Source organism: Lactuca saligna, chromosome 2 (genome assembly GCF_052625555.1).
Source record: "Lactuca saligna cultivar CGN05327 chromosome 2, ASM5262555v1, whole genome shotgun sequence".
NCBI lineage: Eukaryota > Viridiplantae > Streptophyta > Magnoliopsida > Asterales > Asteraceae > Lactuca > Lactuca saligna.
Genome location: NC_136418.1, coordinates 87450298 through 87522386, shown reverse-complemented (window position 1 = coordinate 87522386; position 72089 = coordinate 87450298). Strand labels below are relative to the sequence as shown.

General features: G+C 38.1%; 1 protein-coding gene across 1 annotated transcript; it reads right to left on the bottom strand.

Moving 5' to 3' along the window:
- Positions 1 to 53117: 53117 nt before the first annotated feature.
- Positions 53118 to 57656, bottom strand: LOC145031135 (mitogen-activated protein kinase kinase kinase 3-like). Its single transcript, XM_078979641.1, has 11 exons — positions 57109 to 57656; positions 56007 to 56384; positions 55504 to 55591; positions 55337 to 55399; positions 55091 to 55251; positions 54911 to 54986; positions 54740 to 54799; positions 54541 to 54648; positions 54218 to 54454; positions 54028 to 54119; positions 53118 to 53721 (listed from the first exon to the last, which is right to left on the bottom strand). The coding sequence occupies exons 1-11, from the start codon at positions 57594 to 57596 to the stop codon at positions 53451 to 53453; spliced, it is 2022 nt and encodes a 673-aa protein (XP_078835767.1). The 5' UTR covers positions 57597 to 57656; the 3' UTR covers positions 53118 to 53450.
- Positions 57657 to 72089: the final 14433 nt, after the last annotated feature.

Genomic DNA, 72089 nt, shown 5'->3' with positions numbered 1-72089 from the left:
CATGCTCCTAGCGTGTACACTTTGTTTTTCTAAACAATAGTTATGCCATACTCCAAGTATGCACACTATGTTTGTCTATGATCTTTACTTTTGTGAAATAGATCAATTGAACATGATTCCAATGATGGTCATTTCACAATCCCAAATCCTTATTGTAAATATAACAATTCCTAATTTTCACCATTTACCGAAATCAGTTAGATTTTTAACTTATATGCAATGTTCCTTTTGTAATGATTATGCATAAAGTCACCAAAACCTTGTCACTAGTCATTACAGAGTATTCCAAAGAAGATCAACTCTATGGAAACGAAGACTCATATTCAAAGTACATTGCTTTCAACTTCCTTCTTGCATTAAGGTTTTCTAATCTTACACAAATTGAATAACTTCCACCTATGGAGACATTTTCATAGTCCTATTTTGACTATTACTTCTGAACAAGAGTTGCCTCTTTTTAGAAAATGTCAATATGGTCCTGCCAAAATTAACACTATACTTCCAAATGTCCCTGAGCAACCAATCTTTGGCAAACCTCAGATTGTCCTCGACAATTTCTTAATCACTCTAATCATATTCAGTTCTAGACTTTTCCCTTCTAAATGCCCTGCGCATTTGGAAAATTTAGAAAGGATGAATATTATAGCCCATGAAATCGATCCTATATCCGAAGAATATGGGACACGATTCATGATGTCTCACATAAAGACTAGACAAGTCTTTTGCTACAATATTTTTATTTGCCATGTTTTCAAAATTTAACTATGAAGAGGGATGCCGTAATCATAATCGAATTTTGATAAAACAATATATATAATTTCTTTAAGTTGAACCATTCCAACATAAAATACATATATATATATATATATATATATATATATATATCCTTGACTAAAGATGATTAAAATCTCAATCTAAGCTTTTAGAATTGAATTGAAGTATAATGTCCTCTCCCTTAATTATAGCACAACAATTTTTCAACCCCTGCAACTTCACGAATTGAAACTTTTGTTTTTCTATAATTAACATTGCTAGATTGCAATAATAATAATCATAATTATCATGCTCCCACTAACATGATGATTATTAGCATAACACTTATGCTCCCACTAGCTTTGAAATGTATTTAGAAATCGGTTGGACTTCTTAGATTCATACACCCTTCCGTAGATAGCTCACATGTGTGTCTAAGCAATTTCAAGAACTATGAAAAGGGATGTCGTAATCATAGTCTCAATTGTTTAGGCCTTTTCCATTTCTCACAAGTCCATGTTAGTGTGTCGGTTAACTACACATGCTCCACTAACGACTTTTGAAAATGCAAATAACACAATTGCTATCTACTTAAAATCCACTTAGTGAAAGCATTTCCTCACCATCATTCTCATGAATCGGAGAGAAACCTTATGACACTTAGATTTTATGGTGTATGAGTTCCTATCCATGTGAATTTGTCAAAACCATAATCACAAGACAAGGTTAGTGACAAATTCGGCCTTACATGGATTGAACTTGTTAAATCTTAATTTCTTGTCACCTGGTAGCACAAGGCCCACCAATGCTTCCAAGTTGTTATGCACACAGTTTAGAACTAACAAAACTCACATGCATACTCAACTTAATAGGAACAGACACAGAAACAAGAATTATGTCAACTTAATAGGTTGCAAACCTTAAGTCGTGTGCTAGTGATAAAACTCAGGTTTTACTCTTGATTATATCTTGAAACTCTTTCAGGATCTTTAAGGCTCTCACTGTCCTCTTGACATATAAGTTTCCCTAGTCAAGGACCATTCCTTGACAGAACAAATATTCGAGAGTTGGTACGGATTCTTATCAAGATAAACACTTCACGTAATTGGTCTTAGTTGGTCTTTGTCTTATCCAAGACATCACAATTTACCAATTTCAAATGCACAAGAGTAGAAAACATTTTACACTACATTTGACAAGTGTTTTAAACCTTACTTTATGTCACTCAAGGTTATAATCTTGGAGTATGACTCTAAGAGTTGTTTTGGAACGAAGTATGATTCATCATTTTGATTTTAACCATTCCAATAATTCATGACCCCTCTTCTTAGTCATAACAATGCAATAAGATGTCCTTAGAGTATGAATTTGTGATATGGTATCTTAATCATTAGGATGATCATAAAACACGATACTAAAGTACTCTCCCATCTTTTTAGATTTGTGAAATTTTTATCTTTCTGCCTAATTTGATTCTCTCCCATTCGTTCTGTCACATATTGAAAACTTTTCAATGCTTCAGAATTATACTTAAACTTGTAAGTATAACCATATTTACTAAGCTTTAGCAAATCATGACAAATAGTCTTATCAATCTTTGTGGTGGACTTGACCAGTGCACAAGCATGTGTACTCGATCCCTTTAGTCCTATCCTTGTTCACATAAGGAATTAGTCTTAATTTTCCCAAGATGAAAATTCTCATCCATCGTACAATACAGCTTGTATGATTCCAAGTTTCGGTCCAATTGAAACTTGGGTGATGAGAACCTTTCCTCATTTGGTAAATTTAGACATTACCACAAACGAAAGAATCAAATCCACTTTCTAATATTGCTATTACTGGAAACATATAAGCAACAATTTTTCACAAATTCCATTGTAAGGATATTTTTAAAATAAATAAAATTAAAACCTTTTTTTATTTTAAAAACTTTGCGGAAAAACTTACCCTTACAATCCATATGAAAACCTTGTTGTTATCTATTCCTAAGTAATATATCATAACTCTCAAGCAACAACTCAAAATTCTGATCACCGAACCATGCGATCGAAACCCATCTTCGCAATCAGAATCAGCATATACTTCCTTTAAGCTTCCTATCTTTTCTTTGATTCTTAAAAATATAAACATGTGAACCATTCACATTATGTAACAAGAATCTCCAAATAGGAACTTAATAGAGTTAAACAGTGGACTTTAACTGAAGTAGAGTCAAACTTCTTGACTTGATCAATCTTATGATCTTTCAGGTAAATATGGCAGCTTTGCAATCAGTGTCCCTCTCTTTGGAAATAAAACATATGGACCCTTTGGTAATGGCACATGAGACTATCTCATACTTAGCCTTTCTCTTTACCATTTGGTCAACCGAGTTGACTATGGCCGATCCCTTTCCATTGGGAAGAGAAATCCTTTTTTAGATATCCAATGCTACCATTGTCAATGTCCATTTAAGGTTTGGGAAGTTGATCTTCTAACAAAATTTGTTTCACTAGTGTTCCAAATCATTGTTGATTCCGCAGCACCAAGCAAATAGATAAGATCACTAAGGGCCATGTCATAGTCTGTCTCATAGTAGTCCCAAAGGGACTCACTATGTTACCAAGAAAGTGATTGAACATCCAACTTTGACAATACTTTGACACCCAACTCTCCCAGCTTGTCAATATGTGACTTTATCTCCAAGATGTGAGCACACATAGACTATGTTTGCCAATAGGGCTTTGAGTGACCTTAAACTTGTGGGTTAGGGAGAATAAATAGAGGAGGCGGAGGAAGTGAAGCATGATGTTGAGGGACATCATCTTTAAGAGGAAAACTTGTTCCAAGAGATTTGGGAAGATCATAGTTGTCTGAACCAGACATCTATAATGGGAGATAATCAAGTTAGTTGATTCAAAATCCTTAATATAACACCCAATATGAAATATTAAGGCTAGGACCCAACACAATATTTTATAACTTGGAAGAGGGATGACGATTCACCAATTTCCACCATGAAAAACGAAATAGTTTATTAGGTTTTAATTGGATTTGAAACTCCTAGATCTTTTGAGATTCATTGAACTTTTCAATGGCATGTTTCAATCTCGAGTGTGCCCTCTCAAATTTTGTGACTGGGATGCCGAGGATCACAAAACACGGTGTGAATAACCATACTAATTCACTTGGTACCCTTAATGTTATCACCTAATCAATGTGCCGGTTAACCACACACGCTCCATTGATCTATGAAAAATATTAAGTCACCCTTCGTGATCCTTACTAGTCCAAGTTAGTGTGCTGGTTAACCACACACGCTCCACCAACGACTTGGTAAGGTACAAAGTGTGAATTCCATGGGCTAGCACCATGTTCACATTTTTCCTAAAGTAACTAAGATTTGGAATTAAAATATTTAGTTACTTTATAATAATCATTATACTTTTAATGAGAATTTAAAGTCATTGTCCTACCCGTTCGGCTAACGACCCTCCACCGATCAAGGAAGCGGTGGGTGAGACTGGACACCCATTAAGCTGCCATTTTATAGGCAACAACCTTATACCCCCTTATAGACCGGCTTCGTGAATGAGGTCTACTAACGGTAAAATGACTTAACATTATACATATATATGAATATTACCCATTAATCTTATAACAGTATAAGGGTTGAATTTTAACTTTTAAACTCTAAGGGTTTGGAATTAAAGTTTGTGTGAGACTTTACAAATTCCAAAACTTGAGGGAAAGTTTTGAACAATTCAAAAACTTATGGATATTCATAACTTATGAGTTTTAATTAAGTGTTTAAAACCTTTAATGAAGAGTCTCTTGGAAATCCATAAGTTGAGGACAAGTTATGGAGTCCATAAAAACATTTATTAGAAAAAACTCTTCAAAAGTGTAACTTATGACTTCTTAATAAAACATTTAAAAGAAAAAACTTTTGGAATTTCATAACTTGAGGACAAGTTATGGAGTTCATTCAATGTCATAAAGATCAAGAATTATACTATCAAACAATTTTCACATAATTCCTATGATCTACCAAAACTCATAAGTTCATGAACATTCATAATCAACAACTTTTAAGAATCATATAAGCATATATAAACTTGAAACTTTGATTATAACTTTGAAATTGGTCTGCCACCATCATTACCACATCAAAAACAGGTTCTATAAGTTCAAAACAGTTTAAGGTAAAGATTCTAGACCAATTCCAGCACCAAAACTCGAACATCTGCACTCAGGCCTGCCAACTCGTCGAGTGCATGAACTGACTCGGGGAGTTGGTTGAATATACACATGGAGTCGGCGAGTACCATGAAGGACTCGGCGAGTTAGCTGTGCAGAATGCAGTTTTTTGACATTTTTCAGCAATTCGCATCAAGTATTCAAGAAAACAAGCCTAGGCTCTGATACCACTGTTGGGTTTTGAGCATTCTAACACTTCCTAAGTGTACATGCAACCCTAATAAACCTTGGATCTATGTTTGTCTAAATACATGCAAAATTTGTTTTCCAAGGTTTATAACTTCTCTAGCATGGCATGGGGAACTTTTAAACATATAAGGAACTAGATGAATTACATACCTTTTGATGAGTGTTGATTCCTTGGAGTTTGAGAGCCAAGCACCAATAATGTGAATGCCTCAAATGGAAATCACAAATCACCACAAACTTGGAAAACTTTATGAGAGAGTATACACACTCTTAGAAATCAACCACACCTTACACACACACACACTAGGGGTGCTATTTCATGCAACATAAGCTTGTTTATATAGTGTGCATGGTTAGGGTGAAACCCTAATAACCCATGTCTTTTCCTTTCCAAGGATCCATGGTTAAAAGCTCCATGGATCATCCATGGACTTCCATATAAGCTTAGCCCATTAACAAATGAGTATTAGCCCACACCATATAAATATAATAGCCCATGATTTAATTAGTCTTCCTTTTAATCACTAAATTAATTCATAATTAATTCAAGATTAAAACTAATTAAATAACATGACTTTATATTAATATATTATAACTTATAATATATTAATAAATCGTAAGTATACAATTCTCATAAAATTATCCATAAATAGTTTGGGTGAAGTGCAACCCAAATGGACCATGCCGGGTCGGGTCAAGTATATACCAAATAAGTTATGGACTTAGACACCTTATCCAACAGACTTACACTTGGATAAGTCTAATAACTATATTTGCCTATATTACTTCAGGAACCAACCGGAAATCGTAGCTCTCGAAAGCTCTAATGAACTATGAAGCGCCATTTTAGATAAGTGATCATATAATCCTCTGCTCTTATGATATTGTTAGAGTTTAAATGTTGTAATATGTCGAAGTGTTAGTTGTTACGAAGGGTCTTTAGTCTTCGTATGAAGATTCTTCAGAATTAATATTATTTTTACTAAGGCATTATAATGAATAGTCTTAATGTCTAGTCCTTAGTATTTTTGTTATGCTTTTGTACTCCTATAAATAGGGGTCTGTACTAAGTGAGTAGTAACTTTTCACTAAGACTTTACAGAATATTCTTTGTACTCTGTAAAATCATGAGCATAATATGAGCTGAACCAAGATTATATTTACTCTAGTGTTCATCGTTTTTCTTCTTTCTGAATTCTTACATGAATTGATCTTAAACTCGATTACAATTCTCATCAATTGGTATCAGAGCAGGAATCCTTACTGTGATCTGATTTTCATATGATCAAAAAGGTTTTTTAATCTACTGTTTGATTCAAAAAGTTTCCGTCCTTTTTGAATTGAAAAATTCTTTCTGATGTCAATCTAGGATTTGATTCTGCAAAAATATTTGTAAATCGAGTGTTCGTTGTGTGATTCTGAATTGAATTATACAATTTGATTTCAATTTTCTCAAAAGTTTTTGTATCATCTTGAAGTTTTTGTCCTTACAACAATGGCGTCATTCAATTTGAATTCGATGACATCATTTTCTCATTTGCTTGGATCATCCACAAAAATTCCAATGCTTATTCCAGAATACTGTGAGTAGTGGGCAGATAGGATGGAAGATTACTTGAATGGATTGGATGAAGAATTATGGAAATGCATCACAGGAGAAGTCAATCGACCTGCACAAGTTCAGCCAATCGGAATTTCTTCAAGTAGTTCAGAAGTTGATAATCAAACCGAACGTCTAAAACGACTGGAGAAGAAATGCATGAGGGAATTAAGAGGTGCGTTGCCTCCTGTTGTGTACAATTATGTCAGAACATGCAAAACAACTAAAGAAATCTGGAACAATCTCAAAGACAAATTTCAAGGAAGTGAAAAGATGAAGATCACATCTGTGAAACAATGTCTGGTGGAACTCAAAGATTTCAGACAAAAAGGAAATGAGTCTATTGAAACATACTATGATAGGTTCAACGAGCTAATCTATCGTTGTAACCGTTATAGTATAATTAGGTCACCAATGGAGTACAATTTGATATTTTTAATGGGACTTCGAAAGGAGTGGAGGAGTGTGAGTATGATGGTGAAAAATCAACAGAGCTTTGATACTTCGACTTTGAATGACTTGTACAATCAATTAAAATCTCATGAAAATGAAGTTAATGAAATAGCTAAGGAAGCAAAAACAAGTCTTGGTGGACCATTGGCACTAGTTTCGAAGGTCTCAGAAAGAGAGAATGAAAAATCGAAGTCTGATGAAGAAGAAGGTTTTCTAATGAATTCTGATGATGAGGCTGTTGCATTTTACTCAAACAATAGAGTAAAGAAATTTTTTAAGAAACCTTTTAATCCAAAGAAGTCATCAGATTCGAAGGGTAGTTTTGAGAACAAAAACAAACTGGATGAAAAGAAGAAAGAAATGAAGACAGATTCGAAGAATGACATGGAGCAAATGAAGATGATGTTGAAAGGTGATACAGGGATTAATTGTCATTATTGCTATGGAGCAAATCATTTGGCAGCAGATTGCTTGTTGAGGAAGAAGGAAGAAAAGAAAAATAAAACAAAAGATGAAGCATACTACACTGAGAAACTGGAGGAAGTAAAGAAGAAAACAAAGAATTTGTCATTGGTGGCTTATGGAGAATCTGAATTAGATGGCACATATCAAATATGGTCTTCGGGTTCAGATGATGAAGAGATGAAAAATCCAACTCATGGAGCTATGTATGCAAAGATGGAAGAGGATTCAGATGATGAACAGACTGACGAAGTGTGTTGGAAATGCTTCGTTTCGAAGTCTACTGACAGGTCGCCCATGATTACTAAGGTACGTAACATTCTTGAATCTTTTAACATTCCAGTTTCTGCATATAATTCTGAGTTAGTATCTTTTGATGAAACTGTTACTTACTTTGATTCAATCGTTGTGTCTGCTAGCAATGAAGCGAAAAAGTTAAGTGATCATTTACTAGAGACAAGAAAAATGTTGGATTCAAAAGTTACTAGAATTGATTACTTAGAATTGCAAGTTTCAAATATTATGGAGGATAGAGAAAAATTAGCAAAAGAAGTAAATTTGTTGTTAGCACAAAGTAATATTTTCTGTAATTCATCAAAAAGATTGTATGGAAATTTAACTAAGTTACATCATTCGTGTGAGATAAGTAAGGAACAACATAGAAAATTACTACCATTTTTAGCTTATGATAGAGCTAAGGTTGATAGTATTTCATATGATTGTGAAAAAGAAATTTCTGATTTCAACAAAATTCCAGATGATAGGTTTAGATATGGTATTGCTAAAGTTGAAGATTATCTTGATGCTAATGATTTAGTAAAAATTGTAAATGAATCTAAATCAGAACAACTTCGAATTTTGAAAAAGACTGAGAATTCTACATCTAATTGTGAAACTAATATTGCTGATATTGAAGATAATTCTGATAATATTAGTGAAATTAGTGATTTAGAAGATGTAGATTGTTCTCAATTGTCTGTCATAAATGTAGCAAAATCATTTAAAGGGAAAGACAAATGTGAAGATTTATTAATAAAAATTGAAACTAATAAACCCTCAACTTCGAAAGTTTGTGATATGGAGTTTGTGGAAATACATGAAAGTCAAACTGATGATAGTGACAATGAGGAAGAAAATACAAATTCGAAGCCTATTCAAAGGTCGGAAGAAATTGAAATTCCTCGAGTGGTTGTTGATCAAGTCTATTTGAATACACAAGAATTTGAGAAAATTCTTAGTGAAAAAGGTGCTCATTATCTTGAATCGAATACTGTTGTTTATCCAAACTTCAAATGCACTGATGATGTTGTTTTCCCAAATCAAGTCTTCGTAACAACAGGTAATGTTGAAAACATAAAGCCTGAATTCAAAAAGATGATTGAGGAAGATAATATGCAAACATCAAATGAAGGATTCTTTTCAAATCAAAGTACAGTTGAAAACAATCTTACAAAGAATTCATATAAATTTCAACATCAAAAATCAAAAAGAGTATGGGTTGAAAAATCAAAAGTTGAAAATGTGTTTACAAAACATGAAAGTGTTAAAACAGAAGTTAAAGCAATCCACAAAGTAATAAAATTGAATTCAAATGAATTTAAAGCTCAAGTTGAAAATTTTTCAAAAGAAAATAATATTTCGAAACGTCAAGCGAGAAAAACAATTTTTTGGCAAACTGTTGAGCCATCAAAAATGAGATCAACAAATTTTTCAAAAGGAAGAAAAGTTTTTATAGAAAAATCAAAGTCTCAAATTTTTGAAAAGAAAAATACTTCGTTTTCAAATAATGAATCAAAAGTATCAAATGAAACAAAAACTACAATACCAAGAATTTTTTTTCAGAAAAAGGTTGCAACACAGAATTCAAAGTCACAAATTAAAACATCTTATCATGAATCATATCTTTCAAAACCAAAAGTTTATTATGTTCCAAATTCAGCAAACTGTTATAATCCTTTGAAGAAACAAGCTGACAAAGTCTCATATGCAAAGGGAATAACAACAAAGAAAAATATTGATCATTGGTTGGAAGGAAAAGGAAAAATATACCAATCAAGTAAGTTTTCGAAAGAAGAGATACATGAAGCATATGACAAATATGCCAATCCTTCAACGAATGGTAGTTCATCATCCAAAGAGTCAAATATATCAATTAAAGCTTGGCAGCCGGTCATAAAAGCAAAAAGTGAAAAATCACAAACTCAAGAAGAGAAGGGTGTAATTAGTGAAAATTTGAAAATAATAAAAACTCATATATGTGACCCTTCGAATGAAAATGTTAACTTTATTGACAGTTTCAAAACCAAAGTTTGTGATTGGTTTAATGATTGTACTTTACAATTGAAACACAAACCTAATATGAATGGACCCAATAAAGATTAGGTACCTAAATTTTTCCAATGATTGCAGGTACTTTGTGACGAGCAATATGATAACAATGGTATATTGATAGCGGTTGCTCACGTCACATGACTGGGAAGAAGGAAAATTGCGTGATTTTCGAAGTCTAGAAAATGGAGGAGTGGTTAAGTTTGGCAATAATCACAAATGCATAGTCAAGGGTTATGGAAAGATAACAAATGGAAATTTCACTATCAACAGAGTTGCATTTGTTGAAGGTTTACAACACAATTTGATAAGTGTTTCACAACTTGTTGTGGGCACTGGAAATCAAGTTCTTTTTAATGAAGAAAGAAGTGTCATTTTGAATGTTAAGACAAAGAAAGTTTTACTTAAGTCAAAAAGAAAAGGTGATATGTTTACATTGGATATTGTTCCTATTGTAGGTAAACCTGTTGTGTGTTTACTTTCGAAGGCTGCTGCCGATGTTAGCTGGTTATGGCACATGAGATTATCACATCTCAATTTTCGAAACATCAACAAACTTGTTATACAAGATCTGGTAAGAGGTTTACCCATTCTTAAATATGATAATGACAGTTTGTGTGCAACTTGTGAAGTAGGAAAACAACACAAACAAGGTCATCCTATCACAATAGATTCGAAGATTGTTGAACCCCTCGAACTCTTGCATATTGATTTATGTGGTCCTTCAACATTGCTACTCTTAACAAGAAAAGGTACGTTTTGGTAATTGTAGATGATTTTTCAAGATTTATGTGGGTTTATTTTCTTAGGTTAAAATCCAAAGATCCACAAATAATGATTGATTTTATCAAGAAAATGGAAGTTTCATTAAAACAAACAGTTCGAAAAATTAAAAGTGATCATGGAACTGAATTCAAAAATCATGTCTTTGATTCATATCTGGTGGAAAAAGGAATTTCGCATAATTTTTCATCTCCTTCTACACCACAACAAAATGGTGTAGTTGAGAGAAGAAATCAATCATTATGTGAAGCTGCAAGAACAATGTTGGCTTATTCGAATTTACCTCAATATCTTTGGGCTGAAGCTGTTTCAACTGCCTGTTTTACTCAAAATCGATCATGTGACATCACCAAAATCCCGGCCAGAAAAGACCGATTTTGTTTATGCTTTATAAAAATCAGAGTACTTCATTTTATAAAAAGGTTGCGGTATTTGTTCCCAGAAAAACACGATAAATACGTTATTAAAACATTTTCAAAGAAACGTATTTTTATTCATCTTAAAACGTTTGGGATGCCATCGTTAATAAAGAAACATAAGCATAAACAGAACTTACAATTATTTACACTAGTGATCCACATCTCTTTAAATCTCTCAGTGTAATGTCACTTCATATCGCCACCTATGATGTAAATAAACTGAGTGGGTCAGGTTGGGAAACCTGGTGAGTACATAGGGTTTTCAACCCACAATAATATAATTGTTATGTTCAATCATCAAACAATTAACCCAATTACCCATCCCCGTTATCTTCTTTACTCCTAAGAGTCATCTATTCTGCATTCCTTTATTCCAAAGTCCCTTACTTCCAGGGTTATAGGACTGGCACTAAATCCATAGCTGCCGATATTCGTTCGTAAAGCACTAATTCCATAGCTGCTATATCTTACTTATCGGGTACTAAATTCATAGCTACCAGTGCTCAACGGGTACTAAGTCCATAGCTACCAATTCCTAAAGGTACTAAATCCATAGCTACCAGTGTCTAACTAATAGGTACTAAGTCCATAGCTACCAATTCCCAACAGGTACTAAATCCATAGCTACCAACGTCTAACAGGTACTAAGTCCATAGCTACCGGTGTTTGTCCCATAGGCACTAAGTCTATAGCTGCCAATGTATACTCACGTCATCTTCTATCTCTCATCATTCATTTACCTATCATCATACCCAACATAGTCATGTATATAAAATACGTATACAGTTTAAATCCTTTAAAACATGTATAAAACGTTCATCCAGCATAGACAGCAAGTATTCAGATAATATGCACACATAGCACGTAGTTTATATAAAATACTTCATATCTATGTGTAAGATGAAAGGGACTATGCACTCACCTGATTAGGTGGTGATTCCGAACTCAGACAGCACTTCGTTATCTCAAAACAATTTTCCTCGACAAAACCTAGTATCAATACCACTAGGGTTTAGTTTTTAACGTTAACCACGACTAATTAATAGTCTAGCTATTATTACTATTATATAAGCGTTAAATAACACTCAATATAACTCATAATAATAGCCCAAATAATTATTTTAAGGTCCTAATAATGTTACTATAATTAAATAAAATCTATATTAAATATAGTATAGGCGTAGCTCACTTACAGCGAGTTTTTATTAAAAAAATCGGGCTTCGCTGGAGCAGCGTTTCCAAGCCGAAAGCTTTTCTTCTCGGAGCCGTCGGGTGCTCCGGGGCTTTCTTCTCGTGCTAGGGAGGTTCCGTAGACTTGGGAGGGGTTTAGGGAGGCTAGAGAGAAGTTAGAGAGAGAAAAAGAGGCTTATGGTGTGAAGAAAATATGAGGAGTTCACCCTTGTATTTATAGGAGTTTTATAGTAAAGTAGTCTTTAAGCTTCATCTGTAACTTTTGCATACGAGCTCCGTTTTTGTCTGTATTTTTACCGTTGAGATCCTATTAATGAGATCTTCAACTTTCATTTAGACCTCGTTAGCTAATTCTCATTCTATCTCGGATTTACAAAACTATATCGAATTCGCCGCGCTCGAAAAGTAGAGACTAAGCTTCGTCCATAACTTTCGCATACGAGTTCCGTTTTTGTCTGTCTTTTTACCGTTGAGTTCCTATTAATGAGATCTTCAACTCTCATTTAGACCTCGTTGGCTAATTCTCATTCTATCTCGGATTTACAAAACTGTATCGAATTCGTCGCGCTCGAAAAGTAGGGACTAAGCTTCGTCCATATCTTTCGCATACGAGCTCTATTATCGACGTTCTTTATATCTACGCGTTGGTATTTACGAGTACTACAACATTCATTTAGATCCCGTCAGCTAAAAATCGACCGATCTAAAATTCAGATTTCGGGCTGTGCATTGCTATGCTAAATCTTAGAAAAATCATAATTTCCTCATACAAAGTCAGATTTGGGCGTTCTTTTTATCGATGTTCTTAATTTAACACATTCTACGACTTTCGTTTAGAGCGCTAAGGCTAAATCTCGCTCTATCGTAAATTCACTATTTTGCGCTTCCTGGTATCGTGCCGATTTTGTCGCGAAACTTCGACGGGTCATAACTTCTTCGTTATAACTCGGATTTCGGCGTTCTTTATATGTACAGAAACCTTGTGACATATAATATAACTGGGTTAAAATTATTTATTCTAAATAATCTTTTGCCGAAAAGTTGTTTTCGACCAATATTGCCTCTAAATTGACTCGCCCGGATCTACGGGCGTTACAATTATCTCCCCCTTAGGATGATTACGTCCCGGAATCATCAACGAAACAAGGATCGTATAATGACTCCATACGTCATCTCTTCATCCTAGGTAATAATTATAACTTCTTTATTCCTTCAAGTCTATCTCTTAGACTTATTGATTGTAAGCAATACTTGATCGTGCACCTACTCTCTACCTCAGATTAGACTCCAAATTATGGCCTATCATCATGTGATGCACATTTAGACTCAGGTCTCTTAAATTCTAAAACAGACTAAGCCTTCCTTCATGTTCTAATGTGATATAATCATACTTTAACATGTAGCATTTCTAGCTACCAACGAGCGCGATACTTCTATTGATCGCTTTGATTTTAATCGTTTGGTTTAAGTTTGACGCTATATCAAACTTGGTTCTCTGAACCACGTAACCTACTCATCGTAGTCGGACTCAATGTGATATGACCACTAGGGTCGGGATAACAACAATCTTCTTAGTCATTACCGAAACAATGGTAACGACATACTTGAATAAAACGAAATCAATTACTGGCTTCTTGGTAACCTTGTGACTTTCCCTGATCCAAGTGTGAGTCCTGTGCTTCCGGTAGTATAGGCTTCTACTGCCATTCACACCTACTCATACTCATCCCAAGTATTGTCTCGCAGTTTCCCAAGTCACCATGCAACAAATCACACAACAATTTCACACACCAGATAACAAAACGAAGATTTTATTATTTCTCAAAACTATTACATAGGTGTTCAAGTTCACCCTAGACTATGCCTTTACTAGGATACATCATACGAAACTATGGCTACTGCATAATCCGATCTTCGGGTAAGAAGTCCTCATTCTTGATTCCTTGCATGGTTCTTTGCCTCGTTAAGGATCATGTGAAATGCCCTCGGCCTTTGTGGCGTTTCTGGTCTTGCTGCTTTATTTTTCCTTGGGCAGGCTCTGGACATGTGCCCCTTGCCTCCACATCCGTAGCATACTTTGTGATTATGCGTGCAGTCTTTGGAATAGTGACCAGTCCTCCCACACTTGTAACAAGTCACTTCTTCGTTGCACTTTCCACCATGCTTCTTCTTGCATCTATCACACCATCTTGCTTCACCTCCATCTGCTCCTCCAAGCTTTGAGAATTTGCTTTCCTTGTTCGGCCTCGAAGATCCTTCAAACTTCCGCTTCTCTCCTACCTTATCTTTTTCTAGACCCTTTTCTCTTATCTGGGCCTCTACGTTCTTAGCTGCCCTAACAGCTGCTTTCAAAGTAGTTGCCATTTTGACCATTGGGCCAAAGTCAGTGGGCAGTCCGTTAGCAAACCTATCAATCTTGGAGAGTTCAGTAGGCACCAAGTAGGGGAATAGCTTCATCCTATCATTGAATGAGGTGGCATACTCATCAACACTCATCTTCCCTTTCTTCAGGTTCTGAAACTCGTTGTTTAGGTCTATCAGATCTATCTCCGAGCAGTATTGCATTTTCAACTGTTCCAAAAACTCTTCCCACGAGATCCTTAAGGCTTCTCCTCATGGCATCGTATCTGCCAATAGCTTCCACCAGCTCAAGACTCCAGTTTTCAGTTGTCTTACTGCGAAGACAGTCTTCTGTTTCTCGTTACAGCTGCATCTCTCAAACACCATCTCCATCTCAGAGATCCAATCCATAATCTCAACCGGCTTCGGGCTTCCTGAGAGGCTTGGTGGTTTCGCACCCAAGAAATTCTTGTACATCTGCCCATCCTTGTTTTTTCTCCCTTCTGGGCCATCCCTTTGCTCACCTTGAGTCCATACTCGACTCACTTGGCGGCTGTAGTTCCCTTCCTCAGATTGCTCGGGAATTGGCTCCGTCGGTTCAACATGTACGGTAGGTTCGTCCTTATTCAACATTTGTCTCATTTCTTCCCTTTGCTCAGCTAACATAGCCCGAATCATGGCTTGAACTCTAGCCATGGTGACTGGCTCAGGCGCAACTTCTTCAACAACAGGTATTTGCTGAACCACTGGGGGTTGGTTCCTGTTCCCATTTGCGTTTACGTTTCCGCTACGGGTCCTTACCATCTCGATCTATACACTGAATAAGGTGAATTTAGACCTTTACTTGACGTTTAAATCATCCTTATCGCTCCGAAACGTTTACATGCTAGTTCTAATACCGTAGTCGTACGTTTAGAATCCTAAACACATAAGGTTTCCAGATCCGGTCGGCAACAGACCATAGATCCGAACAATTAACAACATATCATGCACAAAGCATTTAGCACATAAAAGCAATTTAGGCATCATTCCTAAAATAAGCTAGTGCTCACACCTCACAATCATCGCTTAGCATTCTAAGTTTAAGTCTAGAAATAAATCCATATTCCTAGTTCGCTTAAACTAATGCTCTGATACCAACTGTGACATCCCCAAAATCACGGCCAGAAAAGACCGATTTTGTTTATGCTTTATAAAAATCAGAGTACTTCATTTTATAAAAAGGTTGCGGAATTTGTTCCTAGAAAAACACGATAAATACGTTATTAAAACATTTTCAAAGAAACGTATTTTTATTCATCTTAAAACGTTTGGGATGCCATCGTTAATAAAGAAACATAAGCATAAACAGAACTTACAATTATTTACACTAGTGATCCACATCTCTTTAAATCTCTCAGTGTAATGTCACTTCATATCGCCACCTATGATGTAAATAAACTGAGTGGGTCAGGTTGGGAAACCTGGTGAGTACATAGGGTTTTCAACCCACAATAATATAATTGTTATGTTCAATCATCAAACAATTAACCCAATTACCCATCCCCGTTATCTTCTTTACTCCTAAGAGTCATCTATTCTGCATTCCTTTATTCCAAAGTCCCTTACTTCCAGGGTTATAGGACTGGCACTAAATCCATAGCTGCCGATATTCGTTCGTAAAGCACTAATTCCATAGCTGCTATATCTTACTTATCGGGTACTAAATTCATAGCTACCAGTGCTCAACGGGTACTAAGTCCATAGCTACCAATTCCTAAAGGTACTAAATCCATAGCTACCAGTGTCTAACTAATAGGTACTAAGTCCATAGCTACCAATTCCCAACAGGTACTAAATCCATAGCTACCAACGTCTAACAGGTACTAAGTCCATAGCTACCGGTGTTTGTCCCATAGGCACTAAGTCTATAGCTGCCAATGTATACTCACGTCATCTTCTATCTCTCATCATTCATTTACCCATCATCATACCCAACATATTCATGTATATAAAATACGTATACAGTTTAAATCCTTTAAAACATGTATAAAACGTTCATCCAGCATAGACATCAAGTATTCAGATAATATGCACACATAGCACGTAGTTTATATAAAATACTTCATATCTATGTGTAAGATGAAAGGGACTATGCACTCACCTGATTAGGTGGTGATTCCGAACTCAGACAGCACTTCGTTATCTCAAAACAATTTTCCTCGACAAAACCTAGTATCAATACCACTAGGGTTTAGTTTTTAACGTTAACCATGACTAATTAATAGTCTAGCTATTATTACTATTATATAAGCGTTAAATAACACTCAATATAACTCATAATAATAGCCCAAATAATTATTTTAAGGTCCTAATAATGTTACTATAATTAAATAAAATCTATATTAAATATAGTCTAGGCGTAGCTCACTTACAGCGAGTTTTTATTAAAAAAATCGGGCTTCGCTGGAGCAGCGTTTCCAAGCCGAAAGCTTTTCTTCTCGGAGCCGTCAGGCGCTCCGGGGCTTTCTTCTCGTGCTAGGGAGGTTCCGTAGACTTGGGAGGGGCTTAGGGAGGCTAGAGAGAAGTTAGAGAGAGAAAGAGAGGCTTATGGTGTGAAGAAAATATGAGGAGTTCACCCTTGTATTTATAGGAGTTTTATAGTAAAGTAGTCTCTAAGCTTCGTCCGTAACTTTTGCATACGAGCTCTGTTTTTGTCTGTCTTTTTACCGTTGAGATCCTATTAATGAGATCTTCAACTTTCATTTAGACCTCGTTAGCTAATTCTCATTCTATCTCGGATTTACAAAACTGTATCGAATTCGTCGCGCTCGAAAAGTAGAGACTAAGCTTCGTCCATAACTTTCGCATACGAGTTCCGTTTTTGTCTGTCTTTTTACCTTTGAGTTCCTAATAATGAGATCTTCAACTCTCATTTAGACCTCATTGGCTAATTCTCATTCTATCTCGGATTTACAAAACTGTATCGAATTCGCCGCGCTCGAAAAGTAGGGACTAAGGTTCGTCCATATCTTTCGCATACAAGATCTATTATCGACGTTCTTTATATCTACGCGTTGGTATTTATGAGTACTACAACATTCATTTAGATCCCGTCGGCTAAAAATCGACCGATCTAAAATTCAGATTTCGGGCTGTGCACTGCTATGCTAAATCTTAGAAAAATCATAACTTCCTCATACAAAGTCAGATTTGGGCGTTCTTTTTATCGATGTTCTTAGTTTAACATATTCTACGACTTTCGTTTAGAGCGCTAAGGCTAAATCTCGCTCTATCGTAAATTCACTATTTACGCTTTCCGGTGTCGTGCCGGTTTTGTCGCGAAACTTCGACGGGTCATAACTTCTTCGTTATAACTCGGATTTCGGCGTTCTTTACATGTACGGAAACCTTGTGACATATAATATAACTTGGTTAAAATTATTAATTATAAATAATCTTTTGCCGAAAAGTCGTTTTCGACCCATATTGCCTCTAAATTGACTAGCCCGGATCTACGGGCATTACAGATCATTTATTCATAGACGGTTTGATGTTACTCCTTATGAAATTATCAATAATCGAAAACCTAATGTCAAATTTTTCCATGTTTTTGGATGCAGGTGTTTCATAATGAATCTTAAGGATAATATTTCAAAGTTTCAAACAAAAGCAGATGAAGGAATTTTCTTAGGATATTCACACAATTCAGTTGATTATAGAGTGTTAAATAAGCGAACTCGCAAAGTGGAAGAAAATTTTAATTTGACATTTGATGATCATTACATTAAAAAGTCTAATAATCAATTTGTGAATTATCCTATTTTGCAAAATTCTTCAAATATAGATGATTTAATTGAAATGGATGATGTTAATTATGATTCGATTTTTGGTATTTCAGATCAAGCAGTTGATGCAGAAAGAAATGCAACTGATAATCAAACATCAGAAAATTCGAAGCATAACAATGATTCAATTTCGAATTTGAATTTAAACCCAAATGAACAAGTTGATGATCCAGTGGAGGGGGAGCACTTGGATTCAAATAGTTTTGTTGAGGGGGAGCATTATAGTGAAAGAGATAACATGTCAATAAATGTTAATGTCGAAGAGGAGCCAATTCTTGAAGAATAGTCGATCAATGAACCAGAGCAAAATATCGAAACGGGGTCAATCATTGAGGGGGAGCCAATACTTGAGAATGATCAAAATCATGAATAAGAAAATTTTGCTGATGCTGATGATTCAATTTCCATAATCGGATCAGAAACAGATGTAATGTTCGAAGATGCACCTTCGGATTTTGATCCTAATTATCCACCATTGGATAAATGGACAAGAAATCATCCAAAAGATCAAATTCTTGGTGATCTACAAGCAGGTATAATGACAAGGGCACAACTTCATGCACGAAATGAGGTACTGAATAATCATCAAGAGTTATGCATGTTTAATGTTTTTATTTCCAAAATCGAACCAAAGACAGTTAAGGTTGCAATGGAACACTCTGATTGGGTTGTTGCTATGCAAGTTGAATTGTCCAAATTCGAAAGAAACAAGGTTTGGAGATTAATTCCAAAACCTGTTGATGTGTCAATTGTTGAACTCAAATGGATTTATAAAAACAAAACTGAAAAAGATGGAAACATTATTCGAAATAAGGCTAGACTTGTTGTTAAAGGATATTCTCAACAAGAAGGAATTGATTACGAAGAAACACTTTCCCCTGTTGCAAGACTTGAGGCTGTTCGTATTTTTCTGGCTTTTGCAGCTCATAAAGATTTTGATGTCTATAAAATGGATGTAAAATGTGCATTCTTAAATAGAGAACTCGAAGAAACTGTTTATGTTGAACAACCTCCAGGTTTTATAAACACAGAACATCCTGATCATGTTTATATTTTAGATAAAGCTGTATATGGGTTAAAACAAGCACCAAGAGCATGGTATGCAACTTTAACATCCTTTTTGAAACAATCTAAATTTAAACAAGGCTCAGTTGATCCCACTTTATTTCGAAAGAAAATTGGGAATCATCTGGTGCTTGTTCAAATTTATGTTGATGATATAATTTTTGGCTCAACTGACCCTGCTTTATCTAAAGAATTCGAAGATCTGATGAAAAGCAAATTTGAAATGAGTATGATGGGCAAAATTAATAACTTTTTGGGTTTGAATATTCATCAAAATAGGGAAGGCATCTTCATTAATCAGGAGAAATATACGAAGAATTTGTTAGAAAAGTTTGGAATGACGAATAGCACAAGGTTACGAATACCAATGGCAACGGGCATAAAGCTAACTCCTTCGTTAGATAAATCAGCTGTTGATATTACTTTGTATCGAAGCATGATTGGGTCTTTATTGTATTTAACTGCAAGTAGACCTAATATTATGTATTCTGTTTGTAATTGTGCAAGGTATCAATCAAATCCACGTGAACCACATCTAACTGCAGTAAAGAATATTTTCCGATATTTGAAAGGCACTACTTCGTTAGGATTGTGGTATCCTTCGAAAACAGGGTTCTTTGTACAAGCCTATTCGGATGCGGATCTCGGAGGATGCAGTCTTGATCGTAAAAGCACAACTGATGGATGTCAATTGCTAAATGGAAAGTTGGTCAGTTGGCAATCGAAGAAACAAACATGTGTTTCAATCTCAACTGTTGAAGCTGAATATGTTGTTGCAGCTGCGTGCACATCACAAATAATTTGGATTCAAACTCAATTAAGAGATTATGCAATTGATATGAAAAATATTCCTTTATATTGTGATTCACAAAGTGCAATAAGAATTTGTCATAATCCTGTGCAGCATTCGAAGACCAAGCACATTGCTCTTCGATATCATTTCATCAAAGATCATGTTGAAGAAAGAAATATTGAAGTTCATTTTGTAAAAACAACGGAACAATTGGAAAATATATTTACAAAAGCTTTGGATGAAAAATCGTTTCTTCGTATCTTAGATGGATTGGGAATGATTGATGGAAATTTACTTCAATCCGATAAAAGCGAAGAATGATGGGTCTGAATCATTTGGTGTATGGATGGAAAAGGAGATTCAGTGTTCAAAGGTTATTGTTCATGGTCAACGCTTCGCATTCGGAAGTTTTTGAAATAAATAATCAGAGGTTATTGTTCAAGTCAATGGGTTGCATGCTTCGTATTTGTACACATTTCAATTAAGGTTAGATTTGTAGTTTGTTTATTCTTTTTGAAAAACCTGAAAAATCAAAAATATTTTCTTTTATTGAAAAATTAAAAATCCAAAAAGATTTTGTTTAAGTTTGTCCTTAATTTTTTGAAAAATTACAAAAATACCAAAAATATTTTTCATTTTTTTAGTTTTAACATGTGTATTGTGAGTTTTGTCAAGTTTCAAATACAAAGGATTCATGCGTCTGGTTTTGAAGGAAAGGTATGATCTCGATACATTTTGGATTAGTTAGGATGTCCCTAGAAGCATGCTGATGCATGTTGTCTCAAGCCTCGAATGATTCTATGTATGAGAGATGAAAGCCTTGATGAAATTATCTCTTGAAAATTTCTACCCAACAAGGCTTGTATTTGCATAAATCAACAAGAGCTACCTTACTCTTCTCAAATGAGTTAAGAGTTTTCTGTTTTGTCCAATATAACAGAGGTACCCTTCGATTCTTAACCAATCTTTTTAAACCAAACAATTCTTACATTCCAAATATTCGAAGATTTGTCCTTGAGGTCTTTGATCAAACCAATCAAAACCTAGAGAAATCACAAATCTGTTTATGATCTAATATCATGAGTCCGTGATACTAGTGAAACCCAAAATATCATAAACCTTAAGGAATTGACGGGGAACCATGTTCCAGATCTTACGAAACATTTGTTTCAGTACCTTTTATACTCCAAATCATATTCATTTCTTTTGAGTGATCTTAATCAAACATTCGAAAACTACGATGTTTGTTCCCAACAAGATCCAGCATAAATGTTTTTTTTAAGAATATGATTTCCGTGTGAGTATATTTTCAAAATACTAGTTACTTTGAATATCATTCGCAACCAAGTTGTCATTGACTACACTGGTTATACAACTAATTTTGTTTACAATTTCTCACCTTATTTTAAGGTTGATATGTAACAAAATTTTCGAAGCCACCCATTTGACCTATAAAAGAAACCCTTCGAAACTTCTCTACAAGTTATAGATTGTAATTCACGGGAAACCAAACAAGCTGTTGATTATCTCTCTTGATAATTTTCAAAGATATCTTTGCCTGGGATAAAATTGTTTTTGTGTCAAAACGAAATTGTTGACATCACAAGTTTTCAAAAGTTCTTTTTTTCCTTGTTTCTCATCTAATTTCTTTTGGAACACAGCACACACGAAATCCTTGAGGTTTGAGTAACACCAACTTAAACTGATGATTTCGAAATTCTGGCAAATGACTTCGCTTTTTTAAACCTCAAAGTGAAAGAGCCTGACCTCTATTCCGAAGGTATCCGACGGTTACAATTCTTTTGGGGAATACCAAACAGTCCTATATCTTGATGACGCATGGTGTATGATAAGCGTGAACGGCATGTTGACAGTTACGATTGTTACTTTTTTATGAGTATGTTCCGTTTTTCAAGGTGCCATGTCAGCAAGCATTTAATACATCCCGCTTCAAATTCAAAAATCTAGGGTTACATATAAAAGGGCAAATCAGAACTCATTCCCACTTTACGCGATCAAACTCTCTGAAATAGAAAATTCTCTGTGCAATTCATCTTCTTCATAAGTTCTTTACTCAAATCATCATCAATGGCGACTACTTCATCACCAACTACAGACGAAATAATCAGTGTTCCGATTCTAAAGATTTAGGGTTCCAACTATCAAGTCGAATCGGATTTGTCAAAGTATCCGGAGGAACTCCACATGCTTGTGGTTGCTTTACAGAATTCAGTTCTGTCTAAAGCAGTGTTTGATTCATTTGCTGCTCCGATGTCCTGGTTGTCAAAGGTGGGTTCTACTGCATCATACAACAAGGAGACAGGTTGTTTGGAATTCACAATGGTTAATGATATGAGAATCAGGGTCTCCAAGCGGTTATTTTGCAAGATTTTGGGAATTCCGAATTCTGGTCCTTATGATGAACTTTCTTCTTCACAAGTGGTGTTCATGTTCAACGAGATGGGTCATCAACCTCCATTGAAGCGAATCAGTGATTTCAAGAAGTCAGGGTTACCAACAATCTGGAATTTTTTATTTGGCATCTTTCTTCGATGTCTTACTGGAAGAACTGTGGGGCTTGATAAAGGAAGGATGGAGGTGTATGCAATGATAGCTGGTTTGTACTATGATTTGCAAGTCGATTACTCTGAACAATTATGGACAGAGTTCTTAACAAGTATTTCGAAGACAAGTGCTAAGCAGGGGATTCCTTGTGCACGATATTGGAGTCTGATAGTCCAATATGTCTATCAGAAGGAAAAAATCGAAGTTCCGGAATACAATGACAAAGCAGTTTTCCACATGTATGGTAGTCCGAAGGAGGTGCATGATGATCCGACTATCTTTACCACAGTTGCTCGCATTCCGGATGCAATGCTCAAGAAGGTGGATCCCACGAATAATGTGTTGGTGTCATATTTGCAATCTATTGACACAACCGTTGTTACTAGGATGTTACAACAAGAAGAGAAGAAGAAGTCGAAGAAATCAGAGAAGACAGAGGGTGAGTCTTCGGAAAAAGGGGTGAAAGCAGAACAAAAGAAGCAAGAGCTAATAGTTACATCTAGAACTGTCGAAGAGGTGTCCCCTGTTTTAACTTCAGTGGCTGATACACCGGTTATCGAAGCCTCTCCATCAAAAGACACGATTCCTTCGAAGACGAGGGTTTTTCGAAGACTAAAAATCAAGAGCAAATCTCAGTTGGTGAAGAAAACACAGGTTACTCATCAAGGGGTTACTCTTCGAGACATTCCAGCTCCGGTGTCTCCATCTTCTAAGAAACGAAGGGCTGCAGATATGGCAAAATTTTTAAAGAAAACCCAACGTATAGAAGAAGTAGATCAAGTTCCTGAGACTCCTGAAGATGAAATTCCTAAAGAAGTAGAGATTATTCAGTCTACTGAAATATTGAAGCTTGATGATATAAAGCTCATTAAACCAACATCTTTACCTCAGGTTACTTCCACAACTGATTCTCCAACATTCCAATCTATTATGGATCCACCTTTCACCACTATATTCTCCACACAATCAACCGATCCACCAAATTCATCATCACCTGTTGCTGAAACCATGGCTGTTGATGAAGAAACTGATAACGAAGGATTTGGAGGAACATTCGAAGCTCTTTCCTTTGATAAAGATGAGGAAGATTTCCCTGACCATATGCTGATGACGATGAAGCAGTTCAAGATATTGAATTCAAAATTAAATTCTATCTTGCAATCTCAAGCGGATGTGGAAGTGTTGGAATCACTATCATGGAAGTTGATTCCATTTCGAAGGCAACAGGGTTAATACGTGATTCTGAAATCCGCATTCTTGAGAAAACTGATCAGAATGATAGTTCTACAGAGAATAGAATCAATTCTTTGAGATCTGATTTTCTGAAGGAAGTGAAGGATTTGAAGACTGTTACGAAGGAGCGTCATGTGCTCTTCGTACAGGACGTTAAGAAGGTTCGAGAAGACATTAATATGCAAATTCGTGAACTTCGTGAAACAATGACGAAGAAGGTTCAGCATATTCAACAAGGGTATGAATCAGCACATCAGAAGATCGACATTATTTGTGATGCGGTTGTTCAGTGTGTTCAGATGTTCGAACAAGTCAATCCTCAGATGATCTCTCTTTCAGCCTCAGAAGAACAACATTTTGGAGAGTTGGTGAAACTGCTGAAAGAACTCCAATAAATATCTTCGAAAGTTTCTTCACCAATTATTTCTCAAGAATTTCTTTCTCAGAAATTCATTCATTTCAAAGCCATTCTACAAAAACACCTTGCTCCATTGCTTCGAATTTCAAGCCTTTTGCCAAACGTATTAGATGCCCCACCTGTTGTCACAGGGTTGCAAGGGGGAGAAAAGGTTGGTCAAGCAAAGGCTGGGGAACATGAGAAGAAAACTGAAGATATGAAGGTGGTAGGAAAGGTTTATCCTTCGAAAGTTGTTGTTAAGCCAACAATTGTTTCAGCTGCTCCAGTTATTTCAACTGTGACTACAACTGTTCCAGTTTCAAGACCTATTGCAAAAGGGATTGTAATTATGAATCAAAGTGATGTCTCTTCGTCAAAGAATGTAGCTCCTTTGAATGATAAAGACAAGGGAAAAGGAGTTTTGGTTGAGAAGTCTAACAAAGAGAAGAAAGCTGAGGTGGCAGCTGAAACTGAAAGAATGAGGCAAGTTCAAAGTATAATGCGACAAAGAGCTCTAGAAGGTTCAAATGTTGATAAGGGGGATCCTTCAAAAACGTACAATTACGAAACAATAGAATCCAGGGTGATGTTCGATCACATGTATTCTTTTGAAAAGATTCTGAAGAAGAGCTTTGTGGTGACAAATACTGATTTTGGTCAACTTGATTTTCCAATCAACGAAATGATGTTCATTATGCCACAGTTCAAATCTGAGACAAAGTCTATGGATACCGAAGAGGGAAAGAAGTTGAAGATACATTTTCATGCAGTATTAGCAAAGGCTCAAGAAGAAGTTTGGTTCTTGGAGAAAATTAAGAAGGTGATATCTATAAAAATGGATGTCATTTTCGAAGAGAAGTTTCAAAATGTATAATATGTTGTGGCAAGGGCGAGTGGAAAGATACAAGAGTTTACTGTGGCGGACTTTCCATTGATGAACACTTATGATCTTATCAATGTTGCCCTGATACTTAAAGACAAGTCATTCTCTTTTCTCCAAGATACAGAACCAGATGTTTTCAGTCTTGGGTGTAGGCATATAAAAATATTCTTGGAGAATTACTTTGAGTGCTTAGCTCAAAGTGATGTTGAACTTGCTACTGTTAAAGGCTTTGAAATAACTGCACCAATGGCTGCTACAAAGAAGCAGGTTGATTTGAAAAAATACGAAGATGGTGAAATATGTTTAAAGCCATTGGGGATTGTCTTTGCAGGAAAGGATAAAGCTGGAAGAGCTAAAAGATTTTTGTTTCAAACTTCTGAAGTGGAGAGATATACAAATTCACAATATACGAACTTAATTGTTCGTATGAATCATTGCAAGAAGAACTCAGAAGGAGACAAGAAGGAGATAAAGAAAGTTATATCTTGGTATACAGAAATCCGAAGAGTGTTGATGTATGTCGTTCAATTACTAACTTCATGAAGACGTCGACATTTATTCCAAAGGGGGAGATTGTTAGAGTTTAAATGTTGTAATATGTCGAAGTGTTAGTTGTTATGAAGGATCATTAGTCTTCGTATGAAGATTCTTCAGAAGTAATGTTATTTTTACTAAGGCATTATAATGAATAGTCTTAATGTCTAGTCCTTAGTATTTTTGTTATGCTTTTGTACTCCTATAAATAGGGGTCTGTACTAAGTGAGTAGTAACTTTTCACTAAGACTTTACAGAATATTCTTTGTACTCTGTAAAATCATGAGCATAATATGAGCTGAACCAATATTATATTTCCTCTAGTGTTCATCGTTTTTCTTCTTTCTGAATTCTTACATGAATTGATCTTAAACTCGATTACAATTCTCATCAGATATTAGCCGGACAAATACATGGAACAAAGTCGTACTTATTGTCCAGCAGTTTGTTTCCCGATTTCCGATTTGTTTGACAAAGAACTAAATTGAACACATCAATTAGGTTCTGACCGGGCCCGGTACATGGGTCAACACAAAATTATCGAGGGGCCCAGATATCGCTTCTATTTCTAGAAGGAACAGATAAACTTCAACTCATATGCTTGTTCTACTACTTGTTGAATTGTACACAAAGGCACGTTTTATAACATAAAGTTACTGATGCTTTTTCGTGCAATCAATGCACAACCAACTCATAGGCAACAACTCATATCTCTAGGTTTGAAGACTTATATGATATTACCATCTCACGATCACTTAAGATAAATTCCATGAAGTGATACAAGTGAGCGTAGGTTAATTCCAATACTCAAAACTTATGAGCACTCATGAATGTTGTAGCAACCATTGCTATGTCTGAACACATTTAACCATCTACAACCTCAATTCATGACAGTCTTAATTCATACCTACTTCCAACATATGAACGATTGTGGAGTGTTTAAATAACTTAGTCATTCGAAAGAATAACCTAGCTATTCTGGAAGTCAAAACATGCAAAGTGAAACACAATAATAATCGAATCCAATATGGTCTCATAACCCTTTTATATATAAATAGAACCACCTTTTATTTATCACCATATTGATTACACATTATTCATTGTATAATGTTTCAAATAATCAACTTAATACTTGAATAAAAACAACAGTCGTCCCATGCTCCTAGCATGTACACTTTGTTTTTCTAAACAATAGTTATGTCATACTCCAAGTATGCACACTATGTTTGTCTATGATCCTTACTTTTGTGAAATAGATCAATTGAACATGCTTCCAATGATGCTAGTGATTCCTCATCCTGATTTCTCAAAACCAGCCCTCAGTCATCGAATGCTGCATCAACCTCGACATCTTATATCCTTGATACACTTAGCGGTCCGTCGAGGAATTCTTTGGCTTGGTTCCAAAACTAACCGTCTACTAATCCGGATACATGAAACTATCGTTGGGAAGTTTTACAAAACCCCAAACTCCTGAATCCACACAACCCTGCATGTCGTCTCTGCCACTAACTACTAACACGAAAGCATCTCTTGCTAACCGTTCTCAAGATCCTCATTCCGACTCACTAGAGTCCTACAGGAGGTCCTCCAACCCTGAATTCCCAACCAGGTACTAACCATCTCGATCACATGAAATCATTGTTGGGAAGTTCCTCAAACTCCAAACTCTAAACTCCTCAATCCATCAATCGTTGCACTACTATCTTTTCTTCTCAGAGGTTGTGTACTCATTCTGGAACTGCGTGCTCTTTCCTTTGTATACTCGGAGTGTTCTCCCCCACTTGGATCCGGCTAACTCCTTACTGCTCACTGGTCAAAAGGATTCCCCAACCTTCCTTCCATTAAAAGGGCGATCTGCTGTCCGCCAACGTTTACCTCTGTCGGCGCTCCAACTAACTTTTACCAGATCCAAACCATTCTTTCTATCTAACTGAGCACCCTTCAATCCTTAACTATATTTGCTTTAGGGACTGCATCCTGAGAACCTGCATTTGGGGTGCACATCCCCAACCCACTTCCTTACTGTTCGCTGGCTACCTCACTGGAAGCTCTATATTGTCACTACTAAGGATTTAACTGATCAATCCCGAATGATACCTTACAAAAGTAGTGAGGCATTACTGATTCTTACACATACATGCTACAGTCACCGCATCTAAAGTAACCTGATGTAGAGGGGATGACCTCCAATTTACCATTCTAATTCCAAGGTATGCAGATGGCATAAAACTCAGTCACAAGAAAGTAATATAATACCCCAACACTTATGCTTATTGATAACAATGCAGCAACATAACAATAATATCACGAATAATAATTGACAGGAAGGTAAAAGATACATACCCCCATCATTCAGTGCTGCTCAAATTCTTATGGAAATCAACCCAAAAACTCGGCTCCGAGCCGTGGTCGCCCTTGCCCAACCCTGATGTCTGCTGGTGGTTCTCGAAGTCCCAAGGGCAGGAGCTGGCACATGCCCTCCTGTATACAAACTCGGGCAGTGGGCCTTCTTGTGGCCCCTCTAAGTACAACGGAAACGTATCGGATCAAACCCCTGAGCGATGGTAACAATACAATCTCTGCTAAAATGGCCAATCCAGCCGCACTTGAAACATCCAGCATCACCACCACTTCTACGCCTGCACGCACCCTTGTGCATCCTACCACACTTCCTGCATCGACTGCGGCTCTGATAGTCCCTCGATCTCGAATTCGACCCCTTAGGTTTCTTGCCCGAACCTATGGCTACCTGAGTCTCATCTGTTTTCCTCTTCCTTTCCGACTCTCTGCTCGACTCACGCTCATGCGTTACCTTGTTAACCCCATCCATCGTCTAAACAATTGCTGTCTGATCCTGGAGCTTCACTGTCAACCTACCAGTAACCCGTCCAACGATGTTGGGCAGCTCCTCGCGATTGGCTCGCGCAACCTCCTTGACTATCCAATCATGCAGAGGTCTCTCCTGGAGACAGGGTGCCCCGATCACTCCCGTCCCCTGATGGCAAGAGCTAAAAATGGGATCTCCCTCCCTGATGGATCCCTGAACTCCATAAGAATCGGGCTCTAGACGAGCCCCAAACTGCCTTGAAACTATCCCAGCCCTAAAGGCCTCAAGACGACTGTCCAAAAGCTCCATAATCGCCTCCCTAACTAAACCAAATATCACGGGAGTCTAATCAATGATGTTGCGCATAATCTCTGCAGAAATAACATCTCTCATCTGATCATCAAATTGTCCGGCTCTAGAGCCTGAGCCAGATCCTTCCCCGATACCTGAACTATCAATTGATATCTCACGCAACGTCACCATGCTGGAAACACATCACAAATCTGATCAATATACAAACCGCTGCTGAGGGATCTTTTGCACGCTTTACTAGTTCTATGGTTTTAGTAGTACGGGCCTATACTACCTTCCACATCTATCCGTACTTTCCTCAAGAGCTACCTCAACTCCACCAAGTCCCTTTTCTCTATTTCTAATCTTTGTTACTCTCATCCTAGGCTTTCCCTAGGGAACCTCTGACTCCACCCAAACCAGTCCTCAACTGCTGAAGGCCTCCTTGCAACGCCAATTAGCCACCACATGAATACCATCACAAGCAATGAGGCTCGGATAATCCTTCGAGTACAAGACTCATCCTTACAACGGTTAGACTCAAATGAGAGCTGTGCAATAGGGTCAAATCCGAAAATCTGAGTTTATCCAATCCTGACCACATGTGACGTGATGTAATCACCTAATGGCTAACTCCCATCACTCAGAGTCCCACTAAGCACAAAGCAAGCAGCATTCGGATAAACTAAACATACTCATGCAAACTATTCTCAAGAAATTGTACTAGCATACAATGTTGAACTCATACTATCATGCATAACCTAAACAGGCTATCCTACTGCTGTCTACTCAATACTAGCATGTAATTCTCATAAGGCTGAAACATATAAGCAGGTACATAAGGCATCCTCCTATATCCTTAGTCCCATACTAGCATGTTGTTCTACTGAAACTGAAACTAAGACTGAAACTAAAACTGAAACTGAAACTGATAATCATAAACTTGTATGGGTAATTTGGGAGTACTTACTTGAGCTTGGCTGATGTCACACCCCCAAACCAGGATGGCGGAAACATTCAGGGGTGGATGACTTCACGTAGTATCACAACAAATGAATATTGTAAAGAAAGTAACACAACCAACATATATATAATATGAAAACGTATATTGTTGCGTTATACATGTTATCAAAAGAATATTACAATATGATGACAAATGTTCAATAATGAAAACATCCTTTGTGTTCCTTCTTCCAAAAGCTGGTAGTTACCTGTATCACTGATTTCCTGAGAAATACAAGTGGTTTTGAAAAGTGTCAACAATTAAGTTGGTGAGTTCATGAGTGTTTCGAGTTGAAAAGTATATCCTTTTTGGTAGTAAATTGGTAAACGAGGTTTTTAGAAAGTCCAATATTTTCTTGTAAGCTAATTCAAACGTTTCCAAAGTTGGAATGTATTAGTATATTTTGTACTCGAATGATAAAAACAACTTCGTATGAAAATAATGTAGAAACTGCAATGCACATATGAATCTCGTAAATCATTCTTGTTTTATACTTTTTATGTGAGTTTTATAACCATACTATTGACATTGATGGCCCGTAACAACATTCTTCAAGTGTTGCAGTGTTATGACATTTGTCACCCCAGACCTGCCGGTCTAACTATAGCTAGTAGTTTAGGTGCGGGATTGTCAAACCCGTATAGATCTATACACAAGTATCACGTTGTCCCTCCAAGAGATTTTGGTATATAATACAGGACTTGAAATGCATACAAAAATGTACGTTGAAGTTTGAATATCTCACATTGCCTAGTATAAGTAGATTTACAATGAAATGACCTTACTTCTTTTGAAAGTGTTTCGTTTTTCAAGATGTATAAAAATGTAGGATTGACTTGTTAACTATACCCATTATAGTTTTTCAGATAGTAGGTTCCATTTAGTAGAAATAACTTAGTGACATAATCGCTCTTGTATACATAAGATGTTTGTATCGATATTCGAAGATAGAAATTTCATTTATGTTTATAAAACGGTACTTTTAACGTGTAATGTACTTGTATTCCCCCCCCCCCCTAAAACATGAAAAAGAATTGAAAAGTAGGGGTATGAACTCACTCGTTAAGTTTAAAGAGGGAGACTAGAGTTAAGTAGAACTTCGATCAGGGATAGTTGCGTCGTCGGGCTCTTCGGGGATCTCTGCAACGTAAATCTTTCGTCGGGGGCTCGAGTGCGGAAACCGAGGTGAGGGGAGGGTCTCTGGAGCTTAGAAGTATGAGAGAATGGCTGGGTGATTATGATTTGTGTGCAAAAACTCGAGCTTAAGCCTTCTATTTATAGGGCTGGAAATCCTCGTACGCGGCGCGTACCTCCGGAGTACGTGGGGCGTAGTCAGTACGCGGGGCGTAATAATGCGTCATGGCTTACGACTCCTGGCTAGCTAGGCGTAGCTTGGCGGGCCGATGGGACTCGACTCTGGGTCTAGTACGTGGGGCGTACTCCCAGAGTACGCGGGGCGTAATCTGACCTGCCCTCTTCTGAATTCCGTAACTTTCGCGTACGAGCTCCATTTTTCGCGTTCTTTATATCCACGCGTAGGTGAGATTATGCTCTACAACTTTCATTTAGACTTCGTCGGCTAGTTTTGACTTTATTTTTAATGATATAATTTTAATAGGCCGGGCCTCCTAAAGTTCGTTAAAAATTCATAGGTTCTTTATTCGACGTCGGTTTTCGTTTGTCTTTTTATTGTTTTATTACCACTGAGGAGATCTTCAACTTCCGTTTAGGTGGCGATAGCTAAATAACACTCGATCTTCAATCCAAGTTTTTAGCCCTCTACTACTGTTACGAAACTTTGAAAATTCGTAACTTCTTCATACGAGGTCCAAATTATGGCGATCTTTTTATGCACGCTCATCTTTCAACGAGATCTACGACTTTTGTTTAGATACTTTAAGGCTAAAATGTATTTTATTGAGATTCTACTTTTTACGTCAAATAATGTTTTAACGTCGTGTCATAAATATACGAGTGGTTATAATTTCTTCAATATAGCTCGGTTAGGGCGTTCTTTATGTTTTTGGAAACCTTGGCATGATATCTAATATTCGATGCATCCCAACTTAGATACTTGAACACTTTATTTTCGAGGTTAATTTCGTTGTTTTTAGCTTTCGAGTGTTTACAATGCTTTTGGAAAATATAGGGTTGTCACATCATCCCCCTGTTAAGGGAATTTCGTCCCGAAATTCAATCTAAGATAGAGATTACAAATTAGGAAAAAGATGCGGGTACTTTTGTTTCATTTGATCCTCTCGTTCCCAGGTGTATTCAGGTCCTCGCTTGGCGTTCCAGCGGACCTTTACGATAGGTATGCGGCTTTGTTTAGTCCTTTTGACTTCCCGATCCATGATCTCTACTGGTTCCTCTACAAATTGGAGGTTTTCATTTATTGCAATTTCGTCTAGAGGGACGACAAGGGTCTCGTCGGATAAGCATTTCTTTAGGTTTGATATGTGAAAGGTAGGGTGTACGTTGTGGAGTTCCTGAGGTAGTCTATGTTTGTAAGCCACTGGACCGATCCTGGCAAGGATCTCGAATGGTCCGATGTATCTGGGGTTCAGTTTCCCACGTTTTCCGAAGCGTATCAATCCTTTCCAAGGCGAGACTTTTAGTAGGACACGGTCTCCAACTTGGAATTCCAAGGGTTTTCGTCTCTTATCTGCATAACTCTTTTGTCTGTCCCTTGATGCCTTTAGACGTTCTCGGATTTGAACAATCTTCTCCGTAGTTTCTCGTATGATTTCTGGCCCAGTAAGTGTGTTGTCAGTTGCTTGTCCTTTTGCTAGTTGTGTGTCCCCCACTTCGGCCCAGCATAAAGGTGACCTGCACTTGCGGCCATAGAGGGCTTCGAACGGGGCAGCTTTGATACTGGTGTGGTAGCTATTGTTGTACGAGAACTCGACCAAGGGTAGATGTGTGTCCCATGCTTTGCCAAAATCGATTACGCAGGCTCTCAGCATGTCTTCTAGGGTTTGTATGGTTCTCTCGCTCTGGCCGTCGGTTTGAGGGTGATAGGCGGTACTCATGTCTAGTCTTGTCCCCAAAGCTTTTTGTAGCGACTGCCAGAACCTTGAGGTGAATCTACTATCTCGGTCCGAGATAATGGATACGGGCACACCATGCAGTCGTACAATTTCTCTGAGGTATGTCTTTGTTAACTTCTCCAATTTATCCGTCTCTTTGATCGGTAGGAAATGCGCTGATTTAGTTAACCTGTCGACAATTACCCAAATGGTGTCGAGTCCGTTTGTCGTTTTGGGTAACTTGGTTATGAAATCCATAGTTATCCGCTCCCACTTCCATTCGGGTATTTTTGGTTGTTGTAATAAACCCGAAGGCTTTTGGTATTCTATTTTGACCTTAGCGCACGTCAGACATTTACTCACGTAGGTAGCAATTTCGGCTTTCATGTTCGGCCACCAGTACAACTTCTTGAGATCGAGATACATCTTGTCGGAGCCGGGATGTATGGAGTATCGTGTTTTATGGGCTTCGTCCATGATGATTTCTCTGAATCCACCAAACTTTGGTGTCCATATTCGATCCATGAAATAACGAACTCCGTCGTTCTTGGTTTCAAGGTTCTTATCCATTCCTCTTAGGGCTTCTCCTGCCATATTTTCAGATTTCAAGGCTTCTATTTGGGCTTCCTTGATTTGCGTGGACAGGTGGGAATGGATTGTTATAGTTAGGGACTTCACTCGGCGACCTGAGTATTCCTTCCGACTGAGTGCATCAGCCACTACATTAGCCTTTCCGGGGTGATATCGAATTTCGCATTCGTAATCACTTAGTAGTTCTACCCACCGTCTTTGTCTCATGTTGAGTTCTTTCTGGTTGAGGATATGTTGAAGGCTTTTATGTTCAGTGAAGATCGTGCATTTCGTGCCGTAGAGGTAGTGTCTCCATATCTTTAGAGCGAAGACGACTGCTCCTAGCTCAAGATCGTGCGTTGTGTAGTTCACTTCATGCGTCTTTAGTTGTCTTGAGGCATAGGCGATGACCTTCCCTCGTTGCATCAGGACACATCCGAGTCCTTGGTTTGATGCATCACAATAGACCACGAAGTCCTCCATCCCTTCTGGCAGGGTTAGGATGGGCGCACTACATAATGCTCGTTTTAGCATCTGAAACGCGACATCTTGTTTTTCTCCCCAGTCGAAGGTCATATTCTTCTGAGTTAGTGTGGTGAGTGGCTTGGCAATCTTGGAAAAATTCTGTATGAACCTTCGGTAATACCCGGCGAGTCCTAAAAATTGTCGGATCTCTGTAGGGGTTCTTGGAATCGTCCAATCCTCTATTGCCTTGATCTTCGAGGGATCCACGTGTATTCCCTCCTTGCTTACTACATGTCCTAGGAAATCCACCTCTCGAATCCAAAATTTGCACTTGGAAAATTTTGCGTAAAGTTTCTCTACCCTTAATGTTTCCAGGACCTGGCGGAGATGTTGGCTGTGTTCTTCCTGGTTTCTAGAATAGATGAGTATATCATCTATGAACACGATTACGAATTTGTCCAGGAATGGACGACATACTCGGTTCATCAAATCCATGAACACTGCTGGAGCGTTTGTCAATCCGAAGGGCATTACTACAAACTCGTAGTGACCATATCGTGTTCGGAAAGCCGTTTTGGGGATGTCTCCTTCCAGTACTCGTAGTTGGTGATAACCGGATCTCAGGTCGATCTTTGAGAAGTAGCTCGCTCCTTGTAGTTGGTCGAACAGATCGTCTATACGTGGGAGGGGATATCGGTTCTTGATTGTCAGTTTGTTCAGTTCTCGATAATCGATGCACATGCGAAAAGACCCGTCCTTCTTTTTCACGAATAGGACTGGTGCTCCCCATGGTGAGAAGCTTGGTCTGATGAATCCCTTGCTCAACAGTTCATTCAATTGACTGGACAGTTCCTGCATCTCGGCTGGAGCTAAACGGTAAGGTGACTTTGCTACTGGGGTTGCTCCGGGAATTAAGTCGATCCTGAATTCGACTTGACGTTCCGGTGGGATTCCTGGGAGATCTTCTGGGAAAATGTCTGGGAAGTTGCAGACTTCTGGAATATCTTTAATGTTCTTTGATTCTTGCTTCTGGTCTACTACGTGGGCTAGAAAGGCATGGTATTCCTTGCGAAGATATTTTCGTGCTTTAATACAGGAGATGATTTGCAATTTTGTACTAGGTTTGTCTCCATATATGATAAGATTTTCACCATTGGGAAGATTGAGACGAACGGCCTTTTCATGGCAAAGAATGTCGGCATGGTGAAGACTCAACCAGTCCATACCGATGATTATATCAAAACTTCTTCTCGAAATGGGCATAAGGTCAATTTGAAATAAGTGTTCGTTTAAATTTAATGTGCATCCAACGTACATATCACTTGTGCTTTCTGTTTTTCCATTAGCCATTTCTACAGTGAATATTTTATTAAGTGGTTGGGGTCTTTGGTTAAGTAGATGTTTGAATTTATGACTCACAAAACTTCTCTCCGCACCGCAGTCAAAGAGTATGCAAGCATAAATGTTGTTGAGGAGAAACGTACCCGTAACTACTGTTAGATCAGTTATTGCTTCATTTTGACCTATCGCCAGCACTCTCCCAATACAACCAACATTCCTTGTCTTGGGGCAGTCCCTCTTGAAATGCCCGGTTTCTCCACATCCATAACATGCTTGGCTTACTCCAGTACCAGGAACTTGAGTGACTGGCCGCGCTGGTGCTTTACAGAAACGGGCTGTGTGCCCTTTCCTGTCGCAGTTCTTACAGTACATCTCGCGGCAATTACCGTGGTGATGGTAGTTGCATTTGCTGCACTTTGGCAAGTTCCCTGCATATTGTTTTGTTGACGTCGGGGTTGTAGGAGTTGTGACGGGAGTAGTAGCAGCATGAACCGCCACCATTTGTTTCTTTAATGGTTCTTGCGAGGTTTTCCCCTTTCTCTTATTCCAGAATTTCTTCTTACTGTTGTTGTTGGCATTGTTATTGTTTTCGTTGTTCCCTTTGGTTGGTTCAGCTACGATAGTCGTGACTCCTTGGCAGACGCCATGATCAACGAGAGATTGTGCCAGTTCTTTGGCACTGTCGAAGGTCATAGGCTTGGAAGCTAGCACACTTCCCCGCAATTGGGGTGATAATCCCCAGATGTACCTCTCCACTTTTTGGCTTTCTAGAATCAACATCCCAGGACAAAGTGTTATCAAATCGCTGAACCTATTGGTGTAGCCTGCGATGTCCGACCCTTTCATCGAAAGGTTCCACAATTCTTGTTCCAGCTTCTGGATCTCGCCTCTTGGGCAGTATTCCCGTAGGAGCATTCGCTTCAAATTTTCCCAACCCATGGAGTTTGCCACCACCAGGGTTAGTGTCTTGACATGGCCGTTCCACCATGTCAAGGCGCATTCAGAGAATGTACAGGCAGCATATTTTACTTTGCTTTCTTTAGGGCATGCGCAAATTTCAAATACAGCTTCCGTTTTCTCTATCCATTGGGACAGAGCCAATACTCCTCCAGTTCCATAAAAGGGAATAGGTTTTCCATTGGTGAAGTCTTTGTAAGTGCAGACTCCAGAACGGCCTTGGCTTGGGCCATTGGTAAAGCTATTTATTCCACCTCCTAACCCATTGTTGCTCATTTGAGCCATCGCCGCGGTTACAGCGGCTGTTACAGCAGTTTGGAACATAGCTGCATCCATAGTTGGAGGAGGTGGTGGAGGTGGTGCTGAAGTTGAGTTTCTGCTTGTTGATCTACGAGGAGGCATGTTCTGGTAGAGAAAATAAGAATGAATACTATAAGTTTCTAATGTTTTGACAATCGTGTAGTTGAGGGTTAGTCGTATCTTGTAATTTGTTTTGACTTTAGTTTTTGGTTTCAAATTAAATACAACAATCTAATTAATTTCGAGAGGTATATAAAGAAGTACTGCATATTTATATATATGTCACACCTAAGGTGTGTTACATTATGCTTCTAGTTTTAGGAAAATTTGACCTATCTAGAGGTCTCCGTGTACAGATACAAAAGAAAAATAAGAGAAAAACTTTATCCGAGGTCCTAGTTTATATCAAAATTGTTGGAGCTTGAACAAACTCTACTTGTGGCATTTGGAGCTGGATTCGGCATCTGACCGTTTGACTCCCATCAGTCGCCTCTCGAAATCTGCTTGTTGTTCTTTCATCTCTCTTATTTCGTCTAGAGCTGTTATCATTTGGTTCTGAAGTGTCCCCGTGTAGATTTGGGTATTCTCATGTAGTCCTTCCAAACGGCTGATGTCAGAGGCGTTATCTTGAGTAGCAGCATTGATCTCTCGAACTCTGGCTGCTTGTTGGTCTGCCTGGTAGTTCTGGTTAGCTATAGCGTTCACGACAACAGGAAGTGCTCGATCAGCTGAGCCTCCCCCACTAACATTGTAAAAATCTCGACACATGCCGAATGGAGGGGGTACACCTTGCTGACGGCTCCAGTAGTAGAGGTGGCTTCCCCAGATGGGAATGGGTCCCGGTTGATGTGGTCTGATCACGGGAGGATGGGGGATGGGAGGGTCGATTACTTCCGGTTCGGAATCTGTTCCGCTAGAAATTTCCACGATCTCCTCGTCGACTTCGTATTCTTCTCCGACTTCGATTTCGAATTCTTCTTCGACCTCTTCTTCGATTTCCTCTGGGTCTTCCTCCGGGTCTTCTTCTATCCAGCCGTCGTTACCTTGATTTAGGTAGTAGGGGTCTCCCGGTAAAGGAAATCCGGCCATTTGTCTGTACTGGGATAGAGGTATGAGATTTTTATAAGAAAAGAAATTTCTAATTAATGACTTCCTAAGCCTATTTATATCTTTACTGAGCGCAATGTTTTATTGTTCAATTATTTTTAATAATAGACTTATAGTATTTCAATTTAGCGAATCTAGATTTTATAAGTTTTAGGCTTGTTGACTACTACGACCATTCCTGGACGTACATTGGTCAAATCCAGGATAAATATAGTTGATCAGGCTATATTTATTCTGGATTTGATTACATACCCCAAGGCTCAATCGTGGTATCGCAACTTGCCATACTACTTTTTAGAAAAACTTGTCATGATACGAGGCTGATACGTGCGGGTAAAAATGTATATATTTAAAAGAAAATATATTTCTATGAAAATGTTTTTATCAGAGGGTTTTTGGTTCCCGTTGTATTTATAGTTTGTATATCTTATGTGGTTTGATATACTTAGTTCACTATAAACAATGCTCTGATACCAATCTGTCACACCCCCAAACCAGGATGGCGGAAACATTCAGGGGTGGATGACTTCACGTAGTATCACAACAAATGAATATTGTAAAGAAAGTAACACAACCAACATATATATAATATGAAAACGTATATTGTTGCGTTATACATGTTATCAAAAGAATATTACAATATGATGACAAATGTTCAACAATGAAAACATCCTTTGTGTTCCTTCTTCCAAAAGCTGGTAGTTACCTGTATCACTGATTTCCTGAGAAATACAAGTGGTTTTGAAAAGTGTCAACAATTAAGTTGGTGAGTTCATGAGTGTTTCGAGTTGAAAAGTATATCCTTTTTGGTAGTAAATTGGTAAACGAGGTTTTTAGAAAGTCCAATATTTTCTTGTAAGCTGATTCAAACGTTTCCAAAGTTGGAATGTATTAGTATATTTTGTACTCGAATGATAAAAACAACTTTGTATGAAAATAATGTAGAAACTGCAATGCACATATGAATCTCGTAAATCATTCTTGTTTTATACTTTTTATGTGAGTTTTATAACCATACTATTGACATTGATGGCCCGTAACAACATTCTTCAAGTGTTGCAGTGTTATGACATTTGTCACCCCAGACCTGCCGGTCTAACTATAGCTAGTAGTTTAGGTGCGGGATTGTCAAACCCGTATAGATCTATACACAAGTATCACGTTGTCCCTCCAAGAGATTTTGGTATATAATACAGGACTTGAAATGCATACAAAAATGTACGTTGAAGTTTGAATATCTCACATTGCCTAGTATAAGTAGATTTACAATGAAATGACCTTACTTCTTTTGAAAGTGTTTCGTTTTTCAAGATGTATAAAAATGTAGGATTGACTTGTTAACTATACCCATTATAGTTTTTCAGATAGTAGGTTCCATTTAGTAGAAATAACTTAGTGACATAATCGCTCTTGTATACATAAGATGTTTGTATCGATATTCGAAGATAGAAATTTCATTTATGTTTATAAAACGGTACTTTTAACGTGTAATGTACTTGTATTTCCCCCCCCCCCTAAAACATGAAAAAGAATTGAAAAGTAGGGGTATGAACTCACTCGTTAAGTTTGAAGAGGGAGACTAGAGTTAAGTAGAACTTCGATCGCGGATAGTTGCGTCCTCGGGCTCTTCGGGGATCTCTGCAACGTAAATCTTTCGTCGGGGGCTCGAGTGCGGAAACCGAGGTGAGGGGAGGGTCTCTGGAGCTTAGAAGTATGAGAGAATGGCTGGGGGATTGTGATTTGTGTGCAAAAACTCGAGCTTAAGCCTTCTATTTATAGGACTGGAAATCCTCGTACGCGGCGCGTACCTCCGGAGTACGCGGGGCGTACTTCGGTTACGCGGGGCGTAATAATGCGTCATGGCTTACGACTCCTGGCTAGCTAGGCATAGCTTGGCGGGCCGATGGGACTCGACTCTGGGTCTAGTACGCGGGGCGTACTCCCAGAGTACGCGGGGCGTAATCTGACCTGCCCTCTTCTAAATTCCGTAACTTTCACGTACGAGCTCCGTTTTTCGCGTTCTTTATATCCACGCGTAGGTGAGATTATGCTCTACAACTTTCATTTAGACTTCGTCGGCTAGTTTTGACTTTATTTTTAATGATATAATTTTAATAGGCCGGGCCTCCTAAAGTTCGTTAAAAATTCATAGGTTCTTTATTCGACGTCGGTTTTCGTTTGTCTTTTTATTGTTTTATTACCACTGAGGAGATCTTCAACTTCCGTTTAGGTGGCGATAGCTAAATAACACTCGATCTTCAATCCGAGTTTTTAGCCCTCTACTACTGTTACGAAACTTTGAAAATTCGTAACTTCTTTATACGAGGTCCAAATTTGGGCGATCTTTTTATGCACGCTCATCTTTCAACGAGATCTACGACTTTTGTTTAGATACTTTAAGGCTAAAATGTATTTTATTGAGATTCTACTTTTTACGTCAAATAATGTTTTAACGTCGTGTCGTAAATATATGAGTGGTTATAATTTCTTCAATATAGCTCGGTTTTGGGCGTTCTTTATGTTTTTGGAAACCTTGGCATGATATCTAATATTCGATGCATCCCAACTTAGATACTTGAACACTTTATTTTCGAGGTTAATTTCGTTGTTTTTAGCTTTCGAGTGTTTACAATGCTTTTGGAAAATATAGGGTTGTCACAGCTGATTGCATGCACCACACCCTTTTTCTCTTTTCAAGTTATTTTCTTTCTAAATATTTTTTTCGCTTTTTCTAAAACTCTTTTCTTTTCTCAAACTCCTTTTTACCAAAATTTATTTCGAAAATGTTTTTCTTTTGAAAACCTTTTACCGTTTCCTTATTTTGAGTCCAGACACACTCTCAAGTATGTCCGAATCCCTCAAACCAAGGCTCTGATACCAACTTGTAACGACCCAAAAATCACGACTAAAAATTTCTTTTAAAACATTACTAAAACCATATTTATAAAACCGTATCATAAGTTATAACATAATTTTCGAGTATTAATTCAAAACATAATCTCATTATCAGAGTAAAACATTCCCAGGCTAACTGACTATGGTGTATGCACTACAACCTCTTCGAGCTCCTCTTTTGAAAACTGAGTACCTGAAACCAAAACTAAAAACAGTAAGCACGAAGCTTCGTGAGCTCCCCCAAACTACCACATACCATACAATAACATATAAAGCACATAATGGACCTTGCCCATTGCATCCGACCGAGGTCCGGACTAACTGGGGCCTTGCCCCCTGCATCGGACCAAAGTCCGGAAACTGACTGGGACCTTGTCCCCTGTATCGGACCGAAGTCCGGACTATCTGGGGCCTTGCCCCCTACATCGGACCGAAGTCCGAAAACTTACTGGGACCTTGTCCCATGCATCGGACCGAAGTCCGGACTAAATGCATCAGACCGAAATCCAGATCTAACTGAACATAGCATAGCATAAACATATCAACTAGCATAAACACATATAGTGCATACTGCATCAGGCCGTAGCCCGGAACACATAACACATAAATCCTGTTTGAGCCACGAAGGCATCAAACATACTAACTACTGCATCGGACCGAAGTTCGGAAACTACTATTAGCTAAACGGGCTGGCATTGTGGCCTTAGACTCGTTCCTACTGGAAGGAAACTCACCTGGTACTGTTGAACTTGCTGATAACCCTCTGACTGCTAACTGACAACCTTCTGAGCCACTGCTCCTCTAGCTCTCTGAGCTACCAATATCAAAATGATACTCAGTCTGAAAGTCCTTCAAAAGTCAATTAAGTCAACTCTGGTCAAATTCGAAGTCCTGTTCACAGTCAACCTTCCAGGTTGACCCTACTCACCAAGTCAGCCTGCTGACTCGCCGAGTTCATAAGCTCTGAAATCCCTTTCATTCGTGACTCGACTCGCCGAGTCAGACCATGACTCATCGAGTCTACTAATTTCCGAGTCCTTACCTGTCCACTCATTGGGTCCCCACTCAACTCATTGATCCGAGTCTTAACTCAAATAGTTTGGGTTTTCGCGACTTGACTCGCCGAGTCCAAGGCAATCTTCAACAGACTCGCCGAGTTGTTCTTCCAACTCGTTGAGTTGCTGCCTAACTTCATCCAACTCGCTGAGTCCACCCATGAGACTTGTCGAGTCTCTTTAGTTCTTAATCCATACAGTGGCTTTTTGAGCCATGCAGGGGCTCAAATCCATAGATCCATTCCTCTAGAGGCTAACCCCGACATAAAGTGACAAACTTTACGTGTAACCAAGGAGTTATAGGCTTAGAACACTCTAGGGCTAGGGTTAGTAACAAAGGGCTTCACCAACAACTTATTGGCCTAAACTTTATGACTTTCTGGGTTATTGCCAACCAAGATCTAGGTAGCAACCTCAAATCTCCTCCAAACTCGAAATAGATCACATCCATACTCAAAATGCCCAAAACTCAAACATAAGATAGATCTAGATGCACATAAGCCCAAACAACATACTATTACCTCAAATGAAAGCTCCAACTGAAGTAAATTCTGGATCTACACCACTCCTTTGCAGCAAAGCCCTTTATCTTCGATCCCCTCTCCAAGATTCTCTCCTCCAAGGCTCTATTCTCTTAAATAATGAAGGCTCACTCAATTCTAGGGTTTATGGAACTCAAAAGAGGAGCAAAGAGGCTGAGGGTGGGTTATAATGTGATTTATATAGGGCACAACCTCTGGGATTAGGATTTCTCTCGCCCAGACCAGACTCGCCGAGTCCACTCGCTGACTCGCCGAGTCGGTCACTTACTCAATGACCCGGATCCCGCTCCGACTCGTCGAGTTCCTCCCTGGACTCGATGAGTTAACTCTTGATTTAGAGCTTAACCTTTCTTTTCTTGGTCTTCCTAATTCTAGGTGTTACATTTTGGATATGGAATCGTGGGTTTTTTTTAATCCAATTTTAAAAGATGTTTGGATGATTAATTTAATGATGACAAGGGGGTGTTTGGATGCATTTTTCTAAAACTTCCCAGATCAAAGGCTTATGGGTCTTCAAGAACATTTGGTTTCTGAAAAATCGATTTTATTTTTGCTCTTCAAGTTAAACACACACGCATACAAACAATCAGTTTTATGTTTTCTCTTCAAGAAAAAACGGATGTATGGGTTTGTTTTTGGAACTAGAAATCAATTTCTGAATCAGAAAAAAGGCTTATGGTTCTTCAAGAACAATTGATTTCTGAAAAATTGATTTCGTATGCGTGTTTTATATCATTTATAGGTTTAGGGGTTAATGGAATCAAAGAAATAAAGGATGTCACTGAAAAATCGATAGTCAGTGGGGAAGAATTTGGAGTTCATCTTCTCAATTTAGAGTTCATCTGGTGTAGGAGAATAGCGTATAGGAGAGAGAGAGAGAGAGAGAGAGATGTGGGCCCAAGTTAATTAAGTATTTTCTTTTTCATTTAGATTAAATAGAAAAAACATACAAAAATTTTTGTAAGGGTACTACAATCATTTCAGTTTACCGAGGGACTAAAAACGCAACGAAACTACTTCAAAAGGACCACCAATCCATAAAAGTCATGGTTTGGACTAAAACCCCAAAAAAATGCATACCACAGGGACCATTTTTGCAGTTTTGTCTATCTAAATTGACTAGCCCAAATTTTTGGGTGTTACAGACTATGCAAGGTCGTTTCACCTTGACTCGGAAAGTATTTCTATGATGAAAGTTTTAAAATCTTTATGCATATATTGACAATATCTTGAAAGAGATCACGATACAATATTCCTTTAGATGACTCTTGGCATTGCCACATGACACCACTTTGAGTTAGCCTCAAAAGGACCTAACACATAGGTTTGAGCTTGATAAGATGAATTATATTCTATTTGCTTTGATAAATGAATCCATTATTTATTTCATATTATGCACAAGACAATGTATGTGTTTATTCTATAAACATATCATAAGATACCAATTGGATACATAAGTAGGTCATTAGATGACTATAAGGACATTCTAAGAGTACTTACAAAGAACTAAGAGAATGTATATGGGATAATCAGTTTAGAAAAATATCTTTTTATGTAAAGAGCTACACAAGATGTTGACTTCAAAATATATAGATATAATTATGAATTATAATTGGATTATGACTTCATTATGAATAAATAATAAGTTTTGTTGGAATAAGGTCAAAGAAAAAAAATATATGCACAGTCTACCACATAATCAAAATACACTGCTACTTTAGAAGTTGTAATAGAATATGTTTGGATGAATGAGTTCATTGAAAAACTATGTTGAATCCTTTCATTCATGGATAACCTAGAAATCTTTTGTGACTTCCAGAGTGTAGCTAATAAAGCTAAGAAACTCTAATTCACATCACAACACCAATCATATTCTCCAAGATGTTTCACTATGCTTAGAATAGAGTTAAAATGGATATGATAGTATTCACATAATTCACACAAATTTAATTTAGTCACACGTATTAATAAAGCCTTTTGTTTAAGCTAAGCATGAAAGACCACGCTTGAGTTGTAAGACTTTGTTATTATAGAAATAGGATTTCATTTAGATTTAGTATTTGGATATTGAAACATTATAACAACAACTAATTTATTGTTTTGATATATTGGGATATGATCATCACATTAATACTTGTTGTGTTCTATATTAATGATGTGCACAAAAGTACCCACTAATTTTAATATTTATAACCTAACAAACTTAAACTAACTATGCACTTATAGGCAATGTACCTAGTGGAATTACAGTATAGCTTGGGTAAGTCGGGTGTCGATCACAGGGAACGGTGTTACTAATTAATCTACTTACTATTAAATTAACCTAATTATTAACAAGTTTAAAAGAGTTTTATCTGATTTTACAAGATCAGACGAACTTAACTCAAATTCAATAAGTAAAAAACACACTCTTGTCTAGTTTGAATCCACTTCTTCCTTATGGCTAGCTAATGATTATGGATTATTGAGTTGGTTTTAATTATATTAGTAATTTAGTTCTAACTTTACCAATAATTAACTAATTCATGTCAAACTATGTATGTTCACACACAATTAAACACATAACTAATTATGAATGTAAATATGCTATATAAGATTTGTTATATAAACGCAATTATAGTCACCATACACGTTCTCTAGCACAACTAAGCTTATTTACTCTAATTACTAACTAAGATTGGTCAATCCTAGCTTTAACAATTCAATGTTCACTAAATCATTAGGTAAACAAGTTCATGCAGTTAATGGTCACTAAGCTACACAGAACATGCAATCAAGCAATTAGAGAAACAAACATAAGCATGCTAGGTTATACCAATCAACCACGAGCAATTTTACCAACTAAATAAATCCATAAAAATTGAGCTATTGATAATTTAGAAGCTTCATCTAGCTAAACAAGAGTAGCTAGATTCAGCTGCTCATCATAGCAACTAACAAACTAATACAAATTGAAGTGATAAAAAACATGTTCTTAATTAACAAAGATAAACTAAATTATGGACCTTCACTCTTTTTGGTGTTGAAAGCCTCTTCCCAGAACTTGTCTCTCCTCAAAATGGTCTTCTGGAACTCCTCTTTCTAGCCAAAAAAATCCTCTATTCGTAATGGTCAAGGATTTATATAGTTGCTCATATCCATAAATTCACGTCGTGAATAATAATAAATTCACGTCATGAGTTGTAGATAACCGTTCCCTTCAAGGATTCCTTCACCCGCGTACATATCTTCTAGAAACAGCTCTTCACGTTGTGAATCCTTTAATTCTCACGTCGTGAGAACGTTTTTTCCAGATTTTCTTCTCTTTTAATCTTTTTAATTCCCAAAGTTTCTTTCTTCAACGCTTTTAGTCCATTTTCTTCAAAAATGTCTTCTTTTTTGGCTGCAAATAACATTTAAGCTCATAAGTACCATTATTCTAGACAAATTGCCAACTTATCAATAAAAATGTACTTAAATATTGCCTAAAAACAGGTATAAATATGGCAATATCAATTAACATGTTTAATCTATGAATAATCTTATTATTTTAAAAATTCATGGTCGATTATAACTATCGGAGCAATTATGAAGTAAGACTCATATGAATTGGATTGGTTGACAGTGGTTGTAACCAGGATTCATAAGTACTTGTTAGAGAATTAGTATTGGACAGGCCTGCATCAAGATCACCTCATGGATTGTTTCCGTGAGTGATGCTTGATAAAAGGTACTATCTTTGTATCCTTAATGTTTGAGATACATAGTGGGACTTAAGTGTATGAAGTGATGTGCTTTGATATGGTCAATTTTTGATCCTTAATCGGGCAGTTATAAAGGTCATTTCTAGGTATGGTATGAACTATGCAAGAGGCTTATGTAGTCAATATGATATTTTTTCCTCTTGTGTGTTGAGAGTTAGACATCTAATGTGCGTTACCCAAAGTTGAACATGAAATGAGATTGATTGTGATCCAAGTCTCATGTTTAAAGGGATATCTGTAGCAAAAGGATAACTGAAAACTTACTTTATACATCAATTGAGGCTTTGAGCTTTTGGGAATTGGATGTTGATAGAATGATACAAAGTCATATATTACTGGGGGGGGGGGGGGGCGCAGCAAAATGTTGTTAGATGTTCATCACTGTCTATATCAATCTAGAATGAGTCTTGTGCAAGTGGGATATTAAAAGATCTATATGCTAAGATTCATTATACAATGATATTACTAGATAATATATTATCGTAAAGGGTCAAACTAACAACAACTTGATGCGTATATATTATTTATAAGAATTTGATCATTGATAAATAATAAAATAAATATAAGTCTTGTAATTAGTTAGAAATTATTAATTTCATGAAAATATTAATTTTCAATGTTAAGTATCAAAATATATCATAAGTATGATTTATTAAGTCATGTACATCTTTTTGGACTAGAAATATTTTTGTCTTTTAGCTAAAAAGATAGGGTTTATATTTTATAAACACTTGAATTTTTTATAAAAATCTTTTCTTTTTCTTTATAAAATGTAAGTATGGCTAGAGAATGAAGACATGCTCTTTAGCTTATTTTATTCTAGGGGGCATGCTTTAGAAGCATGGCATTAAAATAATATTAAGAGGTATGACTTGTCTTAAAGTGTTAATAATTTTGGGTGATATTTTGGCTTTATGAAGGCTTTCATTCTTTCATTTTCACTAGCCAAAAACCACATAAGTTTTGACTCAATATTCTCTCTGGTTTTGTCTATTAAAAAGTTACGATCAAAGTAAGAAGAAGTTGACACTTGCATCTCTCTTTAAGTCATTATTTTGGTTTTAACTTAAAGCTTAAGAGTGTTCTTATTATTACAAGAAGGACAAGAATCCATTGTTGAAAATTGTTGGTGTTTCTAACTAAAGTGGTGTTCTACTCTACATTCTTCATCAACTTCCGACATCCCGCTCTTTCAAAAAAAAAACTTCCGACATCCCAAAAGGAATCAAAGTCTTCATAGGTTGTAATATTTTCTTCATATGGTTGTGTTAATCTTTCCATCTTTGAAAAATGATCATTGGTGGGTTAAAATAGTTTTATGTTTATTCAAAACTTTAAAATTTCCGCTGCCGTTTCTAGTGTTTTTCGAAACCCGTTTTTAATAATACCCAACAATTTTATCACCTATACTCTTGGAGGCTATTCTTTAAAGGTAATTCATCCTCCTTTGGTTGCAAAAGTAATGAGCATTGCACAAATGATGAAATAAGAATTACAAGATGGAGATAATTCAATTTCTAGAATTTAAGGTGTCGAGATTGATGGAGATGCTACTGAATTCCTTCTTCTTGGTGCAAATATAGTTCAAGTATATGAAATTAAATCAATTTTGGAATATCTTTTGTTAATAATGGCTCAAACTGCTAAACATTGATTTGTAATTTAGGTATATACAAGTGTAATGATGTATCATGTATGAGTAGGATTAAGTATTGAAGTTGTGCAAGGAGCTCAAGGACCTCTTGGGAGTTCATAAATTTTTTAAAAATGGAACTTTGAATTAAATTTTATAAAAGAAAGAATAATTATTATGGATTTGAAATAGTTTATCTTTTCATGCAGGGCATCAATTTGAATATATAACTATGCACACTGAACTAGTGAGAATACAACAAGAAGTGATTCGGGAGAGACGGGCAATCAAGAAATGATTGAAATCTAATAAAGATTGGACTAGAGATGGTTTTATGAAAGAAAATGAAAGCATAGTGTCTAAATCATTGAAAGATCGAAAAATTAACGAAAAGAGTTGTTTCTGAATTGTTTTATAAATAATACATCTTTACACGTTATTGTTTCCATGTAACAGCTTAGTGTAATTCTATGAATCTTGATGATGTTATTGATATAAGGAGTCCTCTATATATACAGAGGGTACAAGAGAGATTACAGGGATTTACATAGAACTATATTAGGAAACACTAATCATTATTTACAATAAATGCAAATATATATATATATATATATATATATATATATATATATATATATATGGAGATATATTCTGCTAATAGTCCCCCGCAGTCGAAATTGTAGCTGGGGCGGATGAAGAGACTGGAACGGAAGCGGGTGAATAGCTGACGTGGTAATCCCTTTGTGAAGATATCAGCATATTGGTAATCTGCGGGAACATGAAGCACGCGAAGAGAACACAGAAGAACTTTTTCTCGGACAAAGTGAATGTCGATTTCAACATGTTTCATGTGTTGGTGTTAGATTTGGTTGTGTGTGAGATATACAGCAGAGATGTCGTAGTAAATGATCGTGGTTTGGCGCACTAGAAGATATAGTTCGAGAAGTAGGTTGCATAGCCATACGGTTTCAACTGCGGTGTTTGCGACCCCCTTGTATTCTGCCTCGACGCTAGATCGAGAGATTGTGGGTTGTCGTTTAGAGGACCATGAGACTAGGTTGTCTCCAAGGAAGACACAATATCCAGAAGTGGAGCGTCGAGAGTCAGGGTAACCCTCCTCCCCTCCCCCCCCCCCCCCAGTCGGCATCGGAGTATGCAGTTATCTTGGTAGACTTGGAGGGAGTAATGTGAAGGCCATGGTTGGTGGTTCCTTTGAGATATCTGAGAATGCGCTTGAGAAAATTGAAGTGTGGTTCACGAGGATCATGCATGAAGAGACACACTTGTTGTACCGCATAGGCTATATCCTGTCGTGTGATAGTGAGGTACTATAGAGCACTGGCAAGGTTACGGTAGAGGGAGGTCTCAGATATTGGTTGTCTGGCGGTGGCACTAAGCTTGGAACCTGTGTCGACAAGGGTTGCACTTGGCTTGCAATTGTGCATGTTGGCACGGATTAAGATTTCATTGACGTATTGAGCTTGAGAAAGGAATATACCACTATTTTATTGTTGAACTTGAATGCCTAGGAAGTGGTGAAATTTGCCAAGGTCTGTTATTGAAAATTCTTTAGATAATAGATCAATGAAGTGTCGAAGAAGATATGTGTTGGAGGCAATCAAGACGATGTCATCGACATAAAGTAAAAGATATGTCATTTGGTTTCCATGCTTGTAGACAAAAAGAGAAGTGTCACTATTGGTGCTTTTAAAACCGCATGTTTAAATGAATGTTGCAAATCGTTGGTACCAGGCTCGAGGGGCTTGTTTGATTTCGTACAGTGATTTTCGTAGGTGGCATACCTGTGATGGGTTTTTGGCATCGACAAACCCAGTGGGTTGGAACATGTATACAGTTTCATTTAAATCCCCATGTAAGAAGGGATTCTTTACATCCAACTGATGAATAGGCCACGATCATGATACAACAAGGCTAAGCACGGTCCGTATCGTTATGGGTTTAACCACTGGACTAAAAGTCTCGTCATAGTTCACGCCTACTTGTTGACATTTACCATCAATTACTAAGCGTGCTTTGTATCTTTAAAGTGTCCCGTCAGCATGAAATTTGTGTCAAAACAACCACATACATCGTACAACGTGAGCATCGTGTGGGCAAGGCACTAGATCCCATGGTGATTTTCTATTAAGGCCTTGTATTCATTGGTCATAGCTAAGTGCTAGTTAGGATCAGAAATGGCCATTTTATAGGATTTGGGTAGGAGTGAAATGTTTGGATTTTTGGATATGGTGTGAAGGTTAAATGGGGTTTTTGGTTTAGTGATGTCTGCTCGGGAGCGAGTGGTCATGGGGTGGGGTGGTAGGGGAGGGGGTTTGGTGGGTGAGATGTTGATCTTCTGGAATATGTGATGAGGGATAGAGTATTTATTAAGGGTGATGGATTTGTGTGAGATGTGGGATCTAGGGGGTGTCGGATGGGAGAGACTCGTGAGTTGCTTCGAATGTGGGGGAATTTTGAGTTGGAGAGGATTGGGGATTGTGAAATAAGAGGGGTGAGGGTTCGGTGTCTAAGAAAGAATAATTTGGTGGTGAGTTTGATGTATTAGTGGCATAAGGGAATTTTGTTTTGTCAAACGTGACATGACGAGACAGGATGATTTTACCAGTGGATAAGTCAAGGCATCGGTAACAACGGTAGTTGGTTGGGTATCCTAGGAAGACACATGTGGTGGATCTTGGGGAGAGTTTGTGTGGTCGAGTGGCGGAAAGGTTGGGGTAGCATGCACACCCGAAGACCCGTAGGTGGTCATATGAAGGGTGTTTGAGGTAGAGTGCGGAAGTGGGAGTGTGGAAGTTAAGAAGTTTGGTGGGTAACATATTATGGAGGTAAGCGGTTGTATGGAGTGCATCAACCCAAAATATAGGTGGGAGGGATGCATGAGTAAGGAGAGGGAGCATGAGTTCATTGATGCGATGAATCATGTGTTCTGCTTTCGTGTTTTGTTAGGAGGTGTGTGGACAAGATAAGCGGATGTGTAAGTCGGTGGTTATGGCGAATTGATGGAAGTGGTGGTTATCAAATTCTCCTCCTTTGTCACATTGAAAGGTTTTGATGGTTTTCTGGAATTGAGTTCGTATGAATTTGTGGAAGTGTTTGAATTTGTCATAAGTTTCAGATTTAAATTTTAAGGGAAATACCCATGTATAGTTGGTGTGATGAAGCTGGTGTGGTCATCGATAAGGAGAATATAGTATTTGTAACCACTTTTTCTTGGCAAGGGAGAGGTCCATAAGTCAGCATGGACAAGGTCAAAGGGTGTAAGAGTGGTAGATGTAGAGTCAGTGAATGGGGGATGTTTGTGTTTAGCGAGTTGACATGAAGAACATACAAAAGAATGATCAAGTTTTTTGCAAGAGATAAATTTATTAGAGCCAAGTGCCTATCGCCTTTTTCAAACCCTCTGCAATAGCCACGACTATATTGTCCCTGCCCCTCACCTCCCTTCTTTCCTGAAAAACTCCAGCTTTCTCCATGGGAGACAAATCTGACCCCAACCCCACCAAATCCATTCATCCAGTTTACACTGTCACAAACATTTAAAACAAGGTCAAAATTCTTGATGGGAAGAAGGTTACATACTCATATTGGGTTAAGCTCTTCAAACTCCATGCTCGTGGATATAAGGTTCTCTCCCACATTGATGGAACCGCACCCCCGGCCAAGACAGATCAGACCTACGAGACCTGGTCAAAAATTGATGCCATTGTTTTACAATGGATTTAAGGGACGCTTTCTGATGATCTTCTCACCCGCGTACTTGAACTAGATTCAACTGCTCATGAGGCCTGGACCAGAATTCAGAACATTTTTCTCAATAACAAAGGTTCTAGGGTTGCTGCTCTGATACCATGTAATTCTATGATTCTTGATGATGTTATTGATATGAGGAGTCCTCTATATATACAGAGGGTACAAGAGAGATTACAGGGATTTACATAGAACTATACTAGGAAACATTAATCATTATCAATTTACAATAAATACAATAAATGCAAATATATACGAAGATATATTATGGAGATGTATTGTGCTAATACTTAGTCTTAACCATTACAAATAAAGTGATTGTGCTCATATTGTCGTATGAAGATATGATAAGAAACACGAAACACCTATTCCAGGTTATGCAAAAGGTACTCAATGAGTTTGAAGACCATATGATTGCATACTTTTCTTTGTCTAATACGGTTTTGTTGTGTTCGTAGTAGTTATGATGATGATTAAGTAACGATGAGCGGTTAAATCATCATCATTCAACATCATTCGATATTAAACTAATCAACCATATGCGATGAGTTATTCTTCAACATTCGAGAATCTTTATTATATTTATGACTCTGGGAGCCCTTTTTATCTTTCTATCCTGGCCAAAATATGTATGGACTGACTCTGATTTTACCTTGTCTGATATTAGTAGTGAGGTGGATTAATTTTGTTCGGGCTAAATGGTTATTTATATTATTTTTGTATGTGCATAAGATCTCTAGATGTCTACAATGCAAGGATTCATAAAATTCATTGTGATGCCTCAAAATTTGCATGAATTAATATATTCTGCAAAATATATTGATACCTAGGATGGAAATTGATGACATGAGACAGCAAAAATACATGATACGAAACAAAACTAAAATGTTAATTTGTGTTCATGGCGTGTTCGTGTAAGTGTAAAATCATGATGTTATGTTGTTTTCGTGTTCAAAATTAGACACGAAGTTAACTCAATTTAACAATTACTTGCCGTGTATTTCGTGTTTGTCTTGTTTGTCGCATTATGTGTAATTAAATAAACTAATTGTTATTTTATGTTATATTTGTCGCGTCATGTTGTTTTTTAATCGGTTCGTTTTTATGCTAGTTAAAAAAAAACATTATATTGTATCGTGTTCATATTACATAAAACCTTAAAAACACTACACGATTGCCCAATTTACCACCACGTAATTTGCATGAATTACAACCTAAAACGTCACGTGTTTTAATGAGTAGGATAATGTAGAATCAATATTTCCTCATGCAATGCAATGAATGGACATTAGAAGCTTAGGATGTACAATTCTTGAAATGTCAACATCAAATGTCAAACACTCTTTGGGGCATGTGTGGATACAATATTACATCTCATTATGATCATAGTTTGGACTCCTTACGAACAGTTTGGGCCTTATATTATGTCAGCCACCTAACATAACAGACTGTCCAGTTGATTTCCCCCAGCGATGTGGGTCAGCTTAGAATAAACCTTTTGCAGAAAAAAAAGTAATACCCAAAAAAAAAATATTCAGAAAAGGATTAATACTTTTTAAGTCAAGGAAATGAAAAGCCTCCTATATTTTCGTTCTACAAGAAATCTGGTCAACATGAACCTCTGGAGTCTCGAGCCACAAACGTCATAGAAACCAACCACTCTCTAACATGCTTTGTTTTACTTTTGTATACAGTAATGAAAACCCATGCTAGCCGGTTTTATTTACATTAAACCACAAAGAAGAATATACACTCTTCATCCCTCCGCGCAAACCGTATTCATAAACTCAATTCTTTCCAGATGGCAATCAAACTCTATCTTTGAATCGACCTTCAATTATGCAGGTCTTTTGGTGACTCAAGATCAAATGAGGCGTGATCTTGGGGATCTAGTGGGTGTTTGGGGTTTAGGTTGAGGGGTTTGGGTTTCATACCATGTGGTTTTGGCATTGGGTCTTGATTGGACAGCTAAGATGTCGTTAAAATTGTTGTAATTACTATTATTTTGACGAATGGTTGTTGTATAAGATGGATGAGGGGGTGATACGTAACAACTCTTGTATGGAGATCCATATTGTCTTAATGGGCTTGAAGTTGGTGATACTGGCAACGAAGTGTTCATTCTCGTATTTCTCCTGCACACATACACACACACACACACAATCTTTAGCACAACTACACTACCATTTGGGCCCACCATAGGACATGACATATGAGACTGATATGATTGGACAAGACAGAACAGGTTGTACTGTGTTTGCCGTTTGGTGTGCACTTGACTAGTACCGACGTGAATGGGACAAATATTGTAATTTTTTTTGTCCCACGTGAAAAGATGGTGGGGGTAGAGACTCTGATCTCTAGTCTATGCAAAAGACGTGAATGCCCTCCTCATCCTGATTCTCATCAAATATAGCCTCTTGGGAGTAAAAAACAGTTACCTTGGACTCAACATTGCGCCTCTAGATGTTGTCCCTACATGCCCATCAAACGAATTCATGATTGTTCGGTTTGAGTGCATTTCCGAAGCCGTCTGTTTCATCATCAACCACCATGAAAAGTTAGCAAGAGGCAATGTATGTATGTATGTATGTATGTATGTATGTATGTATGTATGTATAGGGAGTTTACCGGTGTACGACTTCCATCAAAGGTGAAAGGAAATGCTTCCTTGGTTAAGTTGACATTGGCTACTCTTGATGTGGCTTGGTCCCTTACAAAAGGATGATCCAAAAGTTTTGAGGCCGGGGGTCGTAAACACGGGTCCCGTTGTAGGCATTGTTTTATAAAAGATTTTGCATCGTTTGAAAGATGATCAGGAATTTCCGGCATATCTTTGCTATTTCCAATCTTAAATATTGCTGCCACCTGGAAAAAAAAATAAACAACAATAATGTTATATTGTAGGTAATCTTGATTTTATCAAAGATATCAAATGTTTGTTATAGTTATACCCCTTCATATTGTCCCCATGGAGGCTTTGATGTTGCCATTTCAAGAATTGTACATCCTAAACTCCATATATCCACTGCAAGATTGTAACCATTTGTATTCATTACAACCTGAGATCAAGATTTTGCATTAGTAAGTAATATGTATACATATAAGCGCGTTAAAAACAAGGTTTAAAAATTAAGAAAAGTGGTAATTTACCTCGGGAGCCATCCAATATGGACTTCCTTTGAAAGAAAGCATTGAAGTACAATTTGTTATCTGACAACAAGAAATAAATAAATGAGTCCAATAGTTATAAGACATCACAAAAGACGTAACTGCCCTTCCACTTGTCTTCTTTATAGTTAACTTTGTATGCAAAGGACTTACATGTTTTGCCATGCCAAAATCTGCAAGCTTGATTTCACCATTAGGGTCTACTAATATGTTGGCACCTTTTATATCCCTGACAAAGAGCATAATATAAATATATGATTTTTATTAGCAAGAACAACATAAACATATGAAGCTAAATTCAAGATTATAAAAATTGAAAGACAGTTTAACTACCTGTGAACTGTATTTCTTCCATGCAAATAGGCAAGCCCACAGAGGACTTGCCTTGTGTAATTTTGAATTACAGGCTCTCTAAAAGGACCATATTCTTGAAGTAATTTGTGTATGGAGCCACCCGAGACATATTCCAAGTACACAGATAGTGTTTCCTCTCCCTGAAAATATCCACAACTTATCAAAATGACCATTTTACCCCTAGAGTAAAATTTGGAGTTTTTTTTTAAGATGATGAGTCTTCACCAGTTCACTTCCATAGTATTGAACAATGTTTGGATGTGAAAGATGACTAAGCAAAGTGATTTCCTGTTGCAAAGAGACGAAACTTTTCAGAAAAGCTCATGGATTGAAAATATAAAAAAGCATAATATAAGGTTGCAATTAAGTATGAAAAAGATGGAAGAACATACCTGATTCAATTGCTTGAGACATTCTTTTGATGACTGATCATCCACAACAACCTTTACTTCTTTTATTGCACACATTTGCCCACTCTCACTATCAAAACATAACAACATATCTATTAATTACTAAACATGGTTAAAAAGATAGTTTTTCTTGACAATTCTAGCATTAAAAACTACTCCTTTGTCCAAAAATTACAACATTGGACTACACATATAGTTCAAAGGAAGTGTTAAACTAATAATCAATATCTAATAAACACCTAACTTTCTCTATTGACTCATTCATTCTACTTTAAGTCAAAAAGAAACACACACATGTATATATTAGCTTATCATTCTATCAAGTCAAAAAGAAACAACACCTTACTCATTTGGAAAAGTCAATTGTGGACTTCTATTGTTAGTCAATATAAGCATAAAAAGAGCCCATAGAGATAAAATTCAAAAACTAAAACGTTTTCATTAACACAATCATCATATAAACTAACCTAAAAAACACAAATTACCTGTTGAATCCGAGATAAACATGTCCAAAAGTACCTCTTCCCAACAATCTTCCTTTCTTCCACTTAGAAGGTTGAGAATGAGAGTTTGAATTTTCCACAACACTAAGAGTTTTCATATTGGATAAAACAGAAGAAGGACTAGTAGGAGAACTACAAGTCTTGATACTTGATAAAGCAGAAGTAGGGCTTGTAGGTGAGCCAGGTGGCGGAAGGGGAAGTGGATGATATTCACTTTTTCCATCTTCTAATTTTTTATTAGGCGAGTCTAGACTTGCACTAGCAAACCGTGGATGAAGTGGTGATGTGGTTGTGGTCCCCACTCTTGATCCTGGAGTAGGACTTCTTGGTTGAGGGCTAAATTTCGCCTCCCCATACCCTCTGCTCAACAAAAAAAAAAAGTTATTAATGAATCTAAATCACATTATGAGTAACTTTAATATCTTCAAAATTATGTTATTAGAGTGTACTATGAATTTAAAGGTTTGTGTTTTCTTGAATTGTAAGATTATATCAACAGTTTTGCAAAAAAAGGTTAATGTTTTGGCTGAGAATGAGCCCAGGTTACATTGGGATTGAAGCTGTCGTACTATTGCAATCTTTTGTTCATAATAATTTCATACTATTGCAAAAGTTCGACACCTGATAATGAGTATATTCAAAAGAACTAGAACAAAGTCACATAAAGCTTCATTGTTGAGTTGATTTTTGAATCAAGAACAAGCAATTTGGTAATTCACTGCAGATTACATATGATATGGTCACGACGTAAGAGTAAATAACAAAAACGGAATCAAGAGAGCTTCGTGAGCCCCCTATAGCAGGATTAAGTTGATCACAGGATGTAGCAAATTGAACTCAAATCAGCTCCATCCATATTGTATTTGAGTATTATGAAGAATCAACACAGATAGCATGAAACTCTAATCTATTTGTTGGTAATTGAAATGAAATGGGTTCTGAATTTGTAAATTATCAATTAATAAGCCTCAAAATATGAAAGAGGGTATCATGATTCATGAGCATAAGCTAAACCTAATTTATTAACAAACTAGAATACCCATTAAGCGATTTTTTTAATAGAAAGCAATTTGCACCAACCAACCTGAAAAACCCCAATTGAGCATGATCAAAATTATGTTCATCAGCAGAAGACACAGAAGAGCCGCCACTGGAGGACTCCGACCCGGAACCATTAGGATCCACCATTCCAAGCGAAGTCGTTGGGGATATAGACGGCTGAGGTAGAGGATGTGCTACCCGATCCGAATCAAACCCCAAAAACCCAGACGACGACCCGTTTATTCCGGTTCCGGCTCCGGCCAACGGAGTAGAGGAAGAAGAAGGAGAGAACTCTCGGCTGGCATGGGGCGAGCCGCGAGCCAATACAGCATCGTCAAAGCTCGTTTTGTGCTTCTTATCGTTATCATTCTTGATGGATGACGGCTTGTTGCTCAAAGTATGATAATTATTGCTGTAAAATGGGTTTTCCTGATGAGTTTGGTCTTGATTCCGCTGCTGATTGTCCTTGTTCTTGGTGGATTTTCTGCCAAACCAAGCAGGCATGTTTTTTTCGATGAATTTTGACTTCATTTTTTGAGGGGATGTGGGAAGGTTCGACAGGAAGGGGAAATGGGTTTTTGTAATTACAAGATATTATAAATGGAAAGGAGAGAACTTGGAGAATGGGACCCAGAAAGAGAGACGGAAACAGTGAAGAACAGCTGGAGTTGGGCCACCGCACCGGGTCTTGGTGTTAAACCCGAGTACACGCCGTGGCATACACAAATGGTGGACTTGGAGCCTTGGAGTTGGAGGTAGACTTATCGGTGTATGGGATTTGCTTATTGAATTGGATCAATATTTTTTCATAATAGTGATTATTAGTTGACATGGTCATCAAAATTGTTTAGATTAATTTATTTGGTACTAAGAAGTTGTAAATGATAAGTCTTTTTTTAAAAAAGATATTTGAATAAATTTATAGTTATATCAGATGAAGAAGTCGTAAGCATTTTTCAATACAAACTCTTTTTTGAATGGATTAAAAAGTTTGTTTTTAAAAAACACTTTGTCTATTTCTGAACATTTTTTAAGTTTTTTAGTTTTATGAAAAACTAATAAGTTAATAAGCATTTTTCAAATTCAATCTTAAACATCCTGTGTAAAACCGGATATTTCATGGAATGGAATAGGTTTAAAATCTGTTTGGATTGTGTCAACAAAGTTAAAACCGGATTTAGCATAAACCGATTCGGACCCATACCATATTTGAATGAAAACAAGTTGAAGTTATAAGAACCGATTGAAATATGACTATAACTAATTTGAAAAAAAAAACATAATTTTTCTTTTTTGAGTTTGGAAATTACAGAAAACGAAATTACAATGCATCATTAAGCTTAACAAAAACAAAGCATTTCTAATTGAAAATAGGCATTGGCCTCAATGTTTTGGTAATCAAAAGGAAGTTTTTCTTGAATCATGACATTTGTCGTCTTTTCTCAAACCACCATTTTATCAAAATGCCAAATGTTGCATCAATCAACGTTGTTGCTTGATCATGACCTAGACCAAATTTTACCACCTTAAAGTACAATTTTCTTGGTTTTCAAATTCGTATTTCCCTAATAAGAAGAAGAATGTTGATGAGTCGGAACCATAAAAATAGAGATGTCGTTGTTCGAACTTCATCAAGATCTCTACAGCGCATACGTATTAGTGAATTACATCGTTTTTGCATTGTTCTTCAATATCCACTACTATTTCCATATGGAAATGATGGTTACAGAGTTCACATCCCTCATAGAGTTGTTACGTCTACAGGAACAACACGCGGTTGTACGTTGAGAGAATTTTTAACGTATAGAACTAAATACATGGATAATTCTGTCATTAGTCTTGAGTTCAAAAAGGTTGTTCCACTAAAATTTAGTTGATGTTTGTTACATGATTGGAAGTGAGAGATTATATTACATACGGAACCAACAAAAAGTTCTTAGATGTAAATCTTATGAGAATTTACATAAACTACAAGATCAAGGGGAATACAAATATTTCTAACATCGGGAGGCGTGGGATCTTACCTTCTTCTTTTACTAGTGGTGCACGCTACATGATACATAACTATTTATACGTAATGTCACTTTGTAAGTGGGTTAGAAATCCCAATTTCTTCATACAGTTACATGTAATCCAAAATGACCTGAAGTTAAAGTATTTCTTAAAGACACTACACTTCACCCCGAAGATAGATCTGGTATCTTATGTAGGTTATTTAAGATAGGGGTGAGCAAAAACCGAACCGCGAACCGAAAAAACCGCATAAACCGAAACCGAAGTGAAAACCGATGTGCGGCTTTTAGTTTTGCAAAAACCGAAAATGCTCGTTGCGGTGCGGTTTCTAGTCTTACAAAAACCCTAAAAAACCAAACCGCACCATATATATATATATATATATATATATATATATATATATATATATATATATATATATATAGTGTTGATATTTGTAAGATTCAAAAACTACAATTAAAATTTCTATAAATATAAATATCTATCTTATCGATCAGATGATGATTGTATATTTTTAAGTATACATTCAGTGATATTTGCAATAACAAATAATGTTTATGATATTTTTTAACATTTAAATATAAAGAAACTAGTGATGATAGTATCATTTTTATGAATACATTAACTGATATTATCGTATTTACCTGTCAAACAAATATCATATTTAATTCGTATTATATTCAAACATTAGAAACATATTGGATAAGTGGTTATGTAATTTGATTTCAAACCAAGAGGTGGTGGTATCGGTTCATCTCCAAGAAATGATTAGCACTCCTCATCTGAGTCAAAATAACTCGTTGAATTATATGAGGTTTAGCAAAAAGGCAAAAAAAACTAACAAAAAACTGCAAAAAAAAAAAAAACGAACCGCAAAAACCAAACCGCATAAAAACCGCACGGTGTGGTTTCTAAACTTCAAAAAACCGAAGTTGCGGTTTTCGGTTCGGTTTTGGCCAAAAACCGCACCATGCTGATGAAAGACTTATAGGAAAATTTATAATTTGGCATGGTTCAAGCGTTTATTTTAAATTTATTATTAATAATTTAACATATTTATATTTAAATTTCTCTTGTTGAAACAAAAAAAAAAAAAAGTTGTGTTTTTTATTCTATAGTTTATATATTTCATGTACTAAAAATCATATGTTATGTGTTTATTTCTATGTGTAGTTGTTTATACAATTGAGTTCAAAAAGGTGGTTTGCCTCGTAGTCATATTTGTTTGTTTATGCAAGATGATTACAAGCTTCCTATTATTAAACATATTGGTACCCCTATTTCTATCGGGATTCCAAAATCCATGAAGATCCATCATTGTGTTCATTTTGAGCGAGTTCTTGATCTATAGTTATATGGAGTTGAAAATATCAACTACCCATGCATAGTGGATAAAAAGTGTTCTTAAAACTTTCCAAATTAATTCTCTAATCATACTTCAATTGATGCAAATAGTTTTCTGATATACAAGAGATAAAACGATGGATCTTTTGTCGAAAAGTTTAGTGTTAAGTTAGATAACAGATTTGTTGTTGTCTATAACACATATCTCTTTCAAATATGTAATGTCCCAAATTTTACAATAAATTTGAACTTTTTTTTTAAACAACATAAATACAAACAAAATGATATCTTTATTCAAAATAAGTTCAAAACCAAAACCCCAATCGAAAATCATTTTATAGTTATAAATTCCATAATCAAATAAGACATAATCCAATGTAATATAAAAACTTCACCAATCGATCTACTGTTACCTCCTGCCATCCTGAGTACATGTTGATCCTGAAACGGTATTTTACTGGGAAAGGGGTAAGCACAAAGCTTAGTGAATTTCACACATATGTAATATCATATCATACAAGCTCTACCCCTAATACACATATAGAAAAAGTATCAGCCACACATCTACGTATGCATGTCAAAGAATGAAGCAATAACAACATACATTTATTGGGACACATTGGTTAAGCCTAATCCCCCAAACCCGAACCCATTGGGACACATTGGCTACGCCCGATCCCCAGCTCATATATGTCAAGTCCTCCAATACATATTCCTTAGTATATAAGCGAATACCATACTCCCAACAGACACTAACCCGACCTAGTGCTACCCGCATAAACATTATATAATTTACATTTTGTGGGAGCCTTCTAGACCAGCCAAATCCATTAAGCTTTTAATCCCCCCTCCTCATTCAAACTTTCCAAAATGCTTCCAAACCCCCAAAAGATCAGAAAAATCACAACTTTATAGACATGCATATCCTGAGCTCAATTTAGGTTAAAAAGTGTAAAAATGGGGCCAAGATCATATGCAAGAGTTCTATCATACCCCCAAATCAGAACGGCGGAAACGTTCGGGTGCGTAGGACGTCATGTATAATATCACAGCAGTTGTATAATAGTAATCAAAGCAAACACAACCATTACATTGATAAAGTATAGTTTTTACATTTGTTCATAACATAGTTTGTATGACATCAATAGTGTATAGCAAAAGTATAAAAGATGCGAATCTTTAAAGCTTCATCTTCTCAAAATCCTGCTGGTGTACCTGTCTACTGGTTCCTAGAGAATACAAGTGATTTTGAAAGTGTATCAACATTTAAGTTGGTAAGTTCATAAGTATGTTTTTGAGATGGAAAACTTGTCTTTGTTCTTTGAAGATGTTATAGTGTTCTTCCAAAAAATCCAATATTTTCTTTAGTAAATGAGATGTAATCTTAGGTCTTAAAACCAAAATATATGTTTGTTATTGTACTCTAAAATAGTAATATGTAGTCTTAATAATAAATAACACTATGCCATGAATATTCTTGAAATTATACATTATACTATTATACTCTTTACTAGAAAAGTAGTGTATTGTAGTAGTGTTTGTATGAAAACTTTCTTGTATGTGTGCCTGGAATCCACCAGCTGAAATGTAAAATAGTGTAACACCCATCAAAATCAATCCGATTTTAAACTATTAAAAATGCTTCCCAAATTCAATAGTTATTACAAACCATGTTTCAAAAATATTTTATATTAGAGTATCCTAGAAACAAAATCATCAAAACAAGGAGCGGTACGATCATGCCTTTGCCTTGCCACGATCCCCTGAGGTACCTGAAACAATAAACTAAAATTGTAAGCCCGAAAGCTTAGCGAGTTCCCCCAAAATACCAATACACATACAATCCATGTAACCAAGTCAGCAATATCATAACAAACTGAGCAGCATGTAATGGGTCCACAACTTTACAGACTGGATTACCCCCTTAGGTCCACAGTGCGAGTCTAGATTGCTTCCCACCCACAGCTCACATCTGGCTTGCCATCGAGCCCACAGTACGAGTCTCCCTTAACCCGTAACTGGAATGCTCTCGGCTTTGTTGGTTTACCGCACGAAGCAGTCATACCTCAACCCATCCCACATAACATATCAACATATAGTGACATAACTACTGAGCATGCGGATAACATATAACAACACATGTAGTCCTACAGGCCTACCTAACTGGCATAACCACTAGCATGCAATGCTAACTCATACTCAACATCTAACACTGCTAGGATAACATATCCAATGGGTCGGCCTTGGTGCCTTAGACCACTTAGTATAGTGAGGATAACTCACCTTGAAAATGTCGACTCGGTAGATAAACTCCAACTCTTGGATCACTGCCACAAACTCCACCACCTATTATCATAACATAACCATACTCGTAAGTTCTCAACCTTTCAAGGTACCCCATAAGTCAACTAGTCAAACCCTGGTCAAAGTCAAAGTCAACAGTCAAGGTCAATAATCCATGTTGACCCTAACTCGTCAAGTATCCTCAGCTACTCGCCGAGTTCCTTGAGATACTCATCCACTCGCCGAGTCACTAGAGTGATTCGTCGAGTTCCTAAGGTTCGCGATCGAAACCCTAAGGCAACTCATCAAGTTTCCTCCTTGCAACTCGACAAGTTCACACGCATCCATCAATTGGGGAAACCTTAACCGACTCGCCGAGTTGCTCATACAACTCATCGAGTCTACGAAAATCTTCATCGGACTTGCCGATTTGTTCATCCAACTCGTCGGGTTCATGCCCATCTTCGTATGACTCGCTGATTCGGCTATGCAACTCGCCGAGTCCCTTCAACCCTTTATCCATGCAGACACTTTTTAAGCCATTCTAAGGCCCCAAATTGCAGATCTAACTTCCTTAGGCACGCTTATCATGTAAAGTTGCAAACTTTACGTGCATGCAAGTCTTTAAGACCCTAAAATGACAAAACTAAACTTGTAATGAGGTCACATCCTTGAGGGAAAGCTCATACTAGGCAAAGTTGATGACTTTATGAATCTAGAAGCCAAGGGGAGTCCAGAAGTGAAGTTACAACTTCAGATCTTGGCTTAAGCATGAGAAACCTTTCTTACAAACTCATGCACAAGAGGGTTTAGGAGAAAATGAGCCAAGGAAAACGATCTAGTACCTTCAAGATAGTGGTTACTGATGCAGAACTTGGATCCCACGAACTCTTGCTTCAACTAGCTTGTTTTCCCAAGTGATTCCTTCACTAAAATCCTTCCTCCAAGCTTAAACTCTCCTAAGAACACACACACACACACACACACTCGAGTTAGGGTTAAAGAGAGACAAGTTGAGAAGGGGAGGCTAGGGGAGGCCAATGATCCTTTAAATAGGGTGCAATGCCCCGAAATTTAGGGTTTCATTTTCCAATTCCTATTTGTCGAGTCTCTTCTTGGACTCGGCGAGTAGGTCATTAAAACGTGTGGACCAACCCGCTACTACTCGACGAGTAGGGCGACCAACTCGTCGAGTAGACCTAAGGACCAAAATTTTCCACATAAGTCAATACCTAAGAATCGGGGCGTTACAACTCTCCCCCACTTGAATTAGATTTCGCCCTCGAAGTCTGGTGCGATGAACAATGTCGGGTAATGCTCCCGCAATCTCTGCCTCTGGCTCCCGCATCCACTCAGATCCCTTCCGATGCGCCCAATGTACCTTTACCAAAGGTATCTCCTTGTTCTGCAAAACTTTCGTCTTCCTTTCAAGTATGGCCACAGGCCTCTCCACGTAATTTAGGCGCTCATCAACTTGAATATCATCCAATGGCACCACTGCCTCCTGATCCACAATGCACTTCCGCAGCTGTGAAACGTGGAAAGTGTTGTGGATCCGACTAAGCTCCTCCGGGAGCTCTAGCCTGTATGCTACCTTGCCGACCCTGGCAATGACCCTGAACGGTCCAATGTATCGGGGACCCAATTTCCCACGCTTCCTGAAAAGAATCACACCCTTCTAGGGCGAGACCTTCAGGAGCACCATATCACCCACCTGAAACTCTAACTCAGACCGACATCTATCGGCGTAACTCCTCTGCCGACTCTGAGCGGTCTGAAGCTGCTGCCTAATCTGTTGAATCTTCTCGGTAGTCCGCAGGACTACCTCCGTTCATCCCATCACTCGGTGTCCAACCTCACCCCAACAAATCGGGGTGCGACATTTGCGCTCATACAATAACTCAAAAGGTGGGCCGCCAATGTTGGAGTGGTAGTTGTTGTTATAAGCAAACTTTGCAAGAGGTAGGTGGGAATCGCAACTCCCATCGAAATCAATGACACACGCCCTCAACATATTCTCGAGGGTCTGAATGGTCCGCTCGCTCTGATCGTCTGTCTGCGGATGAAACGTTGTGCTAAAGTGCAAGCGTGTGCCCGGTTCCTCGTGGAACTTCTGCCAGAAAAGGGAGGTAAATCTAACATCTCGGTCTGATACAATGGAGACCGAAATCCCGTGGCGAGCAATGATCTTGCATACATATATGTCGGCCAACCTCTCGGCCGAAGAGCTCTCCCGTATCGCCAAGAAATGAGCACAATTGGTCAATCGATCCACGATGACCCATATAGTGTCAAACCCTTTCGCCGTCCTTCGCAGCTTTGTGATGAAATCCATCTTGATCTATTCCCATTTCCACATGGGGATCTCCAGAGGCTACAACTTACCATGCGGCCTCTGATGCTCGGCCTTGACCATCCTACAGGTCAAGCCCCTCTCGACATACCAAGCGATTTCTCGCTTCATACATGGCCACCAGTAACTCATACTCAGATATCGGTACATCTTGATGGCCCCCGAGTGTATGGAAAAATAAGACTTATGAGCCTCCACCATCACTATCTGCCTGACTCCACCAATCATCAGAACCCAAACTCGACCACATCGGGTCAATAACCCCTGGATATCTTGACTAAACCGAGCGCTTTCTCCCTTGATCCTTTCCATCTTCCAGTTCTCTGGTTGTATGCCCTCGGCCTGGGCATCTCTGATCAAACTCACCAGCGAGGAATCCACCGCTATCCTCATACACTTTGTTGGGGTGGAAGACCCAGCTGACTTGCGGCTCAACACGTTCGTAACCACATTCGCTTTAAGGGGGTGGTAAAGGATCTCACAATCGTAGTCCTTGATTACATCTAACCACCTGCGCTATCTCATATTCAGGTTCAGCTGATCCATGATGTGTCTCAAAGTCTTGTGATCCGTGTATATGGTACAACGGACCCCACATAGGTAATGCCTCCAAATCTTGAGAGCGAATACTACCGCTCCCAGCTCCAGGTCATGTGTAAGGTATCTCGTCTCATGCGGCTTCAGCTGCCGCGATGCATAGGCTATCACTTGTCCTCTCTGCATAAAAATCTCCCCTAGACCTGTGATGGATGCATCACAGAATACCACAATCCTCTACTCCCTCGGGGAGTGTCAAAACTAGCCTCACACAAACACCGCTGGAGGGTCTCAAACGCCCTTTGCTGCTCGGGGCCCTACCGAAAATCAACCCCCTTTATCGTTAGACGAGTGAAGGGTACTACAATATTGGAGAAGTCTCGAATAAATATCCGGTAATACCTTGCTAACCCCAGAAAACTCCTGAATATCCGAAGGAGACCTCGACACCTCCTACTGCATAACTGCCTCAATGTTAGCCGGGTCGACCAAAATCCCCTCTTGGTTAACGAGATGTCCGAGGAACTGTACCTCTCGTAACCAAAAATCACACTTCGAGAACTTGGCATACAGCCGTTCTCATCTCAGAACTTCTAACAGCTCCCTGAGGTGCTCCTCGTGCTGCTCTCGTGTCTTGGAATACACTAAGATATCATCTATGAACACAATGATCAAGCGATCAAGCATCGGTCTGCAGACCTGATTCATCAGGTCCATGAATATTGTCGGTGCATTGGTGAGCCCAAATGACCTCACCAAGAACTCATAGTGACCATAACGAGTCCGAAGCGCGGTCTCAAGTCAACCTTGGAGAACCAAGATGCACCTTGTAACTGATCAAATAGATCGTCTATCCTCGGTAGTGGATAATGATTATTCATCGTCAACTTGTTCAACTCCCTATAGTCAATGCACATCCAGTGTGATCCATCCTTCTTCCTAACGAAGAGGATCGGTGCTCCCCATGGAGAACTACTAGGTCGAATGAACTGCATGCCCAAAAGTTCCTGTAACTATGAAGACAGCTCCTGCATCTCAGGTGGCACCAAACGGTACGATGCCTTGGTAATAAGAGCTGCACCTGGCACCAGGTTGATCCCGAACTCGACATGTCTCTCTGGAGGTATCCCAGGAAACTCCTCCGGAAACACGTCTGCATACTCCCTTACCACTAGAACCTCTGAAACTGAAGTTTGGTCTCCAACCCACGTATCTACCATGTATGCTAGGTATCCCGCCCACCTGTGCTCAATATACTGCCGAACTCTGGCGGCTAAACAGAACCCCGACCCTGTTCGAACTACCACTCGCTGGACCTCGCAATCTATCATGGCACCGAAGCAACTAAGCCAATCCATACCCACAATCACGGATATTTCCCCAATGGGAATCGGAATCAAATCTATCGGAAAGACCACTCCAAAGATCTCCAACCGACATCCTCAGTAGACCGAAGAAGCAGAAACTCCATGTTCATTGGTGATATAAACTCGCAACAGACACTCTAGCTCATCAACTGTCATACCCAACCCCCTACTAAACGTCTGAGAAACGAAAGACCGACTCTCCCCTGAGTTAAATAATACCAAAGCAGGAAAGGATTTTACTAAAAACGTACCTACGCATAGGTACCACATATAAGCATAACACAGATATAATAAACGAGGTAAAGGAGAGAAACATACCAGCAACCACATCCGGTGCTGCTCTGGCCTCCGCTATCGTAAGCTGGAAAGCACGCCCCTGAGCCTTCGGAGGCTTGGCCTTAACAGGCCTCCCATCAGCGATCCTCAAAGTAGCTGGCAGTGGAACCTGCGCCAGCTTTGCGGCTAGCAATGGGCAGTTGGCCTTCATGTGGCCAACCTAATCACAGTGGTAGCACAACCTCATATCCGAAATTGGGGCGCCCCGACGACAATCCTTCGCATAATGCCCCTCCTTACCACACTTGTGGCATCCGCTACTTGTAACACTCGTATTTATAGCCTAGGCATTTATATTGAGGTGTTAGTCTAGGTTAACCTTTGTAACTCATTTTGAAGAAATGAAAAGGAGTTATGTGAATATTATGTGAATTATGCGTTTTATGCTTAATTATTAGGGTTTAATTAATTAAGAATAAAAATAAGCGTCAAAATTAAAGTGTGAGATAAGCCCAATATCTTTACATAGAGTTGTAGTGGTCGAAACAAGGATTTCGGGGATATAAAGAATACCAAAATCGGAGTTATAACGAAGAAGTTATGACATGTCGAAGTTTCGCAACAAAACCGACACGGTGCTGAATGTCGTAAAAAGTGAGTTTTTGGTAAACTACTTTTTAGGCTTAGTGATCTAAACGAAAGTCGTAGTATTCATTAAACCAAGAAGTTCGATTAAAAGAACGCCTAAATCTGACTTATGATTTTTCGAAGTTTTAGCTTAGCAATAGACAACTAAAAACTCGAATTTTAGATCGAGTGATTTTTAGCCGACACAATCTAAATGAGAATCAAAGGTCTCGTTATTAGTAGCACAACGGTAAAAAGTCTGACGAAAACGGACGTCGGATGAAGAAGTCATGAATTTTTAACAGATTTCATGTCCCGGTTTGTTAAAAATAATAATATAAAAACTAAAGTCAAAATTAGCCGACGAAGTCTAAACGAAAGTTGTTGAGCGTAATTTTACCTACGCGTGCATATAAAGAACGTCAAAAACGGAGCTCGTATGCAAAAGTTATGGATTTTAGAAGTTTTAGCGCGAAAATCGAGAAAATTCGCATTGTCACGAGTTGCCACGTCACCCTCGCCTCGCATGTGCCGCGTATCCAAAATCTGCTGAGTCACCGAAGCCACCTGGCGAGACGTGTCGCCTGCCCTCACATCCGAAGTCCAGTCCACTAGAAGTCCGATGCGTGTTCTATTCCTCGTGTCCGAGCCTCGCAGGAGGAGCCACATCCAAAGCCTCAGATTAGACCGTGGTCCAATCAGGAGGCGACAGCGAGCCCCTCGCAGGTGCGAGCCATGTGCGAGCCTTCGGATCTGCGACGCGTGTCTTCTTTCTAGCCGTTGGATCAGAAGCCTCGCCCCTATAAATAGAAATGTGCGAGACCTCCCGGGTAACATTGGAAAATTTACCACTTTTCACCCTAAATCTCATATTTCTTTCATATTAGCATCCCCCAAAGCCCTGGTATCAATTATAAGCCCCGGAATACTCCACGAAGTGCCCGAGAAGCCCGGAAAATTTATCTTTTCGGTTTCGAAGCCCGAACTTTGCAAAGCCTGGTTTCTCAATAAAACTCCCGGTTTTATTATAAACGATCATTTTAGGAAACAAATTGCTGCCCGATTATCATCAAATCAAGTGAGTGTATAGTCACCTTCATCTTACACCTAGATATGAAGTATTTTACATGAAATACGTGCTACATGTAATTATATTAATTGTTTAACTGAGGTGACTGTTGAATTGATGTTTTATACAAGTTTTAAACTGTATATGTATTTTTATCTACAAATATGTTGGGTAACACATGGGTAGATAGTGATGTGTGATAAAATAAACGTGATGAGAGGCCTCGATGTGTTTTGAGATCTAGTCATCTAGCGGAGTTTGGATGACGACCACGGACTTTCTAGACAGTCCAGTGGGAAACATTAGCAGGTCCGCAACCTGTAGGTGTTAATGAACTAAGAGTGTTCATTCGTTGTACTCCATCCCCCTCATGGTTGCCTTTAGGACATGTATGGCTGAGGAAACCCCTTAACAGTAGTGTCCATCCCGATGATATTCTTTAGGCTAGGTACCTTGTGATAAGTGTTTAGGGACGTAAAGTGAGGAGAACGGGAATGGGTAATCAAGGTTATTGTTGATTGATGAACTTAGTAAGTTTATTATTATTGTGGGTTGAAAACCCTATATGCTCACCAGGCTCCCAAGCCTGACCCACTCAGCTTTTTATGTTATAGGTAGTGGACCCCGAGCATAGTCGGAGGACGACGAGAGATTTTTGGATTATAGGCCACTAGTTGTAAATAACTGTTGAAAGGCTTATAATGTCTTGTTTATGCTTTTGATCTGTATCGGAATATGACATCCCGAGGTTTTGATATGAAATGAAACTATACATTTCTTAAAGAAGGTTTTGATAAGCTTTTATCATGTTTTGTTTTGGGAACAAATTCCGCAACATCTTTTAAAAAGATTTATCTGATTTTATTTTAAAAAGCATAAATTAAATCGGTCTTTTCTGGCCGAGAAATTAGGGGATGTGACACTACTCGCTCGACATACTCCAGAATGACTCTTACCGCACTTTCCACATGTGCGGCTCTGCTGACCCCCAGTCCTAGAATCAGCGGTCTTAGACCGCTTCGGCACCGGCTGAGACTGTGCCGTGGCCGGACGCTGCTCCCTCAACTGCAGCTCGATCTCCAACTCACGCCGCCTAGCGGCCTCCTGCAACTCCAACAGAGTATCACATCGCTGGGTAGACACAAACTGACGGATGTCAGTCTTGAGCATGCTCAGATAACGAGTCATCTGAGCCTGCTCGGAAGCAAACTTTGGGCATAACATCATCCTCTTTGTGAACATATGCGTGATCTCCATCATCGACTCTCCATCCTGCCTTAAACTCAAAAACTCCTGAGCTAACCGCTCCCGCTCCCGCTCCACCTGTGCAACATAGCGGGCGCAGAACATCTCCCTGAACTGCTCCCATGTATCAGTAGCTCTCTGGTCATCAGTGTACAATCCAATTGTCAATCTCCACCAATCCTTGGCCCCTAGCCTCAGTAGGTTCAGGGCACATCCGACCTTCTGGTCAGTGGGACATGAACACGTGAAGAAACAACCCTCTACGTTAGATAACCACCTTATAGCTCTAACCGCATCCTGAGTACTATCCAATGTCGGGGGCTTCGTGTTATCGAAGTCCCGGTACTGGAAACCCCGTCCAGCTCCCCCTCCTTCTGTCGATGTTACAATTGATACAGCTGCGGCAGAAGCCGTCTCTGCAAGGGCTGCGTAACGCTCGTCAAAGTACTCAACCATAGCGGTCTTAATAGACCCAAACATCTTCGGTAGCTACGCCCGAACAAAGTGGCAACCTCATCATGTAGGACCTATCGAATCCTGGCATCTAGCTCATCCGTCCCCATCTGTACCACAGGCTCAGGTGCTACCGGCACCTCCTGGCCCCCGTCCCCTGATCCTGATCTCGACCCGGATGCCGTCACAAAACGTATCGTTATCACCATGCTGAAAACACACCAACAGATATCAGATGGTCGCATAACAATAAGGGACCAACTCCCGACTAAACCCTAAGGGTTGTGACCTCCTTGTCACGCGTATGGGTCCTGTGCTTTTAGTAGTACGGGCCCATACTACCTTCCACACCTACCTATATTTGTCTCAAGTATCACCACAACACCCTAACAATATACATCTCATAGCTAGCGCCTAACCCACGTTCCTAGAGGTATGGTAAACTATCTCACGACTCGCCTCACGACTTCTCACTACCCACCCATCCATGAAACTTCCATCAACCCTGTAGTACTAGTGTATGCTAGCCACACATCACACTGGACTATATAGAGTTTCGAATACTTGATCCCACCCTAAGGTCGAATTAAACATTCTCAGGCTATAAGATCTTGATTATATACAGCCGTGTTGCATACACAAGTAACTACAGTAATTATGTCAATCTCATATAAGGAAAACCCTAGGCTAGCAGGCATCATGTAATAAGGCAATTCTATCATGCATTTCCTGAAGATCCCTAGCCTAGTACTAGCATGCTGTCCTAACATATCACATAATCAATAATTGAATGGTATTTTGGGGTCTACTTGTTGGCTCCGACTGACCGTATGCCCCGCATCCTCTTTTACTTATTTTGAAAACCATTTTATAAATCATTTTGAAAACCTTCCCTTGATTTGAGACCGGATTCACACGAATGTTCCTCCAATTCACTCAAACCAAGGCTCTGATACCAACTTGTAACACCCATGAAAATCAAGCCAATTTTAAACTTTTAAAAATGCTTCTTAAATTCAATAATTATTACAAAAAAATGTTTCCAAAATATTTTATATCAGAGTATCCCATAAACAAAATCATCAAAACGAGGAGTTGTACGATCATGCCTTTGCCTTGTCACGATCCCTTGAGGTACCTGAAATAATAAACTAAAACTGTAAGCCCGAAAGCTTAGTGAGTTCCCCCAAAATACCAATACACATACAATCCATGTAACCAAGTCAACAATATCATAACAAACTGAGCAGCATGTAATGGGTCCACAACTTTACAGACTAGATTACCCCCTTGGGCCCACAGTGCGAGTCTAGATTGCTTCCCACCCACAACTCACATCTGGCTTGCCATCGAGTCCACAGTACAAGTCTCCCTTAACCCGTAACTGGAATGCTCTCGGCTTTGTTGGTTTACCGCACGAAACAGTCTTACCTCAACCCATCCCACATAACATATCA

Coding starts and splice junctions, on each gene's coding strand:
- LOC145031135 (XM_078979641.1), bottom strand. CDS start 57,596: ATGAAGTCAAAATTCATCGAAAAAAACATGCCTGCTTGGTTTGGCAGA. Junction 54,987..55,090: donor GGAAGAAATACAGTTCACAG/GTAGTTAAACTG, acceptor GCTCTTTGTCAG/GGATATAAAAGGTGCCAACA. Junction 53,722..54,027: donor GGCGCAATGTTGAGTCCAAG/GTAACTGTTTTT, acceptor GTATGTGTGCAG/GAGAAATACGAGAATGAACA.